General features: G+C 34.1%; 5 protein-coding genes across 5 annotated transcripts; 2 read left to right on the top strand and 3 right to left on the bottom strand.

Annotated features, from left to right (window-relative positions):
• The first annotated feature begins 11,538 nt into the window (after nucleotides 1-11,538).
• Nucleotides 11,539-12,051, top strand: LOC140871956 (auxin-responsive protein SAUR32-like). The gene has a single exon (XM_073274696.1). The coding sequence runs from the start codon at nucleotides 11,539-11,541 to the stop codon at nucleotides 12,049-12,051; it is 513 nt and encodes a 170-aa protein (XP_073130797.1).
• Nucleotides 12,052-45,590: 33,539 nt separating this feature from the next.
• LOC140871341 (photosynthetic NDH subunit of lumenal location 5, chloroplastic) lies at nucleotides 45,591-49,934 on the top strand. Its single transcript, XM_073273807.1, has 7 exons — nucleotides 45,591-45,711; nucleotides 45,827-46,018; nucleotides 46,927-47,077; nucleotides 47,154-47,242; nucleotides 48,380-48,434; nucleotides 48,526-48,611; nucleotides 49,550-49,934. Exons 1-7 carry the CDS (start codon nucleotides 45,688-45,690, stop codon nucleotides 49,700-49,702), a joined length of 750 nt encoding a protein of 249 aa, XP_073129908.1. The 5' UTR covers nucleotides 45,591-45,687; the 3' UTR covers nucleotides 49,703-49,934.
• A 1,084-nt stretch (nucleotides 49,935-51,018) lies between these two features.
• LOC140872193 (11-beta-hydroxysteroid dehydrogenase-like) lies at nucleotides 51,019-52,866 on the bottom strand. Its single transcript, XM_073274981.1, has 6 exons — nucleotides 52,505-52,866; nucleotides 52,227-52,419; nucleotides 52,062-52,147; nucleotides 51,836-51,967; nucleotides 51,413-51,577; nucleotides 51,019-51,307 (listed from the first exon to the last, which is right to left on the bottom strand). The coding sequence occupies exons 1-6, from the start codon at nucleotides 52,700-52,702 to the stop codon at nucleotides 51,095-51,097; spliced, it is 987 nt and encodes a 328-aa protein (XP_073131082.1). The 5' UTR covers nucleotides 52,703-52,866; the 3' UTR covers nucleotides 51,019-51,094.
• Nucleotides 52,867-55,442: 2,576 nt separating this feature from the next.
• LOC140871307 (glucose-6-phosphate 1-dehydrogenase, chloroplastic) lies at nucleotides 55,443-59,454 on the bottom strand. The gene is made up of 10 exons (XM_073273758.1): nucleotides 59,018-59,454; nucleotides 58,270-58,502; nucleotides 58,024-58,118; nucleotides 57,797-57,911; nucleotides 57,124-57,329; nucleotides 56,862-57,011; nucleotides 56,653-56,773; nucleotides 56,336-56,565; nucleotides 56,049-56,249; nucleotides 55,443-55,942 (listed from the first exon to the last, which is right to left on the bottom strand). Exons 1-10 carry the CDS (start codon nucleotides 59,208-59,210, stop codon nucleotides 55,693-55,695), a joined length of 1,794 nt encoding a protein of 597 aa, XP_073129859.1. The 5' UTR covers nucleotides 59,211-59,454; the 3' UTR covers nucleotides 55,443-55,692.
• An 11,221-nt stretch (nucleotides 59,455-70,675) lies between these two features.
• Nucleotides 70,676-71,269, bottom strand: LOC140871955 (uncharacterized). Its single transcript, XM_073274695.1, has one exon. It carries the CDS (start codon nucleotides 71,267-71,269, stop codon nucleotides 70,676-70,678), a length of 594 nt encoding a protein of 197 aa, XP_073130796.1.
• Between the last annotated feature and the right edge of the window lie 820 nt (nucleotides 71,270-72,089).

The raw sequence follows: 72,089 nt of genomic DNA, 5'->3' as shown, positions 1-72,089 counted from the left end.
GCTTCACTGAGCTCCCACCCTCGTTTTGGGGTTATGCACTTGAAACGGCGGTATTATTGTTGAACAATGTCCACACTAAAGCAGTGAACAAAACACCATATGAATTATGGACTGGCAAAACTCCTAAGTATTTGTACTTGAGGATTTGGGGATGTCCTGCTTACGTGAAGCAGACAGTGGGAGACAAGTTGGATAATCGATCCACTTTATGTTATTTTGTAGGGTATCCGAAGAATTCGATCGGATATTATTTCTATCATCCTACTGAGATAAAAGTGTTTGTTTCTAGGAATGCCACCTTCCTTGAGAAGGAATTCTTACTTGATAGAAAAGGCAAAATGATGGAACTCAAAGAAGTTCGAGAAGAACCTGAGATACAAAATAGCAACCTCACACCTCAGGAACCAATAATTGACAGGCCACCTCGTAGAAGATCCGAAAGGATTTCTAGACCTCCTGATCGACTTAATCTCCTACTTGAAGGGGATCAAAGTGATCCCATCGTTGGATGTGATCCAAGAAACTTCAAGGAGGCAATTTCTGATGACGATTCGAATTTATGGCTTAAAGCCATGCAGTCTGAAATAGACTCCATGCATGCAAACCAAGTTTGGTCTTTAGTAGATCCTCCCAATGGAATTGTTCCTATAGGGTCTAAATGAATCTACAAGAGAAAACTTGGGCCTGATGGTAAGGTGCTGATCTACAAGGCACGATTGGTCGCAAAAGGTTATACACAAAGACAAGGTGTTGGCTATGATGAAACTTTTTCACTAGTTGCAACGTTCAAGTCCATAAGAATCTTAATTTCCATAGAAGCATGGTATGACTATGAGATATGACAAATGGATGTGAAGACTGCATTTCTTAATAGAAACATTAAGAAAGAGATCTATATGATGCAGCCCGAGGGATTCACATCCATGGGAAGCGAGCATAAGGTATGCAAGCTTCAGAGATCAATTTATGGTCTCAAACAGGCATAAAGAACTTTGGTTTCATCAAGAATCCGGAGGAACCGTGCGTGTACAAGAAAGTGGTTAATGATGCTGTGACATTCTTAGTGCTTTATGTTGATGACATCCTACTCATTGGGAATGATGTAGGGATGTTGCAGTCAACAAAGATATGGTTGTCAGGTAGATTCTCGATGAAGGACTTGGGTGAGGCGTCCTATATTCTAGGAATACAGATCTATAGAGATAGATCTAAGAGAATGATAGGACTCATTCAAGCAACCTACATCGACACCATATTGAAAAGGTTTTCTATGGATGAGTCTAAGAGAGGACATCTACCTATGTGCCATGGAGTTTCTCTATCCAAGTCAATGTCTCCAAAGACTGACGAAGAAATAGAGAAAATGACACACGTACCATATGCGTCAGCCATAGGTAGTATCATGTATGGGATGATATCTACCAGACCGGATGTAGCCTTTGCTCTGAGTGTCACGAGCAGATATCAGGCCAACCCCGGTCAAATGCATTGGAAAGCTGTGAAGGATATTCTTAAGTACTTGAGAAGGACTAAGAATATATTCATGGTTTATGGGGGAAGAGAATTGAAATTGGAAGGCTATACCGACTCTAGCTTCCAAAGCAACGTGGATGACTCGAAATCAACCTCTGGATTTGTATTCATGCTCAATGGCGGTGCTGTCTCATGGAAGAGTTCCAAGCAGGACACCACAACGGATTCCACCGCTGAAGCAGAATACATTGCAGCATCAGTTGCTACTAAAGAGGCCGTTTGGATGAGGAATTTTGTCCAAGAGTTGGGGGTCATTCCTGAAGCTGTTGGTACAGTCCCGGTGTACTGTGACAACACTGGTGCCGTTGCTCAGGCAAAGGAACCAATGTCTCATCAAAGATCCAAGTACATACTGAGGAAATACCACATCATCCGGGAGATCGTGGAAAGAGGAGACATCACTGTCGAGAGAGTGGCCTCTGCATACAATATCCCTGATCCACTTACTAAGCCCTTGCCAGGACCATTATTTGACAAACATCGCGAAACAACGGGACTACGTAGTATGACTAGTTGGCTTTAGGTCAAGTGAGAGACTGAAAGAGTGGGTGCCCTGTTAGCCAACTTGTGGCTAAAGGCCTTTATGACTCTATTTATAAACAATCTTTGTTTAATATAATTTACACTTTATATTGGCATTTACTTTATCTTTTATCATATTATTATGTTGTGACGTACTATACGATGTTTAGATAAAGACCTTGAATATACTAGAGTGCATGCAAGATGTGATAGTAGATTTGAATGACTATCATGAAACGCATCTTATAATCACTGTATATTCTAAACAGTTTCTAGTCAATTGAGCCGTCCGCAAATAAGGATAAGGATCGCTCGAGATTGAAACTAGCATTTGCGATGCCAAGTACCACGTTTCATTGGTATGGAACATAGAGATGTTCGAAGCATGCAAATGGATATTCATTTGATAGATGATCGAACTACCATATTCGGACTTTTCAAGTGGTTTTCACTAATTGAGTGGATAAGTCCGCGGTTTTGGTTGTACACCATTAGTCCTAACTACTTGAAACATCATGGAGACTATATATGCTAGTACTGTACTTTGACTCATTTATCGACTCTATGAGGGTCAACAGGTGTCGAGATTGGGTACAGTTACGACACATATAGGAGTCGATGCTTTGTTGTCAAGGATTCACCACACGCTTGCGAGTGTGGATATCCTATGCGATCTGAGGAGATATTAGTATGACAAATCTCTGGCCAGAGTACATGATGTGTTTTAAGTTACTTGGTTTCCTAGTTGCACATGTGATGTCACTATTTGATCTTCAAGATGTATTGCATAGTTATCGAATCTCGAACGACTCTCAATATACCAATGGTAGTTGATTCGATTGGGATATATGGATGAAGGAACCGTACTGTACGCTAACCAAAACCCATTGGTTCTTGCATGCACTATCAGTGATACCTAGGAAATCATGGGGCGATGTTGCTAGGCGCTCTTACCATGATTCGATGGGTAAGTCGAAAATTGTTGTTCCGAGTCACAAGGAGTTGTGGGCCCACGGCTAGCTGTATCCCTGAACCATTGAGGGTTACACAAATAATAGATTTCTAATCCCCGTTGAGATAATTAAATGTAATGGGTTAAATTTAGCAAATGAGAAGTAGGACTTCTTATTAAAGAGTAGAGGGAGTGAGATTTCCTAAAATGACATAGGGATGCCATTTTTGGAAATTACTAAATTCGGATTTAGAAAATTTATCTTGACTTTAAAATATGCAGAAAAGGTTTCTGTACACATTGGTTAAATTGGTTTATCAATTTGAGTCACGATGAATTTTATATTAATTTCTGAACATGCGGGTTTTGCTTTTCAGACTTGAACTTATGACTAATGGGCCTTAAGCTGTTAGCAGCCCACATTATAAATAAGTTATAGCAGTACAGAAATTACACATAGGCATTCATAATTTTCGAAAATCCTAGAGTTTTCTCTCTAGGGTTGGCCGCCCCCTTTCTCCTCTATTTTTGAAAATTCAGACCGCAGTTTTCGAAATTTGCAGTCTAATTTAACAGATCAAATCTGTTAATTCTCTTCGTAGAAACTTCTGATAGACTTTCTAGTGCAGTCTGACACAGAGGGATTAAGAATTCTGTTCGTGGACCTGATTCAGGAGTTGATCGAGCGAGTTATCAGTTCCTGGGATATACAAGAAGAGCAGAATTTTTTGTTGGAGTCCATAACCTCAAGTTAAGACTTGAGAGGTAAAATTTAATTCTGTTTTATTTTACTTGTTTGTTTTAATCGTTAGGATTTGATATCCATGATCTGGAATCGTTCCAGATCAGAAAATAAAAATTTTAAACTTCCGCTGCTACGGGTATCACATCTGACTGATCCAAGAACGTGTTCCAAAACATGTGTCGTAATAGTTAATAAAATAATTAAGATATGAAATTTGTTCATGATTATTTATAGTTTGGGTTCTTGTTCGCAGTTAGGGATGTAAACGAACCGAATGGTTCGTGAGCTATTCAGAGCTTGGCTCGGTAGAAAACTCGTTCGGTAAGCTTATCGAGCCGAGCCCGAGCTTGATTTTGATCTCGACAATTTTCACGAGTCAAGCTTGAACTTAAGAATATTCGGCTCGTGAGCTCGCGAACATGTTTGTTAATAAGCTTAGGAGTTCGAGCTCGGGATCGACTCGTTTAGGAGGCTCGCGAGCTCCAACTTGAGTTTGGCTCGTTTCGAAGGCTCACGAATATGTTCATTTAATTTATGTGACTTTATTTAGTTTGATTTTGAGTGGACAAATAAAAAATATTAATATTAATGCAATTGATATGATTAGAACATAATATTTTGTTGAAATTAATAAAGCTGAATTTACAATATATAGGATGTAGCCACAATTTGTATTTTTTATTTTAACTTTAAAATCATTGTATCAAAATTCTCTTAAAAACACAATAAATAAAATATTTATATGTGCAATATTACTAATGAATGACAATTCAATCAATATATTTTTAAAAAAACTGAAACAACAATTTTATTTAAAATGTCTTACGAGAATTAGAACTATATGTGATAGATGAATGATATTAAAAAATTTTAGTTAAAAGAAGTTGTAAAATTATCTAAATTAAGTTTGTTGAGTTAAAATTTATTAACTCAATATATGTATATATGCACAATATTTTAATAAATTTATATAATATCATTAAATAAAATATTTTATATACGGGCAGATCGTATCACAAGTAATGCTTATATCTCATTATAAAAAATAATAGTGTGGTGGTTTTTTAAAAATATTTTAAAATAAATATATATATTTTTGAAATCTAAAAAAATATATATTATAATAATTAATTCGTGCAATAAAGTTTTATATACTTGTGAAATAAGCATTGACTGTGTTAATTTTCTTCAAAAGTAAGTGCTCGAAACTTGGGTTTAGGATTTTTTGTTGGGAGCTTCAGATTTTATTTGAAAGATATAAATAATAACGAAACTTGAATTTTTAGTTTATTAATTATTTGATCGTGTGGTGAAATTTTTGGAATGATGAATACAATTGTACTATATAGCATAGGATAGTACACATTGAACTTGTACAGATTGAAAACAATCGAAGGATTGTGGTTGAAATTTGCATATAGAATTTGATCTATTATAAATTCGAATGTTTCAAGATTTATCATGACTTGAGCAGTTAGTAATGATATTGTAAATTCATAAAGATTGAAAACTTTAATAAATGATATTTGTGGATTTTTCGAATTGGGTTATGTTGGAGGTTGAAGTTTTAGATCATGGTAAGCTTATAAATCAAGTTATAGTCAATTTGATCCAAAAATTATAATCGAAAAAAATCAAACTCGAGCTCTGTTATATGTCTGACGAGCTTGAAAACGAGCCTGAAAGCGAGCTTGCTAACAAGCCTGCTTTATGAGCTCACTTAACGAGCCTGCTAACGAGACCGAAAACGAGCTCACTAACGATCCTGAAAACGAGCTCTCTAAAGAGCCTGCTTAACGAGCCGAACTCGATCCAGGATTGTTCAATATGATAAACGAGCCGAGCTCGAGTCGAGCTCGAGCTTTTATATATACTAAACGAGCCGAGCCCGAGCCCTATGATAAAAGCTCGGATCTCTCGAGCTCGAGCTCTTATTTCTGTCAAACGAGCCGGGCTCGAGCCCAATACTGTTCGGCTCGACTCTACTCATTTACATCCCTATTCGCAGTTTCTAACTTGATATCCGACGAGTTTTTTCAGCTAGCGAGAGCTCGAAAATATATATGAACAAATATATAGGTGAGAGGAGAGTCAGGACACTGGACTTTTTTTCTATTACGCGTATTGACCGATGATTTAATCTGAAAATTCTAGCAAGTGTAATGGTCAAGCAATAATATAATTGGATCAACTCCAAGTCGTTTTCATGTATACTATTATTTAATTATACTCAGGATATAAATTATTTAATTTAATTCAGAATTAAATAAAAGAAATGATTTTTTTGTGAATAATTAAACTAATTAAAATAAAATAATTAAATTTATCTGAACCAAATAACGAAATTAAAATAAATGGTGAACTAAGCTTAGTAGAAATTCAAATTTCAAGACAATGGTCAGGAAGTAGAAACACACAACGATACCAAATATAATTATTGTCATGTATTGAATTTAAACAAAAAATAATTATTTTAAATCACGATGAAATCCCCTATCTTAATAATCCTATTTTTATTTAACAATCCAATAAATGTAAGAAATCCACGCAAAAACCAATCAATAATATAAAATAAATCAAAATATTAATCAATACAACACGCAAACAACAATAAAAATTTGGCCCTATCATGGCCCATATAGAAAGATGAATACTCCATAAAATAAAAACTAGACGAAAATATAATGTTTGAGTTTATGAAATTGAAGAAATAAACTAAGAAATCTCAATAATGGCGCCTGAATCTTGCTCCCTCAAGTGCTTATTCACCTTCCTTACTCCAAGTCCTAGCCGTTGTCTCTAAAATTTGCCAAAAGTTATTTCATGTTGTACCAAAGTTTTCTTTTATATTTTTTGTCAAAACCCTATTTGTTCTCAATAATTCGTGTCCAAGAAATCACAAAACGTAACACGATAAAAAGTTTCCTTAAATTCCGAAATTCTGCACAGAATATGAAAATTTTCCGTGAAATAGCACAGAGTCCGGATAGGTCTAGACAAGGGTTTGTGCCTATGCATTTTTGGCAAGTTTCCAAATTTCCGACGTAAAATTCACGGATGTGGTTCCAGACCATACACAGGGTCTGTGCAACTGTGCCTTCAACTTCTTGACTTTTTTGGTTTGTTTCTCGCAATTCTTTCTTATTTTTCGGATAATTTTCAACGCGGCGTCGGAAATTTTGATTCTCTCTTCTATTTTTTAGATTTCTTTAACTTTTAATCAAACCTAAAAACATGAATATGATGATTTTAGCGCAAAATTCAGAATAAAAATGCTAGATAAGTATTAATACAACAAAATAAAGTTCTAAAATCGTCATAGGATTCATGCTTATCGCAGATCCGACCCTCAGATATGGTAGAAAAAATGGAAAATATGAAAGCTTGAAATATTAATGAAAGACCATAAATTATTCAAATTTATAACTGCATACCTAATTAAATATTTATAAGATGGAGTAGTCTTTAGTGAGATAAATGTGTTGACCAGTATTTATAATTAAAAATAATACGTTTGACATAAAAAAAATATTTTTTCATAGTCGAGTCAAAAAAAAATCAAAATCACAAAATTAATGCATAAAACCATCTCATACAAGCATCGAGTTAAAATTGCATAGATTTGATTCCCAATGAGATGATTTAATTCCCTAGCTTATTGGATTCATCCAAATTTCTTGTTTTATTACATGAGGGTATGTTTACTTAGGCCAACATTCTATCTTGGAATTCGTGTGATATATCTGTATCCTGTACACAAGGCTCACAATAGCTGAAAAATCCGATGCTAAATATTCAAAAGATATGGCAAGTTGATTATAAAAATATTGGTAGTCACTTATCAAGTTTAAATTTATCCTTCAATTCATTATCTTCAGGGATTCGTTCATGTTATTAATGTCTCAATTCTTGATCCGATAACTATATATATAAGAAACCACATTTGATTTTTTCTTTAACAAAATGTATGAGATCATGTGACAAAATGTTTATGACCTTATTTTAGACCTTAAGTAATTAAAGAGTCAGGATGTTGTTGCCTGATAGGATCGGGTCCAAACCGTTCTTTAGTATGAATTGGGTTTGGAGGCTAGACAAACTCTTCAGATAAACTTAGACCTTCGTATCGAATAGAATAGTTTAAAGTTAGAAATTCGATCCACAATGTACTCATTACACACATACACACTATTATTTTGATGCACGTGTCGTGTGTTTGTATAGTTTATTTTTTTTGATATACTTCAGGTGCTTGCACATACAGTCCATTTTTTTAATTAAAAAATATAATATAAATATAAATATATATATATATATATATATATATAATTTAAACATTGACCAAAGATATTTTGAAAATTTTGAAATTGCACATAAAATTTTGAAATTGCACATAAAAATATTAAAATGAAAAAAAAAACCTAAAGGCCACATCAATCGTACCAATTTGGTCGGTCTCCAAACCTTCCCTTGATATATATATATATATATATATATATATATATAGTTTTGCTATCCTCCCAATCCACCGTGTCCACATAATGTGTACACCATGAGGTGACACTCAACTATTGGACGCACAATTCATCACATCCAATCGTTGAGTGCCACTTCATGGTAGACACATTATGTGGGCACGGTGAGTGGGCATGATAACAAAATTGTATATTTTTTAAAACATAAAAATAAAAACAATAAAAAGTTTAGAGAACAATTTTGAAAAGTGATTTTTTATTAAAAATAAATAAATTTTATAAACATGATATTTTCGTAAATAAATATTTATCAATATAGACAAAATAAAATGACATTTTGGTAATTAAATATTACTAAAAGGACAATAAAAGAGGATTATTAGCAGGGGCGGCCCTAAGATAGGGCGGGTGGCCGACCTCCCAGGGCCCCACCTTGAGACGAGCCCTCGATTATTTTTTTAAAAAATCGTATTTAAATTAATATCCAAATAAATTTAACTAATAAATGGTGATGTAACATATAAATAAATTGTCAATAGGTTCTTATGACAAAAATATTGCTTCAAATGAGTTAAATCACCACAACTCTCATGGTTCACTAACTCTGTTCAATTTCTATATTCTTTCCTCATGCATGAAATTTCTCGCAGACCTCCGTCGCATCATAGGTAGATACCGTCAAATTTTTTTACTTATTATTCAATTAAACCATGTTGATTACTCAAATTTTAGGTTATGAAATTGTGTAATTTTACAAAATTTATATTTTTCTTTTTATTTTTTTTAATTTACTAATAGATTGTTGCATCATTATTTTATTAATTTATATTATACTAATTTATTATCTTTCTCTTATATATATATGTATATTTTTTGTTCGTATTTGACTTCATTATTTAGTACTATATATTTAGCATTTTTTATGAATTTAGTTAAACAATTCCATTTTTGCACAAATATTCATCATAAAATGTCAAGAAATGACGACTTTGTTTCAAAAAATACAAATTTATAAGAGTGAATTTTAAATAATATTGGTTGTTAAATAATTTATTTTGAGAAACTATATGTAAAATTATTTCTAATGTGTATGTTCTTTAAAATTATATGTATACATATATATATATACATTATTAAGGAAATATGATCATATTTTTAACTTCGTCACGTGCCACATTTTTTTCAGGACCGCTCCTGATTATTTGTCATACCAACAACCCTCAATTTTAATAAAATATATATATATATATATATATATATATATATATATATATATATGTATGTTAGTTTATGAGAATTCTTCTATATCTGCTAATTTCAGTTTTGTCTTCCTCTAAAATCTTCATAAGCTTTCTTAGGGGTCTCAGTACAGTGAGCAACCCTCCTTGCATGCATACTTGAGAACTTTTGTCGCCAACTCATAGTTACAATTAAAACAATATTTTTAATATAAAAATAATATGTTTCCATGAGCTGAGCTGAATCGAATAAGTGCGTCTCACATAATGAATTTACGAGTACTCAAGTTTTAATGCTCGTACGTACTAGAGAGCAAGCTAAAGACGTAACAAACCAAAAGCCGGTGACTTGATATACGGTTGAAATCCCGCACAATTCAACGGCCCAAAGTCCAGCAAACCATAATTTGAAGGCTAATTTTTTTTTTATTTAAAAAATTAGAGTCGAGTGAACTATACCAAACTAAAGCGAATTGTATTTATTTTGGTACACTCAGCACATGCAAGTGGGATGAGGTGGGGTTGCGGGGACGTCCCACCCTATTTTCATCACAAATATATTATTTATAATATTGATATATAAGCTACCTATTGTTGATTAATGCATGCACTAATATATTAAAAACAATTATTGTGATCTTACAATTAAATTTTACCAAACGTTTCATTTTATTTTATCTCATTTAATCCCGTGTATATATATATATATATATATTCATGTTTTTTCAGTAGTTGGAAATTTGTATCATATATTATATATATATATATATATATATATATATATATTCTATATATAGAGTTTCTTTCAAGTGCCCACCTATCATGCCCACCATCATGCCCACCAATGATGTGGCATTATTCTATTGGACCTACAATTTATCACATTCAATAAAATAATGTCACATCATTGGTGGGCATGGTGGTGGGCACTTGAAAGATATATATATATATATATATATATGGCACACCGCCTATGATGAATATTTAATTTCATAGTTTCTTCGACAAGACCAATTAGGTTCTAATGTTAGATCTGAGACATCATATATATTCACGCTAAAATTGCACTCATGGACACAATGTCAACTCTATTTTCAAATTCAAATATGGTGTTAGGAACTGACTAAACACAATGAATTTAGATAAAATTAAATTAAATTTAATTAAATTTGACTTGCACCAGTGCTAGAGATATATACATACCGCGCGTGATGCCAAGGTATTTATTTAAGTTTATATGTGAGGAAATCTTGGGAAGATTGAATTCCATTTTAATTTCAGAATTTAATGGGAAATTTTGTAGGAGAAAAAATATATATATATTTTTCCCCAACAACACTTTAATGAATTTCACGAAATATTTAATAATAAAAGCATGGATAATATGACACAAGTTGCAAAGCCAACAAACCCAAGCTAGTGTTGACCTTTTCCTCGTGCTTGCAACTCAAAATCAACGCTCAGAATTATCCAAAATAATTTAAAAATAAGAACAAAAATCAATGTTCAGATAAACTGGCCTCTTCAGGTCACTATAGGACGCATTAAAAAAGTACCCCTCCAATAATTTCAAGTAATAATAAACTAAGCCCGCCATTAACGAGTTGACAAATTACTGACCATTAATCGATTTATAGCCCAACTTAAAATATTTAATCCATATTAATTAATTTATTTATTACATCCTCAGCATGTCTTGCACTTTTACTATATATACACACACATTGATATTCACGCACATATCAGCCAATTGCAAAGGCAACGTCTCCCGTGAAGCCTAGCTACTGTTTCTTGCCCTTGGGAGCCAGCATACAAATTAGTTAACCCTTTTCACTTTTTCTCTTCGTTTTTGTTTCATATATATATGTTGCGATTTTCTGTGCATGATAATCATGAGTAATACAATGAGGCCAAGGATGAAGGTTATGTTCAATTTAGTTTATGACAGAGGTTGAATTCATATATCATCACTTGTTTTATAGTGTACGTACGTACTCAATTGTCTGAGAAATAGCTAAGTTCGATCTATTGTGTTTTTATTTATAATTTCTTACACGAGAAAAAAAAAAAAAAATGGAATATTTATATCGTGATGGTGTTAGAGGTAAGGGTAAGAGAGGGCTAATCTCCAAAACATGGGAGAGATGCAAATCCTTCAGTGGTGGGATGTCAAGAAAAGGTACTGCAGCTCTAACGGTGAAGAGCAAATCTTGGCCTCGAAACCTTATTTTCGACTTCCAGCCGAATCACAACGAAAGAAGATCACACAAAGTGGCTCCAGACGGATGCTTCTCTATCTACGTTGGATCGGAGAAACAGCGGTTCGTGATCAGAACTGAGTACGTGAACCATCCCCTTTTCAGGACTCTACTGGAAGAAGCCGAATCCGAGTACGGGTTCAGCTGCGAAGGGCCTCTGGTTCTTCCTTGCGAAGTGGAGCATTTCATCCAAGTGTTGGTGGAGATGGATAGCGAAGGTACGAGTAGGGAGAAAAGTCATGGCTGCAACTTTGTTACGAGGAGTCACACTTCTACACCATATCACATCCTCACGCCACCAAGATTAGTTCCCATCAACCATTTTTAGTGGCTTAATCTTGGTTATATTCTTACATGATCATACAAGTCGTTTGCAAAATTGAAATCATGGGACATATTTTGTCTATTGCATGCTATGTACAATTAATTACATGCGGATATGTCACATTTTGTAACAATATTATCATGTAAATCTATCTATATATATAAATAATATATATGCGATATGTACGTGTTGAATTTGAAGTTGGAAAGCAATCTTATTATTTTTGTTGTGTTACAAAATCTGTCCTTATTAGTGGACTTCTTTGAGGTGTTTAATTTCTATCGTACGCGTGACCAACTTGACATTTGTTATATGCACTTGTCAAATGGAGAAATTATTCATAAGAGACAAAGTGATTTATATAAAGAAAACCAAATTGGTGGTTGTGTTATTTCTTATCATAACTATTAACCAAAATATTATTATAATATAATGATATAGTAGCCAATCGAATAATAAGCTGATAAGGTTTAGCTTTCGGTACCAAAAGGCAATTGTACGTTTTAGTAATATATGATAAAGCCATCCTTCCGTAGGTGTTTGAGTTGATGAAGTAAGTAAGTACTTGTTAGTGACAAATTGCTCGATTCTTTTTATCAACACTTTTTTTTGAAATAATATATCGTACATGGCTTGCCCATTACAATTTATCTGACTGACGTGATTTACAAGATATTGCGTTAGTTCGAGATTTTACCAGTATATCGAAAATTAGCGGCGGTTGATTCTCAAGTCATAAAAAAATAAATAAAATAAAGACGTACATTAGTCCTAGCATTCGTTCACACCGATTGGGAACGACCAGTGGAACAAAATGGGGTAAAAAATGAAACCCAAAAAACAAAAAAAAGTACACATATATGGTACTTTTAACATAAAAAATAATATTAATGTTTAATAGATAAGGTTAATAAGATATTTGTACACAAAATTAAAATGTGAGACCGTTTCATAGGACTTTCTGTGTTATCATAAATAAAGATAAAGTTTAAATTTTGCATTAAATAATACATTAATATCTGTCATCAAATATTACAAAATAATAGGGGTGGAAAAAAGTACCGAATTTTCAGTATACCACTACCGAAAAATACCAAATTTTCGATACGATACGGTAACGTTACCAAATTTTTCGTTATGATTACAGTATGAAATTTAAAAATTTTGATATTCACTAGAACACCAAAATAATATATAAAAATATAAAAATTCGATACGATATACAATATACGGTTTTCGACATGATATGTTATATCAACTCTACAAGATACATCATTACTATAGTTCTCAAATCTATAATAATTTGGAACCGTCCCTTCCATAAGATGTATTGTAATTTTGAGCAATCTATTTCTCAATTTACACTAACAAACAGTCATTAAGAAATTCATCTCTCAACTAATTGCGAAACATAGTTTTGATTATATTCATAGCAGAAAAGGATTAATATATGGTATCCGTAGAAAACTGGAACATGAGAATAAGTGTTACAAGTACTGTACAACGCTTGTTTTGATATTTCTAATATAATTTTGTGAAGAACAAAATAATGAAGTTGAAAATATATGTATATTATTCACAATGAACCGTGCATGATATATACAAGCATTTTTCAACAATTTGTGGAGCAAATCTTCTAAGAATTAGCAAATAAATCATTCCTCCTAAGATCATTCCTAACCGAAATTATATGCTCCACAATTAAGGATTCTTGCTGCTAATACAATATTTACATTCCATTATTATATCTCTCAATACCCCCCTCAAGTTGGAGCATGTAGATTCCAGATGCCCAACTTGCGAAGTAAGTACTCAAATTGTTGTTTTCCCAACGCCTTTGTAAATGTGTCAGCTAGCTGATTAGATGTCCGAACAGAGACTGGATGGATGGTATGGTTACGAATCTCATCACGAACAAAGTGACAATCAATCTCAATATGTTTGGTCCGCTCATGGAACACTGGATTGGCAGAAATATGCAGTGCTGCTTGACTATCACAATACAGTGGCATTGGATGCTCCTGATCGACACCGAGTGCCAATAACAACCCTTTCAGCCATTTTAATTCGGAAGTAGTGGCTGCCATAGATCGATATTCTGCCTCAGCAAAAGAGCGAGAGACACCGTGTGTTGTTTCTTAGTCTTCCAAGAGATGGGTGAAGTCCCTAGTAAGATAAACCAACCAGTCAGAGATCGTCGAGTCAAGGGGCAGCTCGCCCAATCAGAGTCACACCATCCCAAAAGCCGCAGATTACAATCCGATCGCAGTAGAATTCCTTGCCCAGGATTCCCTTTTAAGTAACGCACCACACGCAAAGCACCTTCCCAATTTTCTACTCGCGGTTGTTGCATGAATTGAGCCAGTGTATGCACGTAATAAGATAGCTCAGGACGCGTAATGGAGAGGTAAATCAGTCGTCCCACCAAACACCTGTAACTCTCAGGATGAGACAGAAATTCGTCATTTGCCAAGGCCAGATTATGATTTGTCTCAAGTGGAAGAGAAGCGGGCTTAGCTCCAAGTAGACCTGCCTCGAAAATGATATCCAATGCATATTTGCGTTGACATAAGAAGAGACCCTTAGGACTTCGAGCCACTTCAATTCCAAGAAAATACTTCAAACTACCCAAATCTTTCATATGAAAACAACTGCTCAAATATTTTTTGAAACTCTGGATGGTGTCATGATCATTGCCCGACACAAGAATATCATCCACATACACAAGAACGTTGACTTGTTTCTTGTCGCGGTGCAGGACGAAGAGAGAATAGTCCGAGTATGATTGTTTGAAGCCATAATTTTGTAGGGCAGTAGCCAACTTCGCAAACCAGCAACGAGGTGCTTGTTTTAAATCGTACAAAGATTTTTTCAAATGACACACCATTCCTGGTTTTTCCGAATCAAACCCAGGAGGCATGTGCATATAAACATCTTCTTTCAAATCGCCATGAAAAAATGCATTGTGCACATCCATCTGATGAAGTTCCCAGTTTTTAGCTGCTGCCACGGTAAGGAAAGTACGTACCGTGACCATCTTGGCTACCGGTGCAAAGGTCTCATTATAGTCAATCCCTTCAACCTGCCGATTTCCAAGAATAACCAATCGAGCTTTGTAGCGCTCTATTGTTCCATCAGCATTATATTTTATTTTGTACACCCATTTGCATCGTATGGCTCACTTTCCGGGTGGCAAAGGAACCACAGTCCATGTATCGTTGTCGTTCAGTGCCACCATCTCTTTATTCATTGCTATCCGCCAATTCTCATCCTTGATAGCCTCAGCGAAAGAAGTCGGCTCAACACTTGCAGTAATAGCTGCCAAGAAAGCACGGTGTGGCAAAGAAAATTTATCACAGTTCACATAATGTGTTATGGGATAGGGGCTACCTGAGGAGTGCGTATGGGCAGGTGAGTTAACCGAGGAATTCGCAGAGGGGCTCAAGCGTTTCACTGTGTGTAGGATATAGTCACGTAATCTAGAGGACTGTTGTCTGTCTCGATCACCACGTCCCAAAGAGACCTCAAATTCTTTCGATTCCAACACCTCGGACGGACCTGTTTCGAGATCTTGCGGAGCATTTCCATTCTCGCTAGCACCGATTGCTTTTTCCTCGTCGACAAATTCATCAAGAGCGGTGGCTTCCAACGTACCTCGTGCTTCCCCAGATTTTTCCATATAAGGAATCGTATGCTCCACAAAAACGACATCCCGAGAGACAAAAAAATTTCTGGCCTCCAAGTCATACAAACACCAACCTTTCTTCCCGAAAGGATATCCAATGAAAACACATTTTCTGCTCCGGCTAGCAAACTTATCTCTTCCATGTTTTTGATTATGTGCGTAAGCCAAACATCCAAAAACTCGAATATTTTTATACGAAGGGCTTTGTCCAAACAATATTTCATAAGGTGTTTTCCCTTGCAACAAAACAGATGGTGTCCGATTAATCAAGTATGCAGCTGTCAACACACACTCCCCCCAAAACTCAAGAGGTAAATTGAACTGAAAACGCAGTGTGCGTGCCACATTGAGTATGTGACGGTGTTTCCGTTCGACCCTCCCATTTTGTTGTGGAGTTCCAGCACATGAGGTCTGATGTATTATCCCAGTTGTCACAAGATAATCATGCAAACACATAAATTCAGTTTCGTTATCACTACGCACTATTTTCACTAATTTTCCAAACTGTCTCTGAATCATGGCAAATAAATTTAGAAGAGTGCGCCCCACTTCTCTTTTATCTTTAAGTAAATAAGTCCATACACCCCTAGAGCAGTCATCAACAATTGTCAAAAAATAATATGCACCACAAAGTGTTGGAGTTCTATAAGGTCCCCATAAGTCACAATGAATTTTATCAAAAATACTCAAAGCTTTATTGTCACTGGACGCAAACTCGTCTCGACACTGTTTTGCTCGAAAAAAAATTTCACAAGCAGTAATCCTACTATCACTATCTCTATCAACTATTGGCAACAATCGAATTATTTTGTCAGAAGGATGTCCCAACCTTCGATGCCAAATATCCATATCATCTTTCTTAGTTGTTTTCAAAGCCAAACTTGATGCCACAACCCGAAAATAGTAGAGCCCCTCTCGCATCTCACCTGCCCCAATCAGCATCCTCGAAGTGCGGTCCTGCATAACACAAAATTCATTAGTGAACTAAACAATGCAATTTGACTCCTTGATCAATTGGGACACTGAGATCAAGTTACACATCAAATTAGGAACATATAACACATTTTTCAGTTCCAACATCTCGTGCAAAATGACATTTCCTTCTCTTGTGGCTAAAACTTTCTTTCCATCTGGCATACTGACAGAACAAGGCAGAACCTCTTTCACATTAGTTAATGTATCAAAACTTCCGGTCATATGGTGGGAAGCCCCGGTATCAACTATCCATTCCACCATTTTTTGCTTACCATTCGATCTCCCCGGATTTCCTTCTTTCTGAGTGTTCAACATATTGATCAACAGGTTCCATTGTTCGCCACTTAATCCGCTCAATCCACTTTGATCGGTTTCATTGAACTGCACTTGAGATGTGCTCCCTGGTGCAATCACCTGTGCCGCATTGGCACGAATCTGCCCACTGCGTCCTCTTCCTCCGGATGAGGCAGGTGGTCTGTTTCCTCCTGTTCCACGTCCTGTTCCACGTTCACTGCCTCGAGGGCGATCCCCCCCCAGTCAGGATACCCGATCAACTGAAAACATGACTCCGTAGCATGTCCATCTCTTTTGCAAATCGGGCAGGGCACTCCTTTGCCTCGAGGTTCCATCCGTCCCTTTGAGCCCGATGTTGCTTGAATAGAAAATGCCATAGGCTCACCTCGTTGTTCCTTCCCACGAGCTATACTGCGAACTCGCTCTTCTTGAATAATCATGGCATACGCTCGGTTCAAATTTGGCAGTGTTTCACTGCTCAATATGTTGGAACGTGTCGTGCCATAGACGGAGTCATCTAACCCCATCAAGAATTGGTGTAGTCTCTCCTCTTCACGCCTCTTGTCTAGTTCTGCGCTAATGTTACACTTGCATCCTCCATAGCGGCATGTCGGGTACTGTTCGTAGTTACCCAATTCTTCTCATATCATCTTAATCTTTCCATAGTAATTCACAACACTTTGGTCGTGCTGTTTACATTCAGCCAACTCAGATTTGAGTTGTTGAATGCGTGGTCCATTTCCCACTGAGAATCGTTCCTTGATGTCTTCCCATAGTTCTTTCGCGATCTCCAAATAAGTTATAGTCAATCGCAAAGTAGGTTCGATGGTGTTTAGAATCCATGATACCAACATGGAGTTCACTGTCCACCAATCTTCCTGTTCTGCAGAATCATCTGGCGGCTGCTTCACTGAGCCATCAATGAATGAAAATTTTTTCTTGGCACGTAATGCTGTCCGCATCGCTCGAGCCCATTCTTCATAGTTCTTGCCTTTCAGCTGAACTTGCGTGATAACATTTTTTGGATTGTCATTAGCCGATAGATGATATTGCGATGTGTTCTTTTCTGTCACAACACTTTCTTTCTTATTTTCATCACCATCAGTCTTAGCCATGGCTTTGATACCATGTGAAGAACAAAGTAATGAAGATGAAAATATATGTATATTATTCACAATGAACCGTGCATGATATATACAAGCATTTCTCAACAATTTATGGAGCAAATCTTCTAAGAATTAGCAAATAAATCATTCCTCCTAAGATCTTTCCTAACCGAAATTATATGTTCCACAATTAAGGATTCTTCCTGCTAATACAATATTTACATTCCATTATTATATCTCTCAATAAATTTCGCAATCTATTATTAATATCGTTATGGATGATTGTATCTCCTCTGTTGATGATTAATAAATTGTTTTGGAGTTGGGTTAAAAAAAACATCCTCCTAAAAAATCAATAACTTACCACGAAAAAATATTTACTTTATTAAAAAGATTGTGGGGTGGTTAAACTTAAAATAAGTGCAATTCATTTTTTTTCCTATTGAAGAGATGAGAAGATGCCACTAAGAATTTTATTTAAATACGATACGACTCCTGTTTTAATATAAAATATTGCTGTAATATGATGTTTAAGTGTTTACCTTGCATCGTCATCATGATTTTTATCTTGTAATAGAACATTTATAAAATAATTTTTTTAAAAAAAGAAACATTTCTCATAAAACTTTAACTGTGAATTACCTTTGATTTGAAAGTTATAGCCTGAAAGCGAGATGAAAGGGAGAGATGGGGAAAAAAACAATTGAAGACCATATACTACGTGAAAAAAAAGAAGAAAAAAAAGTCTAGCACTTGATAGATTACGTTTCTTGGTTTTGTAAATTGGTTCAAAAGTTTAAAACACTATCATTATTTATTATGGGATAACAACAATTTTAGTCTTGTTATTTATATTCACTTTTGGTCCTATTAAATATGAATTTGTATTTTCAGTCCTGTAATTTGCATGTTTTTTTTTCATCTTTCAGTCTTGTTACGGTAAATTTTTATTTTTAATCATGTAACTTGTGTATTGTTTCATTTTTATCAATTAACTTGTATTTTCTTTCATTTTCAGTCCTTTTAAGATTTATAAAAAAGATCAAAATGAAAACGTACAACTACAAGTTAAAAGACCAAATAAAAATAATATACAAGTTATATGACTAAAAATGAAAATTTATCGTAACAAGATCAAATGAAAAAAAATAATTCAAGTTACATGACTAAAAATACATAATTCACAGTTAACAGAACAAAAGTGGGAAAAAAAATAACAGGACAAAAAAGTGTAGTTTTTTCCTTATTATATTAAATACGCTTAAACGTCATAGGATGCACTTATACCTTGACTAATATTATTTTTTTGAGAAAGTTTGAGATGAGATATTCTTGGATTCGAACACGTATTCTAACAAACCCTTCTTCTTTTCAATTTTTTTTAATTATTATATTAACGCATCTCATTTAGATTGTGATAGGCAATCCAATGCGATAATCATTCTAATTAATCCCGTGCAGGAAAATGTGCCTAGCTATAAACATTAATCAGATAATATTCGATCAAAGCTGTGCACTTAGGTTGGAGTTGGGGAAATATTTATCATGTTATTCCTTTTGTGCTGCTAGCTAACTAGTATATAAAATTCAACTTCGAGTAGTACTTCTTAATGTCAAACAAATAATTCACTTTTAAATAAATGTTGTGTGGTTGTAATTGACTTTAACTTCGATCTAAGTTACGCACGTTTAAATTAGTCCCACAACTTTGACTTGGTTTTATGTTTGGCACGCCAACCTGGATCCAACATGAACAGAGTGTTATCGAATTTCAAACAAATTTATCATATATAAAAAAAAAAAACACACACACACACACAACAATTTCATTGTATAAAATAAATATTTTATCACAATTTAGAAATAATGAGACACTGTCTCGAATCCATTTACTCATTGCATATTTGAACAAACCATAGGATAACACTTGATTATTTACGATGGTGGAGCTATGATTTCAACTCTACTTACAATATTCACTTATATTATTCGTCTAAAATTTGTGAATGTGTTTATACTCTTTGTCGTCTTTTTTTTCCAAGTCGATCATCCCTTTGATAATTAGGTTGTGTAGAACTCATTTTTTCTTAAAAATTGGGTCATTGAGCTCATGCATGGTACATTGCAATGGTCACGATGACTACTATTTAAATTATAATATCTTTTCACGAAATGGTGCGATGCAAATTTTTAAAATAACTTAAAAAATTATTTAAACTTTGAAAAAATACGGAGAGTACATTAATTAATAGTAAAATATAATATACACGAATAATTAAAAAACAATACATTAATATATAATGTCTTCCAAAATACATAATATATGAAATTCTACCATATATCATTTTAAAATATTAAAACTTGAAGTCCAGATTCTTTTTAAAAAAAACATTCAATATTAATTTTAAATAATCTCAATCACTGTTTTTTATAAGAAAACTTAGTTAAAGTGAATTAAATTCAATGATATAATTATGAACTAAAATAAATAAAATAAAATATTTATTTATTAAAATAGAATATAATGATTTTAATTATGTATTAAAAATAAAATAATGGTTTCAATTTATATATATATATCAAATAATCAAATTAGCATTAATTATTTTCTAAATAATAACCATTTTTCAACATTAGATTGATAAATTTTAAAATAAATCATAAACAGATGGAAAAAAACAAAAGAAAAAGAATATTGTACCTGATTAAGTTGTTTGTTGAACTTATTTAATTAATAACAACAAAAAGAATATGAAACAAAAAATGAATAAATAATTTGGTTCATTTATTGTCTCTCAAGCACAATTCATATCTATCTTCCTTACACATTCTTATCCATTTACGTATAAAAATAACAAATGTGAACAGAAAAAACCATTTTTCTTTATCACACTGTGTTTTATGGGTTGCAATGGGCTTTTTTATTTATGAAATTAGGTTAGGACTTAGGAATTAATAAATTAGACTCGTACTTAATTGATCAATTTTTTTCTTTAGCCCACTTTGTTTTATGGGTTAAGTTGGACTCTTTTGTTTTTGAAATTGAGTTACCCGGTGTGAGGACCTCAGGTTGCTAATCAAATCTTGGGGCAATTAATCACTAAATATGATTAATTAATAAAGGCTCAAATCATTTAAGGATTAATGAACAATAATCAAACAATAAAAGAATTTTTAAACCAAGAGCTTAAATTTTTTTTTAAAAAAAAATGTCAGAACCTCACTCGATTGGGTAAACTCACCCGATCGAGCGAGCTTAAATCATCAGATCTCGGGTCTGGAAAATATTTGGCCGCGCTCGATCCCACGAACTCATCCAATCGAGCGGGCCTCAAAATCAAATTCTCTGTTTGAGAAAATCACATGCTGCGCTCGATCCTGCGAGTTCACGCGATCAAGCGTGCGTGCCCTGTTCGAAATTCTGCAGAATTCATTTGCTGTCAAACTTCGAACCTTCAATCCAAATCATTCAAAAACCAACTCAAATCATGGTTTATAAAATCTGAAACATGCATATGGACATATATGAAGTCTCAAGCATACAAGCATGCATTTATTACATCAAACGGATCATTCAGAAAGCGATAAAATACACATCTACATCAAGTTGTATAAGTGTACTTCAAATCAACATATTTCTAACATGTTCGATGTTTCTAGACAATACAACTAAAACCCGAGTCCTCATGTGCTAAACTCTCTCCCAAGCTGTCAATGTCATCTTTGACTAGTTTCTGCCCCACCTTTTGTCATGCACACATACAAAACAAGACAACAGCCGGATGAACTCCGGTGAGAATATAATTCTCAGTATACAAGACATATACATGCGTTCAAATATAAACATGATAACTCTATTGAAACGCCTACTACTTCTAAATGCGGAATTTTTATTATTTTTTAAATAATACTACTATACATACATGCCCATACACATATGTATATAAAAATAAAATGCTAAATATTAAATAATCTAAAAAAAATATTAAATAAATAAATTCTTAAAAATATTTCATGCATCATTTTAAAATAATAAATAACTCTACTGAAAAATATCATATGCGGAATAATAATAAAATAAAACATGTTTTCAAAATCAAATCATAATAAACTAAAAACTGCGACGGTCACGGGGTCCACTGCTCCATGATCTCATACGTCCTCATCACCGGTAGGAGCTACATCAAATTCATCATGCTCACCTGCACCATATAAGCGTAGTGAGCCTAGGGGCTCAACATGTCTAATCCTTTATAATAAGGTTAAAAATAATGCATCATCGTAAATACTAATACATATACATGTACATGAGCATGCATGGAAACATTTTTCATAACATAAATGCTGAATCATAAATCTTACATATATCATAACTTTCTTCATCATACATAACATAATTGAGCAATGCATTTGAAACCTGAAGATGGTCCTATCCATAAGTGTGACGCTCATGTGTCGACTGATCAGTCTCATAAACCAACGTACGATGGCGGTGATAAATCACCTCCTATGGTAGTAAACTACCGAATCATATGGTGGATAATCACCCTTATGGTAGTAAAACTATCGAATCATATGGTGAAAAACCACCCCTATGTCACACATACTTCAATTTTCACCAAAAATATATTTTTATTGCTCAACATAACATAATCATAATCATATAAAATTTTCATGAATGCATGCACTGAAAATATGTCCGTAATATATATTTAATTAATTTTTAATAATATAATATACTTATACTTAAAATATGAATTTCATGCATAAAATAATTAAATATATATTTCGGACTTATTTATTTTTCATGGGTTGGTCCAGACTGCTGGTCACTCACTCTAAGCCCATTATACTTAAATTAAAGCCCAATAATCATATCTTAGCCCAAATAACTTAATTATACTTAACTGGACCTGAATAAAATATTTAAGCCCATTAACTTAATTAAACCCAATAAAATTCTAGACTGGCCCAAAAATCCACTGACTGGCCCAAAAATTCCTATGGGCCCACGAGCCCATAAAATTATTGGGCTAACTTAAAAATAATTTAAAAAGCCCAAATAAAATTATTTGGAAGCCCAAATAATTTTATTTCTAATTAATTGGCCCAAAAACCAATTAAAACATTAAACATTTTAAAATTAAAATACTCGAGCCCGGCCCACCTAACCCGGACCCGGACTCACTTGACCCGACCCTAGACCCTACTGACCCGACCCATACCCTCAGACCCGACCCATCACCCAACAAACCCCAAACCCGATCCCCCCCTTTCCCCTTTCCTAACCCGCGCGAGCAGCAAGTTTTGTGGCCAGCTGCCGGACAGCTCCGGCCACCCAAAGGCCGCAGCTCCACCATATACACCTAGAAAACTTCAAGAAGTTTCCAAAAAGCCAAAAACCAGCCAAAACGGAGTCCTAACGAAGGAGAACGAACAGCTGCAAATCCGCCTATCCTGGAATCGCGCGCAGACCTGAGCAGCGCCGGGGTTTTCGATCGTGCCGCTTTCTCCGACCATCAATCACTGTGAAATTAATTCCTAGACTTAGTAAACACGTAGGGGTTTCTAACACAACAAACCTCACATCAAACCGTGGCCGGAGTGAAGAGAACGAACTCTTTTTCTCGGAACTCTAAACCTGCGCAATCTGTGCACCAGATCTTGAATGCCACGTCTACAGCCCATTCCAGCCCCATATCCCGACCATGACTGGCTTCCTAGGACCCTAGCCCACCACTGACTCGAGCCCTAGCCTCTGGACCAAACCATGCAAGGTAAAAAAACGAGTTATGATCATGAATTCACCAAAACATGCAACAATTCATTCATACTTGCAATAAATTCGAACCATGGCTAATAAATTCTGAAACAAAAAATCTCATTCGTGCATAATAGCTTATATGGTGTTAAAGAAAGGAGTTAAACATGCCTTTTCAATTTATAGACGAAGGTTGATGCGTTTACGTGGCTCCGGGACGACGAACGGACCAAAAACCTTTAAAGAATGAAGCTTGAATAATCGGCTATGGGGTTTTTTTTTTCCAGAATGAAGATGGAGGCGTGAAGGAGGGTGGAAGAAGAGGGAGTTGTCGGCTAAAAGAATTTGTGGTAGGGTAGGTTTAGGTTTTCTTTTTAAAATTTTGATAATTAGAATTAAAATAGGATATTAATAATTTAAAAATAAAATCATATCTAACTAAATATTTAAAATCCTTAGTAAATAATAATAATCTGATAACACAACCAAAAATCCCGAAATATAAAATTAGGAAATTTTTAAATATTAATAAAAGTCATTAAAATGACTTATTTTGGCTAAAAATAAATTCTTAAATAAATATATAATTAAATACTAAAATTTTCTTGACAAAATATCTTAAAATATTATTTTTAAGGCTCATAAACTCATAAAATATTTTTGGCTAAATATTTTGGTATCTCGTCCGTCCACGGTCCCGTCTACGCGATCAAAACAATTAATTTCCATAAATCACGAAAATCACTAATTTTGGGTTAAATGCTAAAATAACTTAAATCATGCATATAAATCACATAATAACACATAAATTCATTTAACCCTTATTTTAAAATTAATTTATCCTAATTATGCATGCGGATTTACGTTTTAGAAATTCTAGGTGTTACAATTCTCCCCCCCTTAAATTGAATTTCGTACTCGAAATTAAAGTGTTTACTCGAATAACTCCGGGTAGCGAGTCCTCATGTCTGCCTCGGCCTCCCAAGTGGCTTTCTCCTCGGAATGATTCTGCCACTGGACTTTGACCATCGCTATGACCCGCGTCCTCAATCTCCGCTCCTCTCTGGTTAAGATACGAACAGGCCTCTCCTCAAATGCTAGATCTGGTGCTAACTGCAAAGGCTCGTGATCCAACACATGCGTCGGATTAGAGATGTATCTCCGAAGCATGGATACATGGAAAACGTTGTGCACTGCTGCAAGCCCTGGCGGTAGTGCTAAACGGTATGCCAAAGTGCCAACTCTCTCCAAGATCTCAAATGGCCCAATATATCTCGGATTCAACTTGCCTCTGCGACCAAATCTCGTCACCCCTTTCATAGGTGATACTTTCAGAAACACATGATCACCTACTACAAACCCAAGATCTCGTCGTCGAGTATCAGCATAACTCTTCTGACGACTCTGAGCTGTTCTCATACGATCCCGTATCTGTGTCACAACATCGGCAGTCTGCTGTACAATCTCGGGACCAAATAAAATCCTCTCGCCAACCTCATCCCAATGCACTGGCGATCTACATCTTCTCCCGTAGAGAGCTGCATAAGGAGCCATACCTATAGACGACTGAAAACTGTTGTTATAGGTAAACTCCACTAATGGCAGTCTAGTCTCCCAAGAGCCCTGAAAATCAATGACACAAGCTCTTAGTAGATCCTCAAGAATCTGGATCACCCTCTCCGACTGACCATCTGTCTGGGGATGGAACGCTGTACTGAATAATAGCCGAGTCCCCAAAGCTGTGTGCAAACTCTTCCAGAATGCAGACGTAAATCTCGGATCTCTGTCCGATACAATCGACACTGGTATGCCATGCAGTCTAACAATCTTCTTAATGTAAAGCTCTGCATACTGCGTCAATGAGTAAGTAGTCCTCACCGACAAGAAATGAGCTGACTTGGTGAGTCTATCCATGATCACCCAAATAGCTATACATCCTCTAGTACTCCTCGAAAGGCCAACTACAAAGTCCATCGTGATGTTCTCCCACTTCCACTCCGGAATGGGTAGAGGCTTAAGTAACCCTGCAGGACGCTGATGCTCTGCCTTGACCTGCTGACAAGTCAAGCACTCTGATACAAATCGGCCAATATCTCTCTTCATGCTGGGCCACCAATACAATGACTGCAAATCTCTATACATCTTCGTACTTCCGGGGTGAATGGAATACGGAGATGAGCCTCTGTCAAGATCTCAATCCTCAACTGATGATAGCCAGATCGCAAATCGATCTTGGAGAAAACCGAAGCTCCCTGCAACTGATCGAACAAATCCTCAATCCTCGGAAGTGGATACTTGTTCTTCACAGTGACCCTGTTGAGCTCTCGGTAATCGATACAAAGTCTCATGCTACCATCCTTTTTCTTCACAAACAACATTGGAGCTCTCCAAGGAGAAAAGCTAGGACGAATAAAGCCCTTCTCCAACAACTCTTAAATCTGCTCCTTCAACTCTTTCATCTCAGTAGGAGCAAGTCGATACGGTGCCTTAGAGATAGGCACAGTACCTGGTAACAGATCAATACTGAACTCCACCTCTCTAGCTGGTGGGACTCCCGAAACGTCCTTCGGAAAGATATCTGAAAAGTCACAAGCCACCTCTATATCTGACAATGATCTGCTAGGTGGTTCTGATGAAGTGACTACACTGGCGAGAAACCCCTGACAACCATGTCTCAATAACTTCCTCGCACGTGTAAAAGAGATAACAGGCGAGGTCTCACTGCTCGGAGATGCATAGAACACAAAATGGTCGCCTACCACTGGTTTCACTGCCACTGTCCTCTGTCGAAAATCAATCACTGCTCCGTTGACTGACAACCAATCCATACCCAAAATCAGATCGAATCCAGTCAACGATAAAACCACAAAATCTGCTCTGATAGTATGTCCCTGTAACTCCATCTCCAAATCTCTGCAGACGCTAGTGGTAGTAAGAATCTGACCAGACGGCATAGTGACATCGTAACCTGTAACAGCAACCTCAGGCTTGATGCCTACCCGCCTGATATACCCTAGGGAAATAAACGAATGCGTGGCTCCTGAATCTAGCAACGCAAACGTGAAATTTCCTCCCACTAGAATTCTCCCTAGACGCAGAAATCCCAATAATCGCATACTAAACTTACTTTTCTCCCAATACAAGTTACAAAATTATTTCTCTTAATAAAACACGAATAAAATGAGCATCATACTCTAACCAAACAAATAGATAATTCATGCAATTTAAAATCATGAAGTAAATTCCCAAAAAAAAATTTCTTAAAAGAAGAAGTTTAGGAAATACCGGTGATTAAGGAGGTATCTGGGTCTGGCTCCTCAGCCTGCATGACGAACACCCGCCCAGTGGTGTTCTTCCTCTTCGGGCAGTTATATGAAACATGCCCTGGCTCCTTGCAAACATAGCATACATTGGACCCCACTAGACACTTCCCGGGGTGCGGCTTCTGACACTGTGGGCAGATCGGAACTCCTCCAGTATTAGGGGCCCCGCCCCTCTGCTGCTGCTGTAGCTGACGCCCCTGAGGCCTCTGCTGCTGTCCCTGCTGATTCGGGCCCTTAGACGGCCCAGTATATGGCTTCTTCGCAGGAGGCTGCGAAGTCGCCCTCTGATACCCTGGCTGAAACTGCCTCTTACTCTGCTGCTCTCGCTGCATCTCTCGCCTCCCTTCCTCAGAACGTAATGCTCTGCTAACTGCCGCCTCATAAGTAGTGACATCCAACATGCGAACGTCATGTTTGATGTCAGCCCGCAAACCATCCACAAATTGCCTCAACTTATCCGGCGCACTGTCAGCAATAAGAGGCACGAAACGACACCCTCTCTCGAATTGGGTGATGTAATCCACCACAGACTTGTCTCCCTGGCGGAGACTCATAAACTCCCGGATCATGCTACTGCGCACATCCTCAGTGAAATACTTGGCATAGAACATGCGTCTGAACTCTATCCAAGTCAATGTAGGTAGATTCACACCTCGAACCGCACCTTCCCACCAAGAGGCTGCATCACCTCTCATCATATACACTGCACACTTCACCCTGTCAGCATCAGTGATCCCCATGTAGTCAAATATGGACTCCAGTGATCGAATCCACCCCTCAGCAATGAGTGGATCAGTGGTGCCAACAAACTCCTTAGGTCCCTTCTTCTGGAACCGCTCGGAAACATCCTCATCATGGGTGAGCCTAGGACGTGCCGCCTGCTGCTCCAACAGAGCAGTAATCCCAGCCATCATATTCGCATTGGCCTGCTCCAATGCTGCAAGCGGATTCTGCAGAGGTGGAGGTGGAGGTGGAGGTGGAGGTCCCCCTCGCCTATTCATCTGTCTCGGAGGCATTCTGCAAAACCACATATTTCTTTACGTAAATCGCAATGCATAACTTAAGGGTTCTAAAACTTTTCTAACATGAAAATCTTAAATCATTACATATGCTCCTTATAAATCATAAGAAAACAATTTAAAACTTACAGACCGGTAGTAGGATTTCTGAGCTTCCCGTGGCAGTAGGACACCCTCCAAGGACCGCGCTCTGATACCAAATGAAACGCCTACTACTTCTAAATGCGGATTTTTTTTTAAATAATACTATTATACATACATGCCCATACACATATGTATATAAAAATAAAATGCTAAATATTAAATAATCTAAAAAAAATATTAAATAAATAAATTCTTAAAAATATTTCATGCATCATTTTAAAATAATAAATAACTCTACTGAAAAATATCATATGCGGAATAATAATAAAATAAAACATGTTTTCAAAATCAAATCATAATAAACTAAAAACTGCGACGGTCACGGGGTCCACTGCTCCGTGATCTCATACGTCCTCACCACCGGTAGGAGCTACATCAAATTCATCATGCTCACCTGCACCATATAAGCGTAGTGAGCCTAGGGGCTCAACATGTCTAATCCTTTATAACAAGTTTAAAAATAATGCATCACGTAAATACTAATACATATACATGTACATGAGCATGCATGGAAACATTTTTCATAACATAAATGCTGAATCATAAATCTTACATATATCATAACTTTCTTCATCATACATAACATAATTGAGCAATGCATTTGAAACCTGAAGATGGTCCTATCCATAAGTGTGACGCTCATGTGTCGACTGATCAGTCTCATAAACCAACGTACGATGGCGGTGATAAATCACCTCCTATGGTAGTAAACTACCGAATCATATGGTGGATAATCACCCTTATGGTAGTAAAACTACCGAATCATATGGTGGAAAACCACCCCTATGTCACACATACTTCAATTTCCACCAAAAATATATTTTTATTGCTCAACATAACATAATCATAATCATATAAAATTTTCATGAATGCATGCACTGAAAATATGTCCGTAATATATATTTAATTAATTTTTAATAATATAATATACTTATACTTAAAATATGAATTTCATGCATAAAATAATTAAATATATATTTCGGACTTATTTATTTTTCATGGGTTGGTCCAGACTGCTGGTCACTCACTCTAAGCCCATTATACTTAAATTAAAGCCCAATAATCATATCTTAGCCCAAATAACTTAATTATACTTAACTGGATCTGAATAAAATATTTAAGCCCATTAACTTAATTAAACCCAATAAAATTCTAGACTGGCCCAAAAATCCACTGACTGTCCCAAAAATTCCTATGGGCCCACGAGCCCATAAAATTATTGGGCTAACTTAAAAATAATTTAAAAAGCCCAAATAAAATTATTTGGAAGCCCAAATAATTTTATTTCTAATTAATTGGCTCAAAAACCAATTAAAACATTAAAAATTTTAAAATTAAAATACGCAAGCCCGGCCCACCTAACCCGGACCTGGACTCACTTGACCCGACCCTAGACCCTACTGACCCGACCCATACCCTCAGACCCGACCCAGCACCCAACAAACCCCAAACCCGATCCCCCCCTTTCCCCTTTCCTAACCCGCGCGAGCAGCAAGTTTTGTGGCCAGCTGCCGGATAGCTCCGGCCACCCAAAGGCTGCAGCTCCACCATATACACCTAGAGAACTTCAAGAAGTTTCCAAAAAGCCAAAAACCAGCCAAAACGGAGTCCTAACGAAGGAGAACGAACAGCTGCAAGTCCGCCTATCCTGGACTCGCGCGCAGACCTGAGCAGCGCCGGGGTTTTCGATCGTGCCGCTTTCTCCGACCATCAATCACTGTGAAATTAATTCCTAGACTTAGTAAACACGTAGGGGTTTCTAACACAACAAACCTCACATCAAACCGTGGCCGGAGTAAAGAGAACGAACTCTTTTTCCCGGAACTCTAAACCTGCGCAATCTGTGCACCAGATCTTGAATGCCACGGCTACAGCCCATTCCAGCCCCATATCCCGACCATGACTGGCTTCCTAGGACCCTAGCCCACCACTGACTCGAGCCCTAGCCTCTGGACCGAACCATGCAAGGCACAAAAACGAGTTATGATCATGAATTCACCAAAACATGCAACAATTCATTCATACTTGCAATAAATTCGAACCATGGCTAATAAATTCTGAAACAAAAAATCTCATTCATGCATAATAGCTTATATGGTGTTAAATAAAGGAGTTAAACATGCCTTTTCAATTTATAGACGAAGGTTGATGCGTTTACGTGGCTCCGGGACGACGAACGGACCAAAAACCTTTAAAGAATGAAGCTTGAATAATCAGCTATGGGGTTTTTTTTTTCAGAATGAAGATGGAGGCGTGAAGGAGGGTGGAAGAAGAGGAAGTTGTCGGCTAAAAGAATTTGTGGTAGGGTAGGTTTAGGTTTTCTTTTTAAAATTTTGATAATTAGAATTAAAATAGGATATTAATAATTTAGAAATAAAATCATATCTAACTAAATATTTAAAATCCTTAGTAAATAATAATAATCTGATAACACAACCAAAAATCCCGAAATATAAAATTAGGAAATTTTTAAATATTAATAAAAGTCATTAAAATGACTTATTTTGGCTAAAAATAAATCCTTAAATAAATATATAATTAAATACTAAAATTTTCTTGACAAAATATCTTAAAATATTATTTTTAAGGCTCATAAACTCATAAAATATTTTTGGCTAAATATTTTGGTATCTCGTCCGTCCACGGTCCCGTCTACGCGATCAAAACAATTAATTTCCATAAATAACGAAAATCACTAATTTTGGGTTAAATGCTAAAATAACTTAAATCATGCATATAAATCACATAATAACACATAAATTCATTTAACCCTTATTTTAAAATTAATTTCTCCTAATTATGCATGCGGATTTACGTTTTAGAAATTCTAGGTGTTACATCTATCCATTTCAATTCAAAGATAGAGTAATATAACGCATATATCAATTCAACACATATCAATCAAGACTTCAAATCAAATGATTTATATAGCACGCTCTCAAGAATTGATTCATCTCAACTCATTGCCATCAAGATTCGCATCCGATCTTGACATGGGTATACATCTATCGTAGTCGTCTCAGACTAGAAAATAAGATCGCCTCAGATCTTGGCATAGAATCAATTCAATATAATATCATATCATAATCATATCAACTCAAACTCAAAGATCCACTACCTGTGATGGATCGACAATAACATCATCAAGTTCTAACTCAAGAACAAATAATAGTCAAGTATGTGATTTAGCGGGATAACTCAAGAATCATCATTCTCGAGTATCAAATCCCTGAATCTCTATGTCGTTTTATACCTGTCAGTCGTGTTTGCGATGTTCCAAATCTGGATAATCAACACAACAAACTCAATTCACAATTCAGCTCAAGTTCACTAATCCATCTTCAAGTGACATGACTCCAACCTTGAGCTATTTGATCCCGTTTCCAAAAGCTAAAGTCTCAAGTCCGAATCGATTCTTTACAAATGTCTAATCGAAGATCTCCTCGCAAGGATCGCAGCGCTATTTTCGGAATTGAAATCGGATAACCGGATCACAAGATATCAAGGTTTGAAAGTTGAAAATGGCTTCAACCCTTCTCTTTTCCTTTATCTCGAAATGCTTCTGAATTTGATCTAAAAAGCTTAGTGAAATTATCCAGCTTACACGTTTTTAAGCCCACTTGCAAGGAAATTGCACTTTGGTCCATCAACTTTGGCCTATTTGCAAACTAGTCTCCGGACAAGCGATTTAATTCAATTTCAATCCTACATAATTTAAGAATATAAGAATTTAAGTCAAAACTCTAAATATTTTCAAATTAAATATTCTCGAATTAAAATTAAATAATTTCAGACTTTATCGCATTTTAGTCCTTGAACTTCTCTTTATTTGCAAATTGATCCCTGCTCGGATTTCACCATCGAATTAAATCCTCTTTCATTCTTGGAACTCGGAATTTAATTCTTAAATTCCATACATATTCAATTCAAATATTTCCATATTTTAATTTAAGAATCCCAAAATTTAAATCTCAAAATTCGTAAATTCTCAAATTAAATATTTCTAGCTCGGAAATTAAATCTCTAATTTTCATAAATTATCCAATTGATATTTTCCCAAATTTGGAATTTAAATATCAATTACATAATTAAAAACTTAATCTTTCAGGGCCTTACATTTCCTCCCCGCTAAGGAATGATTTCGTCCTCGAAATCACATTCAATCGGAATATCAAATCTGTATTATCCGAAGTAATTCTCACTTCAATAATCTATCTCAGACTTCTTCTATCACTTCATAATCTCTTTCCAGTCTATCTTTTCATTCTGTGTCTATTTTCTTTTGTACTTTTGCTCAGTCAAGGATTAATCATATACTCAATATATATCAGAATCATATCAGACTCTGACTTGACTGATTAAAATACATAGGAAAAACATCATTGATACTTCTTTAATATAGACACGTAGAACATATCGGATCTTCTTGGGTTGAAGTACGATCAATTATGTTAATGGAACCCTCAACTTTATCTAACATCGTAGACAGTGTAATTCATTTTTTATGATGACATATTTTTTCTGCTATATTGTTCTGCAAGAACATATATCAAGTCTATATTGTCATCTCACTCACAGCTTCAAGATCAGTATCTCTTCTTCATTTCAATGCTGTGAGGTATAAATATCTCTTCTGATATCTTTTCTTCTTAAATTTTCTGATCACTTATGTAATCATATTAATTTCATTCTTCTGTAGTCACTAAATGATTTCCCATTTGAACTGTTCCTTTTCTGAATCACAATAAGTATCAATTATTCATATTAGCTCAAAGACTGATCGACCTCATCTGAATACAGTTCATAGATACAAATTTAGCTGATGTTCTTCAGCTAACACAGTAAGATCAAGGATCATGTCTCATGTATAAACAATTCATACTCGATAGAGTATACAAAAATGAGTGAAATTATCATTTTCGTGTCAATACTCACGAGAATCCATTATCAGATCAGTTCTGGAATCTCTTTCAAAATAAAACAATGCTTCAGAACAAACATTCTCGCTGAACATTCTGTTTCATCTTTAAAATCATTCAATTCTCAACTTCATCTAATCTGTTCTATCGTAATCTATACCATTCAGTTTTCATATTTTGTATTTTTTCTCAAACCATATCGGGTCTGATAATTGATACGTCAAAAATTCTATCTCAACACAAAGAATTTTTGATTTTTTTCTCATCTTAAATAGCTGTCACAGGAATTTTCATCATCAAGTGGCAAAATCAATCAAATAGTATCGAATCAGATACTATAGTTCTGAGCATTTTCTCGAAACTCTGGATAGTCATCTCAGACAATCCATCGATCAAGGATGGTACAATGCATTCACATTCAACAAAATACTCAGAATTCAGAAAATCAGTGCCACAATCGATCAAATAAACCTATAGTCTTAATCTTGACCATAGATTGCAATCAATTCCTGAAATCTCATACCATCAATATCTTCTTCACAGCTAGCTATTCATATCTGTATCACATCTCATACAACACATTCTTGAATTTGTCGAAATATACTTGACTTCAAATCTCAAACTCATGACGATTCGAGTAATTGGAAACGAAAAATCTTTCGTATAATTGCTCATATTTCGACTCGACAGTTGCTAATCTGTTTCATAGATCATCTGATCTCTTCTTGTCTACTTCATTTATTAGAAATTGAAGTATTGCAAAGTCAATTCTGTCATATCTGCTTTCAATTTCGTTCATCAGTACTGATTTCCCAATCATTCATATACATTGGAGACACTTGAATGTATATTAATTCTGTGGTAATGTGCTTTTTCAAAATCTGATATTTCATATCAAGAATATCGAGCACAATCAACAGATTATTCACTTCAATTCCATTTATTCTGATTCATTGTCTTATCTCACATCGTAATTTAGCATTCTCAATCAAATTCTATTCGTTTGATCTCATATCAATGCTGTTTAAGCTTCAAGTTGATATTCATCAAACACTCAAATCGAGTAATGCTATCAGTCTCTATTAGTTACGAGCCAATAATATCACGATATATGGAATCAATATATCCAATTAGATGAAAGATAGCATAACAATGGCCAATGAAAATTGATTCAAAATCAAGAATCAGATAGCATCAAAGGACATTGATCAACGTCGGATCGTCAAATCAAATAAATTCTGGACGACAATCGTTGCTAAGTGAACACAGCTCACTTGCATCTCAAAACTCGGGGTGAAAAAAAAATCAAATCAAGACTCGATAAATCAAAGAATACGAGCCAAGGAAAATAATCACATCGGTAATCCAAGTCCTTATCAGTACTATTCCTCATATACCCCAAATCAAGGTTGACAACGTGACTTTACGATAAGATATCTACACACACTAATCAATTAGGACACCGTCCTAAGGCATATTCAGATAGTACAACAGGAACTCCAGATCACCAGTCCAGATCACCAGAAAGACTTCAAATTTAAGGTTTCAATATTCAAAGTTTCATTTCATATCAATGTCCAGAATTAGGATTTATTAATCGATACTGAATAGCAAGGAGCTTCAAAATTAAGATCATGCAATGCATCAATGATCTATAGCATGCGAATCAAGAAGTGCATGCATCAAATATCATCAAAAGGAAAGGCTCAACTGTAACTGAATTCGCTATTGTTCTTCACCTCAATCGTTACCACTTGAGCAAGGGACATCAAAATTCAGTTTCGTCTTCTAGAGAAGTAGAGGAGAAATATCAGATTCATTATCCCATTTCATTCACTATCTCAGTGAGTCATTTCAGTTAATACATGTCCATGTAAAACTCACTCTTAGCTTTCGTCATGTAAAAATAATATCACATCATTCAGTACATTTCAAGATATGTCAACTAGCTTTCACCTGATTGCATACTAACATCACTTCTCAGGATTCAATCAACTTAGCATAATCAACTCATCTCAGATTTAAGTAGCTAAACAAAATCCGTATCTTCATCATTATACTGCTATAATCATCTAGCGTAATCTCAAGGACATCATAAATTCAATGCCTTACCTGGGTATATCTCAATGTTGAGCAAGAGGGATAGTCGATTCATTTATGCAGAATAAATTGTTGCAAATCGCTAGCTTTGGTCTCCGAGTGTCTTACACCTTGTTCCAAAGCCTACAACTGATACCTGAATTAATCAATTCAGAAGAATAGAAATTCCATTCAAAGCTGGCGGAGTCTTACCATATCTTGAAAGACTGTAAATTTCTGACATTCTCCATATCGAGGAGTTATCATTATTTTGCTAGAGATCCGAGGTTTTCTGACAAAATCAAGTCAAGTATTGCTAATCAGCAAAATACAAAATCTTACCTCAATCTCAGCTTAATAAATTCGCGAAGCTGATAGAGCAGCTCCCTCGATATAGGATGGTCTCCTTGTCATCTCAATCTCATGACAGCAATAGCCAAAAGGATCTTCTGCTTATACTTCAGGTTTATGGCAATGCATCGTCATTTTCATGAGTTGAACCTGCAGTCAATCTCAGACAAATATCTACAATCTGTATACCATAATCAAGGTATACATCACCTACTCAGGTTTTAAAATTCATAATAATTCATTGTATTGCCCGAAATCGTCGCATATCTGTGGGGACCTCGGGTGCTAATCAAATCTTATAGGGCGATTAATAACTAAAAATAGCTAATCTGCACTACCGGACATTTGGCGACGCATAACCTTACATTTGGCGATGCAAAAACACGTCGCAAAAAGATCGACAATTTTTTTTTTTAAGAAACTAAGCGCGGGCGCGCCTAAGGCTCGGGCCAAGGCACCCAAGGTGCCTTGGTTAGGCGCGGCCACGCCTCCTGGCTGGGCGGGCGCTCCTAGGACTCGGGTTCCACACCAAAATAGCTGGAAAATGAAGGTTTTGCCCCTGTTTTGAATCTCAAACATCCTCTAACATTACAAACATGAATCATGCTTCAAAATATAAGCATAAGCATGCATAACCATGAGCTAATTAAATAACAAAACATGGACTTGATATACAACTCACTAGACGTTACATCTTCTTGTTCTTGACCAACATATGTCTATATGTTCCAAGTACTAAACAAACTCAAGTTCAAGATACAAGTTTGACATCAACTCTACTTCTTATACCCGAAATCACCACTTGCTAATCTCTCTCTCTCGAGCTATTCTTGTCGTTTCTGACCAGCTCCTGCCCCACCTATTTCCATGCACACATACAAAATAAAGCAATAGCTGGATACCTCCGGTGAGAATAAAATCCCAGTATAAACAACATAAAGCGCGGTATAATAAACGTAAATGCAATGCATATGTCAAAAGAGGCTATCAAGCTGATATCAATCGAATATAAGTTCTTGGGATCCCGAGAAAATAAAATCTTCAACAAACACCAACTCACCCAATCGAGGTGATGTCAAATACTTTATTTCCTCTGACTTTGGTGCAACTATAGTGAGTCTTCTGGCTTTGGAAGTAAGTCTACAATCCGTGCCACTTAACTACAGCCCTCCAAATGTCATATGCACTCTAGGCCTTTCAACCCTCTGTGCTTTTCAGGCTGGAGTTCAAGATGAATGAAACATGTTCTGTATGCATTAAATGCTATAAAACACCTTGAAAACTTAATCAAATAAGCAAGCAAAGCAATCAAAACATCTAATCACATAAAAACACATAAATAACTAAGTATGTGATTAACAAGGGAATACTCGAAAAAATAGCTATTTCGAGCGTTTTATCTCATCTGGATTAGCTGTCATTTATACCTTTCAATGACACGTCTGAAAGTACTTCAAATCTGCAATGACATCAATGAGAATTCATATCAAAAGGCTGCTCAACTTCTCAACTCAATCTCAAGTGCAAATGCTAGCAAACCTTGCTTCAAATCCTTCTCGATTCGAATCGGAGATCTCGAGTTCGGCAACTTCGATATAAAGCTGAGAAATAACATATCGAATAACTAACAAGATCAGATGCAACTCAAACCTTGCTTCTTTCAATCAATACTATCAAAGTCTTGACATTTTTCGAATCGACGGCATAACGGCTAAAAACCGGCAATCCAAACAATATCACAAGCAATCCAACAAGCAAGATAACTCATAATATCATCTCAATACCATCAAAATCATCATAATCAGATAGGATAGGGTTCGAATTTTGCTTGCTAAAATCGTATAAAATCCGAACGACAGTCTTTTTTCGAACCGTCTGCGAATATACAATCGGTACAGCTCATATACACATATATCTTAAAATCATGAATTTCCATCGTCAGCATGAAAATAAAATCTGAGAAAAGTGAATGAAACTTGTACCAAAATGAAGATCTCGGAGCAGTGATCACAGATATATATTTCTTTCGAATTTCTGACTACCGGATCGCAAGATATCGAAGCTTTTGCGGAATGAAAATCTGAAAATGGCGTCCAAAAGGTTGAGATAAAGTTCTCTGCCTTTTCCTTTCTTTCTTCTGATTATACACATGAAAAGGAGATAAATATAAGCATATTTGCAGTTTAGTCCCTGAAGTTTTGGTTATTTGCAATTCAGTCCTCGGAAAAGCGATTTAATTCAATTTCAATCCTTATTCATTTAAGAATATTAGAATTTAATTTTAAAATCTAAATATTCCCAAATTAAATATTCTCGGATTAAAATTAAATAATCCCGGGCCTTACAATATCTGTTCTCAAGATTGTTCAGCTAACGGATCAAATCAATAGAAGTTAAATGTCATTTCTCAATTCCACTAACTCCTACAATGCAATTCAATGCAGTGATTTCCGTAGTTCAAAATCATATTTGATTTCTTCTCATATAGCAAATTTATCAAATGTATCAACTCGATATTGTGATCAACCTCATAGTCCTTTTTTCATCATCTTACCTCTGATCAAGACTCGGTTCTAATGTCTGAAGACAAATACATATTCTTCCACTCGATTCAGAGATTCAGGTAAGCATGTAAGGTCAAAGAATTCAAGTACACCTGCTTCCAATCACTTCAGATTTTCAGGTAGCATGTGATATTCAATATTAAAACATGTTTTTCAAGTACAACACAGTATCATGTGATAAGTTCATAATACGAAAGCATGTCTCATATTAGCAATTAAAGCATGTAATTCAACATGTAATTCAATCATCTCATGCTATTATACAAATAAGCAAGGAAGAAAACTCAATCTACCCCACTCACTATTCTTCTATCTTAGTCCAGAATTTTCTCGCTCTGATACCACCTGTTGTGAGGACCTCGGGTTGCTAATCAAATCTTGGGGGCAATTAATCACTAAAAATGATTAATTAATAAAGGCTCAAATCATTTAAGGATTAATGAACAATAATCAAACAATAAAAGAATCTTTAAACCAAGAGCTTAAATTTTTTTTTAAAAAAATGTCAGCACCTCGCTCAATCAGGTAAACTCACCCGATCGAGTGAGCTTAAATCATCAGCTCTCGGGTCTGGAAAATATTTGTCCGCGCTCGATCCCACGAACTCATCCGATCGAGCGGGCCTCAAAATCAAATTCTATGTTTGAGAAAATCACATGATGCGCTCGATCCTGCGAGTTAGATAAGTGTATTTTATACACTTAATTTATATATTATTTTAATTGTTAATTGTTGGTTTCGAGCAGATTTATGTGGGTGTTTTGTTGTTTTTGTGGTTGCAGAGAATTATTGAACTGTTGTGGAAAAGAAGAAGAAAATAAGAATTTAGAAGAGAAAAGAAAATAAAAAGGAAAAATAAAAGAACAGGAAAAGAAGAAACTTTAATGGGTTTTCTTGTTGGGCTAAATGTTAGCACTTACTTTTAGCGCTAATAAAGAGGAGGAAGAGAGCTATCGCGCTAAGTTTAGTGAAGGCGAGAGAATTTTGACAGAATGTTATGCGCACCCGCCTGGATATTTAGAGCGGCCGCCCGTCGAGATTTCAGCGTGGACTTTTAATTATCGAAAAGGAAATTTTGGGCTTTTGCTGGGCTTTTATTGTAACGATATAAAAGGGGATTTCGTATCAGACAAGAAGGGAGCCGCCACAATACACAACACAATCGCACGCATATCAGAGAAAATCAGGAATTGATCGTGGTGAATTTTCTGGAGAATCTGGAGCTTTAACTGAAAAACGAAGACGGAGATCGATAGACCAGACACGACATCACATTGACGGATTTGTTTTCTTTATTTTATTTATTAAATTCTGATTTGATGTTGAATTTTCTGAACATGATTTGTTTTATTCAGAATTTTATTATGAACTAATTTTTTAGAGTCTAGAGGTCGGATGGAACCTGGTGTAGACACTTTCATGAATTGTTGATTTTATTGAATTGAGTTTCTTTTAGATTAATTGTTTTTTCTAGAATTGATTGTCTTTTCAATTATCTGATCAATAATTGATTTGTTATATTTATTTGAAATCTGGCACTCGGGAGAGGAGATTTTGAATAGAACCATTAGAAAATACACTGTTAATTATTTATATAACTCGGGAGAGTGTATAATTTTAACAGAGCTTTTAAAAAGAACATTGTTTTGAATTGATCACTACAAGTAGATTCTTAATAGGGATATTGGAATTGAATTGTAGTTGATATAGTTTATTCGGCACTCGGGAGAGAGAATAATACACTTAATTATTATTGGCTATTAATTGATTGAAATTCATGAAGATTAATTAATTAGGATTGATTGTTGTTGAAACCAGATGAAATCTAAACCTCTAGACAATTTTTCTCTGATTGATTATTTCTGAAAGTCGTGTGCGTGCTATCAAAAACATCCTGATTATTTTATATTATTGCAAACCTTCTGATCATTAATTTTCTAAATAAAATTAGGACTATTTTAATTACAAGTACTAGATATTTTCATTTTACTCTCTGTGGGATCAATACTTGATTTTATCACTATATTAAAACTTGACACTCGTACGCTTGCGAGTATTTTTCACAACAGAGTTCACGCGATCGAGCGTGCGTGTCCTGTTCGAAATTCTGCATAATTCATTTGTTGTCAAACTTCGAACCTTCAATCCAAATCATTCAAAAACCAACTCAAATCATGGTTTATAAAATCTGAAACATGCATATGGACATATATGAAGTCTCAAGCATACAAGCATGCATTTATTACATCAAACGGATCATTTAGAAAGCGATAAAATACACAACTACATCAGGTTGTATAAGTGTACTTCAAATCAACATATTTCTAACATGTTCGATGTTTCTAGACAATACAACTAAAACCCGAGTTCTCACGTGCTAAACTCTCTCCCAAGCTGTCAATGTCGTCTTTGACTAGCTCTTGCCCTACCTGTTGTCATGCACACATACAAAACAAGACAACATCCGGATAAACTCCGGTGAGAATATAATTCCCAGTATACAAGACATATACATGCGTTCAAATATAAACATGATAACTCTATCCATTTCAATTCAAATATAGAGTAATATAACGCATATATCAATTCAACACATATCAATCAAGACTTCAAATCAAAACTTCAAATCAAACGATTTATATAGCGCGCTCTCAAGAATTGATTCATCTCAACTCATTGCCATCAAGATTCGTATCCGATCTTGACATGGATATCCATCTATCGTAGTCGTCTCAGACTAGAAAATAAGATCGCCTCAGATCTTGGCATAAAATCAATTCAATATAATATCATATCATAATCATATCGACTCAAACTCAAAGATCCACTACCTGTGATGGATCGACAATAACATCATCAAGTTCTAACTCAAGAACAAATAATAGTCAAGTATGTGATTTAGCGGGACAACTCAAGAATCATCATTCTCGAGTATCAAATTCCTGACTCTTGATGTCTTCTTATACCTGTCAGTCGTGTTTGCGATGTTCCAAATCTGGACAATCAACACAACAAACTCAATTCACAATTCAGCTCAAGTTCACTAATCCATCTTCAAGTGACATGACTCCAACCTTGAGCTATTTGATTCCATTTCCAAAAGCTAAAGTCTTGAGTCCGAATTGCTTCTTTACAAATTTCTAATCGAAACTCTCGTTGCAAGGTTCGTAGCGCTATTTTCGGAATTGAAATCGGATAACCGGATCACAAGATATCAAGGTTTGAAAGTTGAAAATGGCTTCAACCCTTCTCTTTTCCTTTCTCTCGACTTGCTTCTGAATTTGATCTGAAAAGCTGAGTGAAATTATCCAGCTTACACGTTTTTAAGCCCACTTGCAAGGAAATTGCACTTTGGTCCCTCAACTTTGGCCATTTGCAAACTAGTCCCCGGACAAGCGATTTAATTCAATTTCAATCCTACATAATTTAAGAATATAAGAATTTAAGTCAAAACTCGAAATATTCTCAAATTAAATATTCTCGAATTAAAATTAAATAATTTCAGACTTTATCGCATTTTAGTCCTTGAACTTCTCTATATTTGCAAATTGATCCCTGCTCGGATTTCACCGTCGAATTAAATCTTCTTTCATTCTTGGAACTCGTAATTTAATTTTTAAATTCCATACATATTCAATTCAAATATTTTCATATTTTAATTTAAGAATCCCGAAATTTAAATCTCAAAATCCATAAATTCTCAAATTAAATATTTCCAGCTCGAAAATTAAATCTCTAATTTTCATAAATTATCCAATTGATATTTTTCCAAATTCGGAATTTAAATATCAATTACATAATTAAGAACTTAATCTTTCAGGGCCTTACACCCGGGCTATTAATAAATTATACTCAAATTTAATATATATTAATATATAAAAAAATTAAAAAAATTTTTGCCACCAGGTCCAGCCTAGGTGAAAAACTTTTGCTCCGCCCTTGATTATTTAGCTCATCCACCAAAAACTTTTGCTTCGCCCTTGATTATATATTTAGCTCATCCAATAATAAGAGCATGCATGGATGTACTCAACACATGGTCCTAACATATATCTTCATTCGAGGTAACTCACACAATATAAAACATTATAAATTCTAGTTATATTCGATAATAGCCAGATGGAACAACTCACGACAGAGAAATTACAAGGGTAAGTGAGATTGTGAGATTTTATTTGTACAGACATTGCCTCAATGCAGATTCAAGGGTGGAGATCTATCAAAACATGTGAGTCATACTATTTTTTCAATGGACCCCACAAATATTGATAAATCCTCATCCTCGAATACTTCATTGGGGTAGTGTCTGTAAAGGCAGGTTGAAAATATCTGAGAAACAAGATATATATGTAATATGTCATATGTGAACTCAATGCGAAAAATGGAGCATGGAATTAGGGATGACAATGGGTTATGTCTAAACCCGATCCCGCATTGAACCCAGCCCGGCGGAGCGGGTTTAGACCCGGCCAAGCGGGTCCAGATGCGGGTCCTGGACGGGTCCCGGGTTTGGCCGGACCCGCCCCGCCAAAAAAATATATATATTAAATATAAATATAAATTATATACATATATTAACAATACATAATTATATTATTTATATTACATAATCAATACTTTGTCCCTAATTTGAGTTTATAATATTTTTGAATTTAAATAATTTTAATATATTATGATATTTTTAATATGAAAATATATTATTATGATTTTTCCTTAGTTATTAATTATTATTTAAATTAAAAATGATATATTTTAACTTGTAAAAACATTTTTTTATCTTAAATATTATTAATATAAATTTGAAAATAAATTTAATAATGATTTGTTAATTTTTTAACTTATTTAAAATTTTATTTATCATAATTTAAATTATAATTAATTTGGCGGGTCCAACGGGTCTAACCCGGATTGGACCCGTCGGGTCCACGGGGCAGGGCAGGTCTACGGGAAGGCGGGGCGGATCTCGGGTTTGCCCAAACTCGCCCCGAACCCGCCCCGTTGCCATCCCTACATGGAATCGATAATGTGATTATAGCATTTGAAATCGATCATTACTTGAAAAGGAAAAGGCAAGGAAAAAAGGATTATTCTATGCTACACCTGGAGTATTTCTCCCACCATGATGTGGTCAAATATTTACCATTGGATCATTAAGACATATGTCAATTTTCATAAAAATATATGGGTCCCACGTGATCTAATGGTATTGAAATAGGGGAGAAACACTTCCTGTGTAGCATAGACTAACCCGAAAAAAAGGGGGAGGCAACCTTGAAACTTGGCATGTCCAAAGCCTGCGATCGAGTTGAATGGTTATTTTTAAGAAATATGATGACCAAGTTAGGCTTCAACAGGCAGTGGTTTAATTTTGTTATGATGTGCGTCTCTACCATGAGATATACAGTGGTTCATGGTAGTCATGATATTAGACAGATCATCCCTCAATGTGGCATTAGGCAGGGCAATCCGTTATCGCCCTATCTTTTTCTTATTTAATTTGTGCTGATGGGCTCTCTAATTTATTGCAAGCTGGTGCTAGGCAAGGGCGTATCCATGGGGTTAAAGTTGCTCGGGCTGCACCCTCTATCTCACACCTCTTCTTTGCTGATGACAACTACTTTTTCTTCAGAGCATCAGAGATGGAAACTTCTCATATTAAGGACTGCCTAAGACAGTATGAGATGGCTTCAGGTCAAAAGGTGAATTATTCAAAATCGTCTATATCATTTAGTTCTAATGTACCGAATGAAATGAAACATGTTATAAGTACTTCCCTGAGTATGAATTACACTTCGAACCAGGGCCCTTACCTTGGTCTTCCCTCCCTTATTGGTCGGAAAAAATCAGAAGTTTTCTCTTTTATTCGAGAAAAAATGTGCAATTGGCTACATGGTAGGCGAAATAAGATTTTATCTAGAGCAGAGATAGAGATTCTTCTCAAAGTGGTGGTCCAAGCATTACTAGTTTATGCTATGAGTGTTTTCTTGATTCCTTTGATGTTATGTAAGGAACTGGAGCGTATGATGAACTCTTTTTGGTGGGGAAAGATGGTCATAGTAGGGGCAGCTTAAAATGGCTTCGATGGGATAAGCTTACACATACAAGGCAGAAGGGGGACTAGGCTTTCGTAACTTACATCATTATAACTTAGCTCTCTTGGCTAAGCAAGGTTGAAAACTTATGACTCAACCAATATCTTTGGTTTGTCAGTTGCTCAAAGCGCGATATTATCCATATACTTCGTTCCTTGAGGCGAAAATTGGGGTCAATCCGAGTTTTATTTGGTGAAGTATATTGTCTACTCAAGATTTGATCAAGAGGGGGCTAGATTAAGATTTGTTTCGGGCAATCATACACATATTTGGAGTGATCCTTGGCTGCCAGATAGGGAAAATACTTTTATTGTTTCTGAAGGACCTGCAGAGTTGCAACACGTTACTGTGAATTCTTTACGCTTATCTGATGATGGTTATTGGGATATGGACTTGTTGGATGAATTATTTGGTGATAGGGATCTTTTGACTCGGGATTGGCTGAAGCCCTAAGCATTCGAGAGGTTTTGAGTTGGCTCAAGGAACTTCAGTTTGTTAACATATTGTTAGAGTCGGATGCTCTTGTTATTGTTGATGTGTTGAAAAATCCTTCTTTTGATTTTTCTAGTTTAGGCTTGATCTTGGATGATTGTAGACTCTTGGCTGAAGAGTGTCGGGAAGGTCAAGTTGTTTCTTTGTCTTCCTTTATTTTTGTTGTAATTGCTTCTAATTTATAGTAATGTTTTTCCTTTAAAAAAAAAGAAAAAGAAAAAAAGTGATGCAATATTTTTTTATTTATTTTTTTAATAACAACACGACAGTGTATAAAAGTAAAATGTAAGTGTGTTTGGTGTTACATGATTTGAAGGAGATTTGAATTTGCAAATATTGTTTTACTGTTTTAATGTTTGGCAAAATGAAATTTTAAAACAAGATTGACATTTGATGAGATTTCATGTTATTTCATTTAATTAAGTGAAATCATTACAAAATTGGTTTCATGGGATTTCATGAGATTTGGTTTATAAAAATAATAAAATTATTTCTAATAATAAATTTATAAACTTTAGTTATAAATTTAAGTTTTTCAAACATTTTTTTAAAAAAAATATCACTTTCCTAAAATTTATGCTAACAAATTTCAATATATATTTTAATTTTTTTTCCAATCATCAAAATGTAATTTGAATTCCATGAATTTCAATTTTAATTTCAAATTCAATTCCAAATTTTATTTTTTTGGTATTCAAACACATGTATCAGAGAGTTTTGTGGTTATCCCGTGTTTTATTATTCTCGTCATCTCCGTCTCTTATCATCACGTTTCCTGCTTGCTTTCCCTAAAATACAGATACTACTTTATACACACAAACCCTCCACCCCAACAATGGCGGCTTACTGTTCATCTCTGGTAACTTTACTATTCTGAATCTTATTTTTTCCATTTTATTATTATTATTATTAATTAATTATGTTCTTTGTATTCTATTTTTGCTTTTGATTTTTTGGATTGGATTTCATTTCAGTCTACCATTAGCTCGGTTTCAGCGCCGCGAAGTGTCTCATCGCCAAAAGCAGTGCTTCGGAATTCAGCTGCATTGTCTTCGTTTTCTTCTTCGAGCATTTTCGACGGTTCTTTGAGCCTTTCTTCGTCGTTTCAAAACCGCCCGGTCCAGAGAGCTGTATTTACTTCGTTATCGGTTCGGGCCAAGGCTGAGGTACGTCTTTTGCTCTCTTCATTGATGTGTAACTGTATTAGAGTTTTGGCTTCTTAATTGTTCCTTCGGATATTGGTGGATTCATCGGTTTATCCCTGGATTATGTTTCTTTGGATGGACTTTTTGATGGTTTAAAAAAGTGACTTTTGTTAGCATGAATTACATTTTGAGATTATTTGACCACTGATTTTGACTATTGAACCGTTTGTGTTTGGATATTAGAGACATTTTAAGAAACTAAAGTTGGAAAAATGCATTTTATTTAGAAACTTATAAGTTATATCTGCACATATGCCATTCAAGAGTGCCAGTAATGCATTTATTTACTTGTGTTGAACTTTTTTGGTTATGCTTATTATCTGTGAAACGACATAGGAAATGAATACATTGATGATGAATTCATCTCCACTAGTAGTCTAGCTTCTTATTTAAACTTTCTCCTTCAACACGAATTTAAAATAGAGTGCAAAAATTTATCTGCTGGTGTTTAATTGTGATTTGCTAGAAATAGTTTAAACTTTTACTTGATAGTTGATTCTGACTTTTGAGAAGATATTGGTTTCACCTCAGTTCATTAGTTAGAAACATGTCATTTCATTTGTAGTGTTGAAACTATTTGCATTTTCGGTAATAGATTTGTTTACGCATCTGTTTTCAAGAAGTAAACGTTGTTGGAGGTGATCGAATGAATTTCTTTTTATTTTTGTGTAGAAGTAACCTTCTTTTTTGGTAGTTGAATGAATGTTTTTCATTCAAAGGAATTATCATTGGGGGGTTATAATGGCTACTTAATTGAGCAACTATGGAACCTTAAAACTTTAAAATAATTTCTTTCACCTTCTCTTCTCGTCCAAAATAAATTTTCCATGCATTTCAATTTACGCTTTGCTGATTTGCACTTTGCACAGGAAACTGCATTGCAGTCAAAGGTGACCAGCAAGGTGTATTTTGATATAAGCATTGGGAACCCAGTGGGGAAGTTTGTAGGAAAAATTGTGATTGGTTTGTACGGTAATGATGTTCCTCAAACCGCTGAAAATTTCCGTGCTCTATGCACAGGTGGTTATACTCAATCTTCTCATGATTACGTTAGAGATAAACATTTACAAATTTTTGTTAACATAATTTGGAACAGGGGAGAAGGGATTTGGCTTCAAAGACTCAACTTTCCACCGTGTTATCAAGGATTTCATGATTCAAGGAGGTGATTTTGACAAAGGAAATGTAAGCTACTACTCTTAGCAATCATAGTTTAAGATTGATATTTATTGGTAAGGTCCTGTTATGCATATCGTCTGCTATTAGCACTCAAACCCTTGCTTAGAAATTCAAAATTCAAATATGCTAATCACGGAAAACACTTGATGTGATGTCTAAGATCTCCTCGAGTTGGAAGATGAGGAAATTTATGTGTTTATTGCATTTACTTTATAAGAATATATGTGTAATGTTGGTGTTGTCATGCGCTTCTTTTGACTCCGATTTTGACATAACTGGAATTCCAGATGATGAAATCTTCTTGTTTATTGGTCTCCGGAAAAAAATCTTGTTGTTCGCTTCTAGTTACTTGCTTAAAGTTATTTACTAGTTTTTGGCTGCATGTGCATCATTCAGCTATATTCTATCAGCTCTGATGAGAGTAAATCATGTAGTCACTACTGACTGTGTCTCTCTTTAAGCTTATCTAACAAACATTCCATTGTATCATTACTTTTCTCTTTTTTTCCAATCTATATGCCTATCACTTAACTTGTGATCTCTTCTGTCTTGTTTTGCATACCATTCTTGCAACCTTCTCTCTCTCTCTCTCTCTCTCTCTCTCTCTCTCTCTCTCTCTCTCTCTCTCTCTCTCTCTCTCATTTTGTTTCCCTTCTCATTTCCCTTGTTCAGTTTTTTTCCCTTTTTTATGTACAAAATGGTTACTAGGGGATGAAAGTTTAGTATCGTTTGGACTATGATAATGGAGTCATTGAAAGATTTCGTTAGTGGCACCAAATTCCCATTATGAATAATTTGTGAAGGAAATGTTGATATCGAAGACAGTTCAAGTTAGATCATGAGATCGTACCCAAACTGTGTGGTTCACATTTGTTTCATTCGATTCATTTTATAAAGCTCAACGGACACCTTCAAATTGATGTTAATTTCTGGACATTTAACTCTTGTATAATATTGATTCTAATGAAGGTGTTAACGATCTGGCACTTCTTAATCTGCTTTTTTTTTTGGTCCCCGTTACTTAGACCATAAGTAGACTTTAGTTTGCTGTTTGTCATGGGGCACATCATTTTCTTTTGTTCTTTTAGAAAATTTAAAGTATCTGAACTGATTCCATCAATATATGTGTATCTCTGTTTTCAGGGTACTGGTGGCAAAAGCATATATGGTCGCACATTTAAAGACGAAAACTTCAAATGTGAGTCTTCTTTTCTCTTCATTATTCTTTTATCTTGATCAGTTATCATTACTATGCCTGAAATACAAGAAAAATGCCATAATATTTGCAGTGGTTCACACTGGACCTGGAGTTGTTAGCATGGCAAATGCTGGTCCCAATACCAACGGAAGTCAATTCTTCATTTGCACTGTCAAGGTATGTAGCAGCGTGATAAAACCTTTTGTGCAGAGCATAAAATTAAAGTGTGGTGCGATTGTGCGAAAGCCTTGAATACAATTAAAGTTTTGGCAAAACCTTTTTTTAGCAATCAAAATTTTACTAGATCCAACTTTTCTGATTAACTTTGGCCACTCTTTTATAATAGAGCTAACCTCAAAATCCAAGATTATGAGTATCCTCAAGTTTATGTGCACATCCAAAGACACTGGTTTGACCTCAAACTATGTTGTTTCAAATGAAGGACTGGGGTGATATTATCCACTCATCGGTTATATCATTAGTGTCATTGAAAGCAATCAGGATTTTTATTACATGTTGAGTCATTGGAATTCCTGTTCATCATTTTTGCAATCCATGTCGATGAAGAGATGTGAATGTTCATTTTCCTCTCCTCTGGCTCTTCTCTGCTCTTCCGAATTTCTGGAGTGAACACTTGTAGAATATTTATGCGCTACAAATCCGGATCGTATCAGAGTTAGGGATTGGTCCATGGAAAACAAAAATTGAAACTTCTTTCTTGTAAATTTGGTCCCTGGTTTTTCTTTGCCTCTTTTTCTTCCAAATTTCTGGAATAAAGACTCACTCGTTGAAGTGCTTGTGTGTTACAAATTCGAATCGTATTAGAGTTAAGGATCGACCATGAAAAACAAACATTGTAACTCCCTTCTTCATAATACGTCTGGTTTTTCTTTGCCTGTTGAAACACAAAGTATCTGTTCGTTTGCCTTCAACTGTGCATCTTTTTCAGAAGCTTAGCGTGTTGTGCAACCACAAGTTCCTACCTGCCCCAATTTCCTGTCACAGAAAGAAGATTAATGTGGATATTAAACTTATTTGGTGGAAAAAGTGTTGTTTTTCTTAAAACTACGAGTTTATGCCATATCTTTTGAATTGTTTTATGTTGGTTGAAACAGACACCTTGGCTGGATGAAAGGCATGTTGTGTTTGGACAAGTTTTGGAGGGAATGGATATTGTGAAGTTGATTGAATCACAAGAAACCGACAGAGGTGATCGTCCTAAAAAGAGGGTCATTATAAGCGACTGTGGAGAACTTCCCGTGGCTTGAAAATGATAAAAACCATTACATCTCATCTCAGCAGGTTATCGATATTTACCATTTTAACGTTTGAGGTCAGGTTCCTGATATAGAGAGGACCGGCATTCGTCGAGGCTGTCTAATGACTAGTTTGGGTATCTCTTTTGTATCAATTTTCACGTTGCACCCCTGGTTAGTTGTGTAGCCTGCATGTTCAACTGTTATTGTTATGATGATTTTGTCTTGAATTGTTTCGCTCTAAGAGTGAGTGAGTGATTGAATTCATTATGAAACTCAAATCATAATGCAAGAATTTGAATCTGTTGACAATAATCTCATAATAAAATGAGTGGCGAACCTACCACTATTGTGCTCAAATGGTCTTTATCTTTGACATGTGAAACATAGCTTAACTTGTGATAATAGTAAATGACACGTGCGAGACACGTCCTTATGATTTGTCTATATAAGAAACCTAATTTTTTTATGTACTTATATTCGGTGGTGTGATTACTGATTACTGACTCCTAGTAATTAATTATCAAATAAATTTGTATTATCGATTATGAAAATTAGCTCAAGTAATATAATAATCAACAACAATTTCCATGATGATATTGAAAAATGCAATTTTTCAAAAAAACAAAAACAAAAACTACTAATGATAAATGAATAAAATAATCAGGGAAATACTAAACTAGCTGCTTCTTAGTTATTTATTATTTCAACTCATTTGATAAAGTCATTTTAAATAATATTTTATAACGAATTATTTAAAATATAATAAGACTACATTTGTCGATTTTTCTTTTCTTTTTGACAAAAAAAAACCAAATAAAATTATAGATCCAGTTATTTAATTAAATTTTCAAAACAACTCCTATATTGTTTATTATCAATTTTTTATATAATTTATTCAATAGTCCTCATAAATCATCATCATAAAACGAAATAAACTGTTCTCGTTTAAAATGTAACACTTCAAACAAAATCCCATTATAATAAATAACATAATCATAAACTTACAATTTCAAAAAAAAAAATCATAAACTTACAAAAATCATGGTTTTTATTATTTCAAAAATTCTTTAAATATCTTTAAATATATTTTTATAATGAATTTATAAATAAAACTACAATCGTAAAAAAAAAACCCTAAAAAATATCCAAATGAAATTAAAATAAATTTATTTAATTCAAATCAAAATAAATTTTTATATTTTATTCAATAGTTTTCATAAATAAATGAAATAAAATTTGTATTTTTGGAACAGTCTTAAGTATAGATGAAATTTGCAATATTACAAAGTATTTTTTTATTGAATAGGTGCATGGAAAGCGAAGGATAACAAAGAAAGCCAGAGCATTAAAACATTGAATTAATGTGACAATGAATCAAGCAACAACCAAGAAAAGAAAGCATTATTTGTGTGCCGCTTTTGTGGCTGCTATCCATTTGCCAAGGTAAAATTTTTTAAAATGCCATTGCACTAATTCTGGGAAGAAGAAATTGAAGGCAATAAAAGGTCTCATAAATTGTGGTTCAGTAATCCATCTGTCTCCCCTGCATGCACCCTTCACTATTGCCTTTGCGCATGGCTCTGTGCTCATCACCGGAAAACATTCAAATACAAGCTGCATTGCCATTTATAATAAAACACATCAATTTTCTTGCAAACAAAACAATCATAAATCTTAAATAATTCAAATAATACTTAGTATTTGTTAATGCTTGCTTACATCTTTGATTTCTTGGTTATGCTTCATTTCACCTTCTTTACTCATCTGTTTCCCAAGGGTCATTTCTGATTCAACATATCCCAGCGTCACTATTGTTATTTTGATTTCTGGTCCCAATTCTGCTCTTAACGACTCGTAGAAGCTTGTTACTGCTGATTTACTTGCCTGCAAAATCAAATATTCATTTAGGAAACAAATTATTTCAAATTTAATTAAGCATAGTCTTAAAGGGATTGATCCCGAATAGTGACCTCATCACACATGAGTCAGAGGCTCATTGGCTTCTTTAATTAAACATAGTGATAGTATAGATAGTTTTAACGGGTTGATCCCGAAGGTGACCTCATCCCACATAAATCAAAAGCTCATTGGCTTCTTTAATTACAGATAGTGATAGTATAGATAGATGTATGTTGTTCTTACGCTGTAGAAACCTGATCTTGGAAGATTGAAATATGCAGCAGTTGATGCATTGACAATTATGGTTCCATTGGTTTTCTTGAGGTGAGGAATCGCGAAATGACTAGGATAGATCGATCCCCAGAAGTTGATATCCTGTTCGATTTTTTCGACCAAAACTATATCACAAGAATCACTACAATTAATGCTTTTCAAAAAAAAAAAGAATCGAGTTGTAGTTTCAATTTACCATGACAGGAGCAAACTTGGTGATGTCTATCCCCTCATTCACCATGAATATGCTACCAATCCCAGCATTATTCACCAGATGATCCACTGAAATTTTTTCAAAATTTTGTGAAGCAAAAACCGAGAAGTGCTATGCTCTTCTGTTATGAATGGATAGAAATCTTACACCGTCCGAAATGATTAATGGCTTCATCAATGAATCTTCGGCAGTCGTTGAAATCAGACACATCCCCACAGATGACAAGAACATCCGGAGATCCGATCCCTCTGGCTTTTTCCGCAACTTTCTGCAAAAGTTGTTCCCTCCTCGCAACAATCACCAACAACGCTTCCCTCTTGGCGTATTCGTAAGCCAAGCACTACACAAAATCATCATAAATACGCTACTAATTAACACTGATCCTAAGCAATATATATGGTTATTGATTCAAAAAAATAAAATACCTCTCCGATTCCAGACGAAGCGCCGGTAATAAGAACAACTTTGCCTCTCATGTTGGCATCCGTGGGGCGGAATGAAACCAAGAAGTTGTATATGATCTTGAAGAGCAACAATGGCGGAGAAATTATGAGCAGGAAAAGAGAGACAATGTAAAAAGTGGCGGCGTTGGTGAACTCGTTATCTACGAGTTTTCGCAACATGGCTGCGCTATGTGAGGTTTAATTGATAGGCGAAAGAATTAAGAAGAGGCAAGCATGGAGGGCGGGGATGCATTATTAATGCATTGATAAGAACTGAACAAAACGGACGAAATGTGAGTGGCGGATGAAATTAAGAACAAAAAAAAAGATTATTAAATTTGTGAGCAAAGTCATTCATCGATGAAATCAAAAGTCCAAAACCAGAGCTTTACTATTTATGACACCGAATTTGACGTGTTTGATATTGCAGGCAACCCGGGTGCATGTAACTGGTTGCTACCAGAATACTCTCTTCGTCTTAATTATTTTATTTTTTTTCATACAAATTAAAGAGTTTTTTGAGATATATATAAATTTTATAAAATAATTTCACATGTTAGTTTTATTTAACTATGATTTTAATAAGATAAAAAATTTATAAGTAGTTAATGATATTAGTTTAATAAAGGTACATTGATAAAAGAATTGGCAAGAAAATATTAAATATGAATACTAGATTATATAATTGATACATATCAATAAAAAAATGCAACCTAAATAAGTGGGAGCAAGGAGAATATATTAGTTTTTCACGTACACGAAGAGACGACCATCAAACTTCAAACCCTCCCAAAGTAATTATTAAAATTGAAGAAAGATATATAAAATGAAGAAGAATGATTTTACAATTAAAAATAAGAGCATACACTCTCTCAAAAAAAAAATAATAATAAAATAAGAGCATACACAAACCTACCAATCTCTGTAGATTAGTCGAGGACTCAATATGTAGCAAGAATAGATAGAATGATAGATATCTACCCTAGATGAGTGGCGTCTAGGTATGCCTGAATGTTGTGGATGTATGCGGCCTGATTTTCTATCTTTTTTTTTTATCATATTTTTTTCTTCTGAGTTTTCCATTAAATATTATGAATAATAAAATAAATTTTTTTGTTAAATATTTTCTATATTATAATACATAAACCCCATAAAAAACTATATTTGATCATTTTAATGTATTTTCAAATTTATCCTTTATTATTCTTTTAAAATGTTTAATAATAGAGGTCCAAAAAAATAAATTTTTTATTCAAAAACTTCCCACATTTTGTTCCACTATCTCCATTATCCTAACCACTATCACATTATCATAACATTTAAACAAAAATTATAATTAAATTCAAGTTTATAAAATAATATTTAATTTCAAATAATAAATATTTTATGCACATGCAACACATGTGCTCCATGTACTAGTTAGTTAATAGATAGCCAGCAATGAATTTTAAAAACTAAGGGTCCGTTTGGACAACTTTAAAAACATTTTTAGTATTTTATAAGTTAAAAAACTTTAAAAATGTATTTGGACAAGATTTGCATAAAACATGTTTTGACTAAATTATTATTTGGTAATTTTTTTTAAAACATAATGTATCCTTGTTTAAAACGTATTCTCACATGTACATATGTAGCCATATTTGAAATTACTAATGAACGAAACTTGCATTCTATGTGGTATACTATTTGATAACATTTAGTTTTTTAGTTCAATGGAAATCAAATATTTATATAGATTTATTTGGAAAAACAAAAGATTCATCATTCTTGTTCACATGAGATGATAAAATTATGTAACAACAAAAAATTATGCAAGAATAAATCTAACACATCTTTAAATTAAAATTCGCATAGTTTATTTATTAATTTTAATTTTAATTGAACAGTGAGTGACAAGCCATAAAAAATCGGATGAACAAAAAAATAATTTAACCACAAAAAATTATGTAACAAAATTATCTAGCACAACAATAAATTAAGAGGAAGACAATTCAATTCACTCTCTTTAATTTTTAATAATTATTAATTAATAATAATTAATAATCTTTAATAGTGACACAAGGGCAAAATAGATACTACACAATTCAACTCTCTTTTTAATATATATATATATATATATATATATATATATATATATTAGATTAGATTTAGTCATTTATATTTTTAGATTTAATAAGTTTTAATCCGCTATCTTTATTTTTTTTTTGGCAATTTTAGTCATTTTTCGATGTGGCGCTGATATGATATGCATTGCTGATGTTGAGTTAACGTGTATAGTATCACGAGCTCACGTAAGTATTTTCGAAGGAAAAAGACCGAAATTGCCAAAAATTAGAACATGCATAACTAAACTGAAATATGAAAACATAGAGGACCAAAATCGTAAAATGAAACATACAAGACCAAAGTTACAGTTTTTCTTTTATTTATTTAAATTTTAATTTTAATTGAACAGTGACAAGCCATAAAAAATGGGATGAACAAAAAAATTATGTAACCACAAAAAATTATGTAACAAAATTATCTAACACAACAATAAATTAATAAGAAGAAAATTCAACTCACTCTCTTCAATACTTTAATAATTAATAATTGATAATAATAATTAATAATCTTTAATAGTGACACAAAATCAAAATGAACATTACACAATTCAACTCTCCTTTTTAATACTTCCTCCATCCCGATTACATTGACTTGTTTTGCTTTTCACACAGATTTAGAAAAATTTATTGAGAAAGCAAATTTTATATAAACTTTCTATTTTATCCCTATTTAATGTATTAAAAAATGATTGCACAATTTTCAAGATGTAGTTAATAAGGGTATATTAGTAAAGAAGTATACAAAAATATTACTAAATATGGTATATGACTATATATTTGGGACAAACAAAAAAAACGTGAAATTATAATTGAGATGGAGGCAATATATATTAGATAAAATCAGAAAATAATTAGTCTGAAAGAGATGGTGATTTATTAAGGTGACAACCATCATCAATAAATTATTAAAACTACACTGAGTTGTGAAGCAAAACAGCAAAATCTTGATGAAAAACACGATGAAGAAGAGGTGACACCCTTTTTGGATCAAGCCACTCTTCTTCGTGTAAATCTAAGATACATGAAACAACCACCCCTGAAAAATCAGGTAAAAATTATCCAAAGTTAGTCATCAAGGCCAAGATCACCCCATTTGACATCGTATCTGGCCGCAAGGTAATGAGCCCCGACTGGTCCTCGGCTTCCATATGGATAGTACTCCGGAATCATCTTCTTTTCTTCGAGCTCCTTCAACACAGGCGTGAAGATTGACCAGGCAGCATCCAATTCGTCGCTTCGGATGAATAGTCTCCTTTCCCCTTCAATGGCATCAAGAAGAAGTCTCTCATACGCATCAGGAATCTCTTTCATGTATCTGTATCACACGACCAATAAGTTCAGATGAATCAAGAGTATTATGGCTAGGACTAATTTTTTTTTTGCAGGCATTACAATTTACAATGGATAACTTTCAAAACTACCTGGCCTTGTATAGAAGATTCAAATGACTTCGGTCCAATCTCATTCCCAATCCTGGAACCTTATTATTGATCTTCAGATAAATAGCTTCATCGGGCTGAACACGGATTACAAACTCATTTGTCGCCATATCCAGATCAGTCCCAAAGTTCCGATTGTATAAATTACCAGGAACATGTCTAAACTGCACCCTTATCTCAGCCCTGTGGGGGGAAAAATGATGTCCAGGAATCAAACCATGCAACACGAAGCAGTCAAGAAAGATAAAACTAGGACACTTTTCTCTAACCTTCTATTATGTAAGGCTTTTCCAGCTTTCATTAGAAAAGGCACTCCGTCCCATCTTGCGTTATCTATGAAAAGTGCAGCCGCAGCAAAAGTTGGTGTCAAGCTATCTTTGGGTACCGTTTTATCATCTGTGTATCCTGGGTAACTGACACTTCCTTTTGTGTGACTCTTGTACTGTCCTATGACCACATCATCAAGTCGTAATTTTCTCATGGAACGCAACACTTTAACCTGTTGTTCATCAATGATTAGATATTGTCTTGCGAGAAACAGGAAACCTTTTCTTTATCACATTGAGTTTTCAAAGAGGGAAAAAACCTTCTCATTCCTGATATCTTCTGCATCCAAACTGACTGGCGTTTCCATGGCAAATAGTGCAACTATTTGGAGAAGATGGTTTTGCATTATGTCTCTTATTATTCCATAGTGGTCAAAATAACTGGTGCAACAAGAAGAAAAATAATTAAAGCAAAGTTGTAGCAAAAGAAAATATATTAACTCAATTCCATGTTGCGAAGAAAAAATACCCTCCCCTTCCTTCAGTGCCAAAGTCCTCGGAAAATATCAACTGAACATTCCTTATATATTGTCTTGACCATAATGGCTCAAAGATGAGGTTTGAGAAGCGAAGGACGGAGAGATTTTCAACTAGCTCCTTTCCAAGATAGTGATCTATCCTGTAAAACGAGCAATAGAAATAAATTGTCTGTGTGAGATTTGCTGATCCCTCAACTCATTACACCATTTAAGAATGGAAAATGCAATCAAGACTAGATTAAGTTAAATAACCTGAAAATTTGATCCTCGTCCAAGTATTGCTTGAGAGATTTAGTCAAAGCAGCCGAGGATTCAGAATCGCGGCCAAAAGGTTTCTCAACAATAATCCTAGTCCACCCACTGGCAGCAGAAGCGGAGAGACTGGCACATCTTACGGCATCAACAAATATGTTGGGTGGAATCGATAAGTAGAATAGCCGGTTTGAAACCCTGCCGCCCTAGAGAAGCCAATTATATCTCACTTACATTTGGTTTTTGAATTTTAATCCCAAGGAAGATATCCCATTTCATTTTCAAAAAAAAAGAAAAAGAAAAAGAAAAAGAAAAAGAAAAAGAGAGAGAGAGAGAGAGAGATATATCCCATTTCACAGGGAATTGGCAACACATAAGAGAGCTATATAATTCAATGAATTTCTTCTCCATGCCAAATCAAAAGGCTAACAATTAAGCAAGGGTATCAAACAATATGGAAAAGATATTAGTCTCGAATTTTAACAAAGAAAAAGGATACCAACTGATTTGATTCACAAACAATCGTTCTTAAACGGGAGTTCACATAAACATAAACATATTTCACCATGAATTTGAGTCCAATTAACAAGCATAAAATGAACAAAAAATTCACACAAACTAACCATGAAGTTGAAACAAGTATATCTTACAATTTATTTTCTAACTGTAATACCTCGTGCTCCCGAAGTTTTTGATCAAGTTCCACAAAATTTTCTTGAGAATCGTATTGACCTGAGTGGTAGAAACATCTTTTCAAGAACTGCTCCATCTTCTCACCACAATTTTCCCTGAAAATTCATAAGAATATTCAATCCCTCAAATCCTACATCGCGGAAACAAGGAGCACATGTTTGTTCATGTCAAATGATAATCACGGCTAGAAGCTGCAGAACCAATTACCTCTTGTCAATTCTGCAAGTAAGAGTTTTGCTGACCATGTTCCTCAATTCGGCATCCGTCATCTTACTACGGGCATAACCAAAGATACTGAAATGCTGCAACCAATAATAAATAGAACTACAGATCAATCCTAGAGTAATCAGCCATTAAGCTTATATAAATCAAGAAAATTTTCATACTTGCTCATTTGTTTTAAACACATTTTAAATATTTGTGCACACAAAGTAATGATAAGGTTAATATGACCTCAGGGAGGCAATCCTCATAGTAAAGTGCAAAAAGAGCAGGAAATATCTTCTTTTTGGCAAGGTCCCCAGAGGCTCCTACAACAGTGATACTGACAGTCGATTTATCGCCATCTACATTCGGATCAATGGGCTTTTTCTGTTCCTCCGGAGGAGTAACTGAGAACAACCCTTCTTTCAATTTCTTGACTGGTGCTTGGTTTTCAATTGCAGACATTGCAGCAGCAAAAGCACCTAAAATTTTAGTCATCCTGACGTCATAACTCAAAATGGGAGTACATTATGCAAGAAATTAGATCACTGCGGGGAAAAAATTCAAGAAGAAACATTAAATAACAAACTTATTAATTATTGGCCGTAGGTTGTGGAAATAACAAATATAATCAAGGTTTGAGATTCAGCCAAACACTAATTAAAAAGAAATGTTTTTTTTTCTCCACAAATTGTTGTAAAAACATAGTCTTTTATATATTTGGGTTCTCAGCTTCCATCTTATTCAAATTTCATAGATACCGAAATATCTCAACCATCACATCGCCTACTCAGAACGAGGAGCAAATAACCAACGAAGATTAGTTCAATAAGACTAACAGAACAATAATTCAATCAAAAAACTACAGCCAGCAAGAACTTACAAACGCAACGATTCAGCACAGTTCACAAAAATAAAAAATAAAAAATAAATCCCCAACAAAGAGGTGAACGGATTCAAGAATACATACTAAACAAGGATGAAACATAAAACCAACCATCTTGCATGAGAATCACATTGGGAAAATTGTTGCAATCGGCCTGCACAGAAACGCTCTTCGAACCCCATTTTTTCGGAGAAACCAAGGAATATGGAATGTTTCTGAGATATTGAAGAGACCCAATTGAGGTAGAATTGGAATAAGCCGAAGATGAAGAACAACATCGATTTGATGAAGGCAATGCGGCCATAGTACCAAAAACTCTGTTTTTTTTTTCGAAAACTTCGAGGAAATACAAGATTATCTGTCTACGACTGGGAAAAAAGAACGAACCTTTATAATTAAAACAAATTCTCTGATTAGATTGGGAAAAAACTAACCAAAAAAAAAAAAAAAAGGAACAGCTCGATAGAGCTTGGGAATTGTCGAGGGGCAAGGCTCCTGAGATCTCCGAAAGGCTGCTTGAGCAAGAGTTGTTTTGTTCCTAATTCTACTTAGTTATGACAAACAATATACTTTTTTATTTTTCATTTTTTAAATAGGACAGATGGTAATTGTGTCAAGTGGAAATATAATATAAATTATTGGTCCAAATCGCAGGGGGTTAAAAAAAATTTCTTAAAATTTTTGTGTTAATTATTAGTAAATTGAAACTATTTAGCTAATACTCTGCATTTGCGTGGTAAAATTTTCATTCATCGAATTAGAGTCTCTTGTACATGATAAATACATTGGGTTCCACACAACGATATTGCATTTCAGGTGTCAAAATTGGAACACTATATTAGCTATTACTTTGTGAATTTTAATAAAATATTGGCGTTCGCGTTGTGTACATTTACATGATGTTTTTTTATAGATGAGTTTTTTTATAATAGTTAATTTTAATGTTATTTTAAATATTGACATGAAAAATGAAATATTAAAAATTTTAGATTAAAATAAATAAATATCTAGTAATTTAAAAGGTTTTAAAACCAGACTGTTATCCTATGTTTTGGTGATATATCATTGTTATAGAAATTGCCGTCTTCTTATTGTATAACAGGTATCAACCGCTTACATTTGAAGACTTGACAACGACCACTCAAAGATTATTGTCTCAACCGAACAAGCACGATGATCTATATCTACCGATCACAAAAGCTTTCTACCGCTCACATACTATCTACCGGTCACAAAAGCTATCCACCGCTCACATACTATCTACCAGTCACAAAAGTTGTCTACCGCTCGTATGATATATCCATTGATCTTGATAAGTATCAACTACTTGAAGGCTTATCAATCGTTTTTCACTCTACTCAACGGCTATTTGATATGACATCTTTAATGCAAAAGTCATGAACATTTAATCGAGCCGTCTAAAGCATTTATGAGCAGACAACAAAGAATAATGGAAAGTTACTCTAAATGATCACTAAGACATCCTATCTTAGAGTCTAACTGCAGTTGTTACTCATCATATGTCAGGCACTACTTTCAAGTGAGAGAGAAACATATATAGTACCAATGGATTTAAGATGATTTGGACATCCTAAGCCACTTGCTCCAGACAAAGGACAACAAACATTGATTGAAGAAATAAAGACGTTGGAATCTTGAACTATAAATAAGAGAAGAAGCTCGAAGAAAACTATCGAAGCATTATCAAAGCATCTCTAAGCTATCTTCTTGAGCACTTTAATCGTCCAAACATTACTTGTTCATTACAATCCTCGCTTAACAGACAACATATCTGATCTTTCAAGGATCTTTCAAGGTTACACAAATCCAGTCATTGATTGAAAAATACAAGCCGATTCAAAGGATTTGTGAATCTGAGTTTGAAGAACTTAATCTTTATCACAAGAGTCGAAAGAAGTTTGATAAGAACTTAGAATCTTATCTTTCTGAAATCTAGGAATTTCATATTGGGCAGTGTTTAAGTTTTGATATTGGAGTGGATGAATTACAAGACGTTGTAGTTACCAAAGTCTTCTAGTGAATTTCTTCCTGTGTGGAAGAAGGGAAGACGTAGAAGGATATTGTCTTCGAACTTCTATAAACTATGTGTTATTTACTTTACAACACTGCATTACTTCTGGTCGATATCACCTAAGTTTGTGAGCTTCTTTCACACTTATTTTCTAGTTGCTCACACAACTTAGAAAGTTGAGAAAAACGATTGAGTGGACTAAAATTCTCTCAACTCTTAATGAAACGACCCTAACTCTATAATTATTAAATAAATAAATATGCGGAATTTTTTTTTTTATATATACCTACTAAATAAAATATGCCCATACATACATGCACAGAATAAAAAGATTTAAAATAAATAAATAAATAAATAACTTAAATAAAATTGCATTCTTTAAATAAAATAAATATCTGAGTCAAACATTTAATTAAAAATACTGCAATAGAAAAATGATGTAAAATTTGCATGCACTGTAAATATTCAAAACCACAACCACTGAAAAATAATTAAAGAGTGTAACATGCTGACATAATTAAAACATGCAATGTGACTCAGACATCTATCGCGGTCACGGGGTCACTGCATGTCCGCTCATAAGTCCTCGCCGCCGGTAGGAGCTACATCCTCCTCTACGAACTCACCTGCACCATACCAGTGTAGTGAGCCTAGAGGCCCAACATGCTAACATAACAAGGGTTTAAAATAATTTAAAACAATTAAATATTAATACATAACATATACATGAATGAGCATGCTTAAAAAATATCATGGCATAAACATACCTTAAATTAACTTAAATAACATAATACATACATATTGTTGAGCAGATAAATTTCTAACATCGCATGGTTGTATCCGTAGTGTAACCTTAAATCATACATTAAATACTGATCAGCGTGGAAACCAACGTACGTGGCGGTGACGAATCACCTCTTAAATTGACAGTAAACTGTCCTTCAATAGTTCACATATGGGGACGAATCCCCCTTAAATTGTCACACTACTTCAACTTCCAACATAAAATATGTTATTATTGCTCAACCTTAAACATTTAATTATGCATAAAATTATTTCATGAATGCATGTACTTAAATAAAATGTGTGTCCTTCATATATATTTAATTTAATTTCTTACTAACATATAAATATTAAAATAACTTCAATGCATAAAAATAATTAAATATATAATCAGGACACATGCAAATTTCTCATGGATTGTACTGGACTGCTGGCCCTAACACTCAAGCCCATTTACTTAAATCTGGCCCAATAACATACTTAAGCCCAATAAAATTATTCTAAGCCCAATTAAAATAATTTAAAGCCCATAAAACATTCTAGGCCCAAAAACAACTTAAACTGGCCCAATGGGCCCAAAAGCCCAAAGACTGGCCCAAGAACTTTCATGGGCTCAAAAGCCCATAAAATTAATGGACTAACTTAATTAAAATTTTAAAAGCCCAAATAAAATTATTTGGGAGTCCAAATAATTTTATTTCTAATTAATTGGTCCAAAAACCAATTAATTCATAAAATACTTTAAAAATAAAAAGACTCGAGCCCGGCCCACCGAACCCAGACCCGGACCAACTTAACCCGACTCACTACCCTACTGACCCGACCCGGACCACATACCCGACCCGGAACCAAACCCTAACCCTAAACCCGACGCCCCCTTCCCTTCTCGGCTGTGGCCGTGAGCAGCAGCCACTCCTTGGCTGCTGCCGGCCTGCTCCGGCCGCCCCTGGCCGGAGCGCCGCCGCCCAGACGTAGCCCACGTCTGGGCGGTCCGAACCTGACCCTAGCCCTGGCCCCATGCATCCCCATGCACCGAACCCGAAGCTCCTTCCACAGAGCCCTAAACTGCGACTCCCTTCGGCCGATCTGCAGCAGTTGCTTCCCTGGGCTCGTTTGGCTCGAGCCATTCGAGCCATTCGAGTCCAGACACACCTAGGACACCCTAAGGACCCTAGCCAGCAGTTAGAACGCACCCATGGCATCAAAACGTGAACATGAATCATGAAAACATCAAAGAACCGTGCGTCTTCAACCTAGATCAAATTTTTCTCTGAAAAACTTTGAAATTTCGATGCCTACACATTGCACACACTTTAATATCTGATAGGTACGAAAATAGGGAAGAAAAATCATGCCTTGCACCGAAGAAATCGATTGAGCACGTACGTAGAACGTTTTCGGGACGACGAACGACCAACTTGGAGCTTGAACAACCGAGGCTATGGGGTTTTTTTCTTGTGGGAAGCCGATGAAGATGATGAATGGAGGGGAGGGAGGCGGCTGAATGCGTGAGTGATCGGTTAGGTTTTTGGGTAGATTAGGTTTTGGGTTTTTAATTTTAATTAAAATAGGTTTTAGGATAATTAAAAGTTTTAAATATAAAATATAAAATTTAGAAACTCCCATTAAAAGTTAAAATCTGATAATTAAATCTAAAAATATAAAAATCCCGAAATTACAAATTTAGGGAATTTTAAAAATAATTAAAAGTCATTAAAATGGCTAAATTTGGATAAAAATGGACTCCTAAAATTATATAAAATTAAATACTAAAAATTTTGAGGCAATAAAACTCAAAATAATATTTTTGGGCTCTAAAAATGCTCATGAAATAAATTGGCTAGAAAGTTGTCATCTCGTCCGTCCACGGTCCCGTCTACGCGATCAAAACAATTAAAATACTAAAAATCGTAAAATCACTAATTATGGGTTAAATGCTTTAAAAAAATAAATTAAATCATGCACAAATAATTCACATAATTATTTAACCCATAAATCTAAAATTTAAATAATTAAATACCCTAATTATGCATGCGGATTTACGTATTTAAAATACCGGATGTTACACTTAAGCTTTTCAAGCAAAATATATTTTATAAGTGTGTATTCACCCTCCTCTACACATACCCCCGATCCCCAACGTCGACAACATATGATAATTAAATAATTAAATTCAATGTTCTAAAAAACGCTAGGCGGTAGACAGGCGGCGACCCACCGCTTAGCGCCTAGTCGTCTAGGTGGGGCCTAGGCGATTTTATTTTTAAACCTAAATAATAAATAATTTGAAATATTCATGAGTTTTACTATAAAATATAAATTTTATGTCTTATGTTTTTCAATTTTTTTACGAAACTCTTATAAAATTTTATTAATAATAATAATAATAATAATAATAATAATAATAATAATAATAGTAACAACAGCAACAATTACATAGATATTAATAGATATCAAGTCTTCATAAGTAATATGAGATTTAATTTTTTGCTTGACTTTTTTTTTTGCGCTTCTTCTTTTTTTCTGTGTTTGTTTCTCGCGTCGTCACTCTCTCTTTTAGTTTTTTATTATTATTTTTTTTGAAAAAAATAGTAATCGCCTGGGCGAATTTTTGTCAGCCTAGGCGGCTTGGGCGCCGCCTAGGCGGGAGATTAGGCGGACAGCGCCTAGAGGCATAGCCTAGCAAAAAAGCGAGGCGGTGAGCAACAGCCTAGCCTAGGCGGACCTAGGCGGCGCCTTTTAAAATACTGATTAAATTATAAATAAGTTTGTATTGTTTAGATGATGATATAATTGTAAATTTCATTTAGATTTCACCAATTTAATTGAAATTAGTTAGTATGTACAAGATGAAAAATTTTAATTACGAGTAGATTTCGTGCATGATCTCAAGGATCTGTGAGACCGATAAGAGGTCCCTATCAAGAAATTGATTTGTGAGACGGTTTGACAAGAATTTTGGTATTTAACTAAATAAGATTATTATTAATTCAAAATATAAACTAGTTTTTTTTCTTTCTATAATATCTTTCCTATATATAAATAATTTTCCATTTATATATCATTTTTTTTTACCAAAATTACCCTTATATGATATAGATATTGCGCTTTTATTTTCTTTTGTTTTTTATTTGATATTTAAAATTGCAATTTAGTTTTTCGATAATTTTTATAACTATGATATTACTCTTATTTGAATATAAATCAAATTAATTGCAAAAATATTATACAAGCACGCAACATGTACATCAATACACTAGTATATATAAAGAATATGCTCCTTACTCCTTAGACACCATTTGTTTATACCAAAATTGCTCTAATGTAATATAGATATTACGCTTTTGTTTTCTTTTGTTTTTTTTTTATTTTGATATTTTAAATTGCAGTTTAGTCCCTTGATAATTTTTACAACTATAACATTACTCTTATTTGAATATAAATCAAATTAATTACCAAATTATTATACAAACACGCAACGTCTGCATCAATACACTAGTTTTAATTAAGAATGAGAAGTACCGAGCTCAATCATTGAGCATCAAGTTTAAGCGTGTTTGTTCATCTTGATTTAAGTGTATAAGAAACATTTATGTTCCGTTTTGGATATGTATTCACAAAACATTTTTGTAGAAGTGTTTTTGAAAAACTTGTTATAAAATATTTTAAAAGTTCTTTTAAGAATAAATATTAGTTTAGACAGTTATTCTATAAAAACATTTTAAAATTTTAAAAGTAATGTTGTTCATATTTGTCTTCCATAGTTTCATTATAAAAACATATAAAAATACCTCTCGAATATTCTTTAAAAACTATAATTGGAGAATATTTTTTTAAAAATATTTTTCAAAAATATTTTTTAAAAATATTATTAAAACACATACTTAAGTTTTTTTCACTTATAAAATACTAAAATAATTTTTGAAATAAATGTCCAAACAAAACCGTAATTTTATATAGTTTAAATTTTTTTAACAAAATATGAGATAAAATAATAACATATTATAAAATAACTTTAATATGAAATGAATAAAATTATATCCAAGGTATCCCCTAGCATACATCATGAGCAGGGGCGGCCCTTGTCCAGGGCGAGCAGGGCACGCGCAAAGGTGGGGCCCCAAACATTTAAAAATTTTATTATAAATATATATTTAAATCATAATTATTGTATATAATGAGGTCTAAATAATTATTTTATATTATACATATAAATATAAATAATGAAAGCAAACATAAACTTACGACACCGTATGAATTGAATTGTTATTTAATTGTCAATATTTAAGAAAATATTTTGTCAATACTGAATTTGCTTTGAAAAAGAATGAAGTGTCTGATATTGATGCTAATGATCTACTTTTATAATTACAAATGTTGCAAGATATTCTACCTTTGGAAGCATATGAAACAAATAAATATCGGACAACCATTAAAATTTTAGAGTATGCATTGAAAATGAAAGTTTTTCTTACGTACGGTCGTGGTTGCCTATCAAATTTTACTGAATATTCATGTGACTGTAGCATCAGCTGGGAGGAGTTTTACCAAATTAAAATTATTGAAATTTTATTTGAGAACCACAATGAGTTAAGAGATACTAAATGATTTAGCGACCCTGTGCATCAAAAAATTCATATTGGAGGATATATCACACGATGACACAATTGATGACTTTGTTTCAAAAAACGCTAGAAGAGTGATTTTTAAATAATATTGATTGTTGAATAAATAATTTTGATGAATTATGTAAAACGTTCAGTTTCTTGATTTACATTTTTTTTTTACTTTGATCATGCTATTCAATTTTTTTCATATATATTCGACTTTTCAAATTGATGAAAAAGGAGCCATATTTCAATCTTCGCCCAGAGCCTCGTTTTTCTCAGGACCGCCCCTAATCATGGGAGATCATTTGATGTATTATGTGATGTATATCTTTTTCACGGTAGATGAGATCTTAGCATATGGGTAATACCCAAATCATGCATCCAACGGTTCGTATTTTTACATATAGGCGTAATTAATTATATATTGTTGACGTGGCAAATCAAGAGACATTAAATCTATCATTGGGATATTACTCATATGCTGGGTTGAAATCTACCTAATTTCACATAAACTCAGGACGTGATTTAAGAGCAATAATCAGATCGTAACTGATATATATATATATATATATATATATATCTCAGATGATTATGATTAAATACGGGCATATAAGATAAACACTATACAAGTTTGGACATGGATTTGTCATAATTGTCGGTATGGGCGTATCGTATATATGTAGGGCTGGGAAAAAATACCGAAATGCCGAAAATATTGTCATATCGTACTGAAAAATTTACCGAATATACCGAAAAATCAGGATATCGTATCGAAATTTTCGGTTTCGGTAACGGTATATAAATTTTTTTATTACGGTATACCGAATTAATTTTTTTAAAATTTTTTTCACGGTATACCGAAAAAAATTTCGGTTTTTTTCGTTATACCGAGTTTTTTTTCGGTATACCGAATTTTTTTTATATCCGGTACGTTATTCGATAGAAAAATTCTCCATATCGAAAATTCGGTATGGTACTAGTATAAAATTCTTCATATCGGTATGATACGATACGGTATACGGTATCATATTTTGATACGATATACCGTACCGTACCCAACCCTAATCGTATATGTGAATGAAGCATATTATTTAACAATTTATAAATAACTGTAAATTGTTTATTATGTATGGTTTTTTTTTTTCATAATCATGACGGACAGAGTCCGGAGAGGATTTTCTATCCTTTCTTTTTTTAATGTTTTTTTCGTCGCTTTCTCTCTTTTTTTAAAAAAAATATTATGCATCAAAGGGGTTATGTCGAGAGAAATCCTGACGTCCCTAACTAGTTTATTCATAGTTTTCAGACAAAGATGGACATAGAAAGCATTAAGATGAAAAAAGAAAATTTCGGAAGCATAATCAAAAGGTAAATAAATGACTGGAATTTTTTGGAGGAGAATTTTCGATATATTATTTGAAAAAATGAATTAATGTTGCATTTAGAATGAAGAATTTGAATTTACAAGAAAATTACAATTCTGGAGATTAGAAATGACTAGATTGTTGGATAGTGTATTTGAAATTATAATGAAAAAAATATATAAATATAGTTAGAGGACTCGTATACAAGTTTTTATCGTCACCATAGACAAATCAGTATATCACTTCAGGTTCTCGTATACAAGTTTTTATCGTCATTATTGTAGAGCTGTCAAACGGGCCAAAAACCCACTTTTTGGCGGGTCGATGGCGGGCCGAAAATCCTTAACTCAACCCAACCTAAGATGGGTTGCGGGTTAGGCGGGCCGGCCCGCGGGTTGGCTAATGACAAATAAAAATAAATAAATAAAATTATAATTAATTATAAATATCATTTCATAAATAAATATTAATAGAAATATATTAATAAAAATTTAAATTATTGATTTCACGTGTGTAAATTTTATATAAAGTAATTAATAAAAAAAAATTCATAACTTTTATTAAAAAATACATATATCATAATAAAAATAAAAATAAATTATTAATCCTCCAAGCCCGCGACGGGCCAACCCGCGCGGGTCGCGGGCCTTGGCGGGTTGGCTCATCTAGGCCCACCTTTTATTGGGTTGAAAAAATGTCAACCCAACCCACTTAAATTGTGTGATGGACCGGGCCGACTCGACGAACCTAACCCAAATTGACGGCTCTAGCTACCGTCACCAGAGACAAATCTGTATATCACTTTCAGGTTCACAAAGACCAACCCTGCTTTTACCTATTTGATTTAGCAGCACAATAATATATTTTAAAGAAAGTCAAATTATAATATTGCACTAGACAACTCCAATTAGTAGTAGTACTACAACCACCCGCTGAAGTATTCAAATTCATTACATCAACTAATAATGTCTTGTATTATGTGTTGCCTGCTATATTAATTTGAATTAAATGTTTATTTAAATAGCTATTATTTTTTGTTTTTGGGGAAATTTTTTTTCCCCCTCAAATAGGTGTCACAAGTTTTATTATGACAATTTGGTTTTCTGGCAAGTACGTAGAGTTGTCAATTTGGGTTTGGCTCGTCGGATCAATCAATCATATCACTAAAAAAAATGCGGTTTGGGTTGTGCATTTGACTGCCCATTCGGAAGCGGGTCGAAACGAACTAACCTATTTGGACCGCATTTTATGTTATATTATTATTTTTAATAATTTATATATTATTGATAAGTTTTGAATTATGTATATTATCCGAAATATACGATGATAAGTTTTAACGATTTACATAATTTATGTTTACTTGATTAATTTTGAAAAATTATATTCTTTATAATAATTTATATATGGCTAATGAGTTTGTAAATATGTATATCATTTATTATTGTTCATGTATGATTTTTTAATTGTTTCCATATATTTTTTAATTTTTAAAATTTCAATGTGCAAAAAATAAAAATAAAAATAAATCATTAAAATTAATTTTCAACTGTGTATGAATAATATTTAGAACAAAACAATATAATCACAATTTACAATCTATTACTTTATGTTCAAATAATATATATATATATATATCACAAAAAAATTATACTTATGTTTTTCATATTAAAAAATATCATAATAGGAATAAAATTAACAATTAATTCAATCCTAAAATATTTTGTACTAAAATTATGGATTAACAATATCATTTGCTTGATTTCAGGTTCGTTTCCAGGTTTGAAGCTTTGGGCTTGAATCGGATTCTGACTATCAAATTTTAGTGAATATCAGTCTCAATTTTCGGTTAGATACCGATTTTTAAATCACTTATTAGCATTTTTATTGTAGTGATAGAGGACAAAAGTGAGATTTAAGAGTTGAGAGGAGAAAACATATACATATATAGGGACCTGCGACTGTTTTTTCCCCCCTTAAAATCTTCTTTTAGACTTGATCTTAGGTGGTGAACTCACCCGACTCATATAAGTACGGGCTGATTGTAATCTACGAATGTGTGTTTATAAAAATTAAAAAAAAAAAATACTATTCAGGATTTTATTTTTTCTTCTTTAAAAAAAAGATCGTGTTCGGTGTACTAAATGCTAATATGCTTCTGTGCTAAGGAAAGTACCCTATTAATTAATTAGCAGTGCGCCTGTGCTCAAATAGCCAATGACCCCACACAAATTTTTAATGGTTATTTTATGTTGTCATTATATTTATACTATATTTTGCCCTTAACGATATTTATTTTTTATATGAAATGATTGATAATATATATGTAAAACAGTAAAAGCAATACAAATGAAAAAGAAACAAATAAAATGATGTATTTTTGCTTTCAAGATCTGATTCTATTCAACTTATATACACTTGTTCATGTGAATTCACTCAACAATTATTTTGGGAATTATATCAATTCAAAATATGAAAAATTCAGCTAATAGAACGACATCGATTGGCTCGTGAAGATCTTTATTCGAAATCCAACTTGGAATGGATTAATTGTGGTTTCCCTTCTTGGTTTCAGGATATGGGAAATACTACATGTACATAGAAGGTTACACATTCTACATAAAATTACAAAATTATCCCTCCATTTTATTTGAATTTTTTTTTCCAAAATACATCAAGGACAATGTCAAGTGTAACATAACCCAACGTGTAACCTTTCGTGTACATGTAGCATCACTCGAAGGATATTGTATCATTAGACTTGTTGAATGTGTTGAATGTGTTATAATGAAGGATTTGGTTCATTCTAAAAAAAAAAAATCGAATCGGATGTGGATCATCAACTGATGTAAATTCTAAACGCATGAATAATAATATATATCAGTGGACCAAAACTGTTTTATCTGTTATGAATTTAGTGTTGGCAAAGTAAATTAATCCGAACATATATATATCATGTGCATATATATGTATTTAATTAATTCTAGTAGTTTTCGAGCGACCTTTGTCTGTTAACTCTTTCAATAAAAGCCTCCACTCTTTTGTTTAGCTCCTCCTTGGGAATTTTTGTAAGATCCTCCACTTTTGTCCCCCCAACATTAACTTTTCTCATCCTTTTCACAATCTTTTCATCCTTAGTAATCTCGCAAACCCTCATGAACTTCTCTTCTTTGTTTCTATCATTTTCAATCCTTATCTCCTGATCAATATTCAATCTTTGATCAATATCGCCAATGGTTTCGGATTTAATCACCTCGCGAAAACTCTTGCTTCTTACAACATATTCATCGTAAACATCTGTCGATATAAACTTGGATGATCGAGTAGTACTTGCTACCTTTGATTCCCTGACGAGGATGAAAACAATGATGTTTCCCAAAACAAAGAAGCATTTGGCGTCGAAGAAAGACGAAAGAGTCTCCGGAAGAGAAACCAAGAAGAAGTGATTCGTGAAGGGTAACCAAAAGGGGTATGAAACAAACAAGAAAGTGATCAAAGTGGTGAGAGAATAGAGAACAAGATTGTAAAGAAACTGAGCCCTCTTGTAACTTTTCATGGCTTCGATCGAATTTTCCATTGATGAAAAAGTTTAATTATTTTGTTTGGTTTTTGGAGAATGATCAGACTTTCTCATGCATTTCACACAACAAAGGGCAGGTCTTTATATAGTGAGAGTGCATGGAAAGTGGGATATTATGGTTTGATTAATTCGGCACATGCTTCTTTTCAACTAGCTACTTTTAAAAAAGTTGACACAGACTAAGGCCTAAATTTTTATAAAGCATTGTGATTAATTAATTAAGCATGCCGCAATGACAATGTGGGAAGTATGCTCTCTATATTCAAGGCTACTTCTTGGTATCTCTATCTTTTGTGTGTTCCAAAAAAAAAAAGAAAAGAAAATGATATTACAACATATTTTAACATATTCAAGTTATAAGTGAGATGAGTCTGATTCAAATAATACTTGCAAGGGCTCAACCCAAAGAGAGACACAATAGTTCAATATATATATATATATATATATATATATATATATATATATATATATATACCCACATAAGAGTAAATTTCTTGTGAAATGTTCTGACTAATCAGTGAAAGGGGTTAACTCGGTGGCCCGTGCATATATATCAACAATGAAAAGATAATAGTTTTAACGTAAAAATGTAATATTTTATCATGGGTTTGGTCGGGGCGGAGATACGTAAAATGCTGATTTTAGTTGTGGGCAGTAGCAATAATTTTCAATAATTTAGTAACTCGACTTTCAAATTTTGGAAAAGATTGTAAATATTCCTTGAGATATATAAACGGTTTCCTTTAGCATCACTGTCAAAATAAAGTTGAACCAATACAGATATTCATCACATTTTAAAAACATAGCGATTCACTGA

The sequence above is a fragment of the Henckelia pumila genome, unplaced genomic scaffold, assembly GCF_033568475.1.
Source record: "Henckelia pumila isolate YLH828 unplaced genomic scaffold, ASM3356847v2 CTG_461:::fragment_3, whole genome shotgun sequence".
Lineage (NCBI taxonomy): Eukaryota > Viridiplantae > Streptophyta > Magnoliopsida > Lamiales > Gesneriaceae > Henckelia > Henckelia pumila.
This window is presented reverse-complemented; position numbering and strand designations above follow the sequence as displayed.

Bases quoted from the DNA above. Each gene is read 5' to 3' on its own strand.
- LOC140871956 (XM_073274696.1), top strand. From the start codon at position 11,539: ATGGAATATTTATATCGTGATGGTGTTAGAGGTAAGGGTAAGAGAGGG.
- LOC140871341 (XM_073273807.1), top strand. From the start codon at position 45,688: ATGGCGGCTTACTGTTCATCTCTG. The intron at 47,243-48,379 runs GTAAGCTACTAC...CTCTGTTTTCAG, and splicing joins GTGATTTTGACAAAGGAAAT to GGTACTGGTGGCAAAAGCAT. The intron at 48,612-49,549 runs GTATGTAGCAGC...TGGTTGAAACAG, and splicing joins TCTTCATTTGCACTGTCAAG to ACACCTTGGCTGGATGAAAG.
- LOC140872193 (XM_073274981.1), bottom strand. From the start codon at position 52,702: ATGTTGCGAAAACTCGTAGATAACGAGTTCACCAACGCCGCCACTTTT. The intron at 52,148-52,226 runs GTAAGATTTCTA...AAAAAATTTCAG, and splicing joins CATTAATCATTTCGGACGGT to TGGATCATCTGGTGAATAAT. The intron at 51,308-51,412 runs GTAAGCAAGCAT...ATGGCAATGCAG, and splicing joins ATAACCAAGAAATCAAAGAT to CTTGTATTTGAATGTTTTCC.
- LOC140871307 (XM_073273758.1), bottom strand. From the start codon at position 59,210: ATGGCCGCATTGCCTTCATCAAATCGATGTTGTTCTTCATCTTCGGCT. The intron at 58,119-58,269 runs GTCATATTAACC...TATTGGTTGCAG, and splicing joins ATGAGGATTGCCTCCCTGAG to CATTTCAGTATCTTTGGTTA. The intron at 57,912-58,023 runs GTAATTGGTTCT...ATGAATTTTCAG, and splicing joins ACTTGCAGAATTGACAAGAG to GGAAAATTGTGGTGAGAAGA.
- LOC140871955 (XM_073274695.1), bottom strand. From the start codon at position 71,269: ATGGAAAATTCGATCGAAGCCATGAAAAGTTACAAGAGGGCTCAGTTT.